The sequence below is a fragment of the Dermacentor albipictus genome, chromosome 8 (genome assembly GCF_038994185.2).
Source record: "Dermacentor albipictus isolate Rhodes 1998 colony chromosome 8, USDA_Dalb.pri_finalv2, whole genome shotgun sequence".
NCBI classification, from domain to species: Eukaryota; Metazoa; Arthropoda; class Arachnida; order Ixodida; family Ixodidae; genus Dermacentor; species Dermacentor albipictus.
The window spans coordinates 33,485,049-33,545,996 of record NC_091828.1 but is presented as its reverse complement, the minus strand read 5'-3'; the positions used below and the strand labels follow the sequence as shown (position 1 = coordinate 33,545,996).

General features: G+C 44.8%; 2 long non-coding RNA genes across 4 annotated transcripts; both read left to right on the top strand.

The window, feature by feature from the left end:
- Positions 1-5,105: 5,105 nt before the first annotated feature.
- Positions 5,106-27,903, top strand: LOC135901513 (uncharacterized). Of its 3 annotated transcripts, none has more exons than XR_011507874.1 (3): positions 5,106-5,333; positions 11,851-11,991; positions 23,788-27,903. It is a non-coding gene; the product is annotated as an uncharacterized lncRNA (long non-coding RNA). The 3 variants fall into 3 exon arrangements; XR_011507875.1 differs by lacking the exon at positions 5,106-5,333 and adding an exon at positions 11,385-11,518; XR_010564143.2 differs by lacking the exon at positions 11,851-11,991.
- LOC139048723 (uncharacterized) lies at positions 6,131-8,361 on the top strand. The gene is made up of 2 exons (XR_011507876.1): positions 6,131-7,447; positions 7,771-8,361. It is a non-coding gene; the product is annotated as an uncharacterized lncRNA (long non-coding RNA).
- Positions 27,904-60,948: the final 33,045 nt, after the last annotated feature.

Below are 60,948 nucleotides of genomic sequence, written 5' to 3'. Positions count from 1 at the left end.
CGGCCTAGGCACTACGGAGGAGCTCTCTGAGCGCGTGTTGTAGCATTTGTCCCCTAGACACGGAGTGCGGTCGAGTTTGTTTACGCTCCGCCGCTGTCTGCCCGTGCGTTGAGGCAGTGGGCCCTGTTAAGAACGGCCCGCTGAGGTGCAATTTTCGCCAGCCAGTTGCGACAGCGGCGTCAACTTTTCCTGGAACGCTACCGCAACCCTCTAGCCATACGGCGTCACTAAGTCTACTGTGTCCGCAGGACAATGCGCTACGTCCGCCACTCTGCGTCGCAGGATTGCCGAGATGAGATCGACGAACCAGGCTTTGTGACTAAACACGCCACCGCCGACCTGGTCTGCCGTGAGGAAGGGAGGTCCCGAGGGAACGTCTTCGGAGGCCCCTTCCCACGCGCCTTTCAAGACGCAAGCCAATGGACAACCGGCGGCCGCGCTGCGGGGGTCAGCTCGGGGATTAAGATGCGCCTTTCATGACGTAAGCCCCGAGTTCTGCGAAGACCGTCTGACGTCGGTGGGGACCGTGAACCTGTGCGGAAGTGTGTGTGTGTGTCCCTCCCGCAGAGAGGCGGCTCGTCTACTGGCCGGACGTTTCCCTCACCTAGGGATCGAGGGAAGACCGAGTGTTTATAAACCGCTGTTGTGCGGCTGCTCAGTGTACTTTCTCTCGCAGTCATGCAAGACTGATGAACTGCAACATCCTTATGTAGATACAGTAAATAAACCCATATTCCTCGTTCTCGATGAGAAGCAGTCCTTCTCTTCAACAACGTCCTCAGCGTGGATAAGTTTGACGACGGCATGGGCCAGCTACCATCTAACTCATGCCCGACTCCAATTCATGCCCGACAACTGGTTACAAACGGTGGGATCGACGTCCCAATCCCCACAGCCCGGACGGACGCCCCATTTGGTGATCACTGTATGTGAAGGGACAAGGTTCTGACTGGTGTTGTATAAGTCGCGGGTCGCTTTTTTCGTCGCGACGATAGACTGCATTCTTTACGAGCACTGCTCCAGGAGGGCACATGTAAGCGGCACATGTAAGCGGCAAATGGGGGCCTCAGGAGAGCACCCAAGGTTAAATAAAGCAGGCGGCCCAGGATCTCCAGGGCACTCAAGGTGTAGCGGGGAGATCAAAGCTTGAATCAGGGCGGCCCGCGGGTAGGGGCCGCGTAGGCCGAAGCGTGCCAAGGTGTGTTTGCATAAAAAATTGGCTGTCCGCTGTCTCGGACAGCCGATCTTAGACACCCCTGGCACGCGCAGGCCTCGGGGAGCCAACACCCACAGTATAGTCCGGGTTCTAGCTTTTGTGTCCCCATTGGCGCTTTAGTGTCCTGGAGGCGCCGCCAATAATGCGAAATAATGACACGTACGTTGTTACAATTAGTAAAAAAACACGATTGAATAAATATAGTTACGTCCAGCCGCCAACTTGTGACGCTAAGTTAGCACTACAGCGCCCCACGTCTTCTGCAACACCAGTCAAAACTTTGCCTCTGAAGGTGTGTCGGATAGACTTTCTTGCGCCTGCGGTGCCGATGCTGAGTCAGTCATCGTTACCGGCGGCCTCTCAGCCAGTTGCGTTCAAACGCGGTTGTTAAGGCGCTTTGCCTGATATATTTTCAACATATGCGGCCCGGGCTCTACTACGGTCGCCCCCAAAGAAACATCTGTGATGTTATTTACAAGGTACTTCGCCGCAAGGCGCGGAAAAGCTATGATCCGCCACGACTGACTTAGCACGAGCGCCGCAAGTGCGAGACAGTCTGTCCGACGCAGCGGTCGCCAAATCGGGCGTCAGTGCCCGCGGCCTCACCTATTTTACCGCGCCAACAGGCAGCTTCCGAGTGTAAACAAACTCGACTCCACTCCGCAATGCCGGCATGCCTAGGGACAAACGCTTACAACACGAGCTAAGAAACCTCCTCCGTATTATTCAAGGAGTTCTCTCTCGCGCCCGCTCTTAAAAAACGACTGGCGATCCCTCAAATGAACGTCGCGTAGTGTGTGGTGCCCCGCATATCTGCCTTGCATATCTGCCCTGCATACATGACAAATGAAACTTCAGCGTATAAGAAGTTACAGCTCAAGTGATATTCTGAACAAACATTAGGAAGAACTCGGAAGCAATATTTTTTGTAAGTTGTTCGGGCAGTAGCTAGCATATTGACCCGTGGACTAGTTTATCTGTTACGGGTTGGCGCTTTTACGAGTGTTATCCCGCGTGTATCCGAAGTTTCTGGAATGTTATCGATAGTTCTATTGTCACCGAAGCTTGTGTAATCTGATTGCATGTGCGACGGGAATTGTGTAAAACTTTAGGGAAGACACGCGGGCACCACTGATTACTCTGAAACCTTCGATGACCTGTGTATAAAAGCCGACGCGCTTGACCGGCATATCAAGTTTTCGACGATCGCCGGCTGTGCTCGCCGTTGTCGCCGTTCTTTGAGTGTAGGCTGTTTTGCAGGGCACAAGTTCGCCCAATAAAACGCTAGTTTCGTGATTCCCAGCTTTACTGCTTTCTTCGACGTCACTACTGCGTGATAATATGTAATCGGCTCCTGTGCAAAGGATTAGGGTCCAGAGACCACATTTTTTAAAGTTTTGACCGGTTAACTGGCTGATCTCGTTTTGTTCTTGCAACTTGCCCAGATGTTCTCGTTTGAGTGCCCGTATAACTCCTCTGGCTTTGGGCTCAAGGTCACTTGAAGGTCACCGACAGCGAAAGCTAAATGTATTTCTTGCTTAAAACCCTACAGCGCCTGCCAGCCTGCCATGGTTCAGCGTTCCTGGGGCAGGTGTGAGCTTTGGGGTTGGCGCTTGTTGCTGCGTTTGGTGCAAGAATATGGCTAGGAGCAGGCACCGCTTATGCGCAGTCACGAGAAATATACACACGTCATTTCTCCAGAAACTGATGCTGAGCAATGGTAACACGAGGATCTTGCGCTGACACGATGAAATCGCTGCAGCCGAATTTCTAGTATTGCATATGCGATGAGGGTAGCTGTATGGGCTTGTTGATAGGTCATCTTGCAATTTGTTGTAGTGCAGTCAGAATGACATGGACATAGCTAGGCAAATGAGACAACACACAGCATGCACTGAACCACCACCTGCGAACAGCTGGCAACGCCTGCCGTTGCTTCTCGCCCTGAATTTCCGGAACAACTGTTCTGCACTCCAAAACAAATGACACCATTAGGACGCTCTGAAATTACCAAACGAGTATTATTTGCTCCTAATAAAGACGGGTCAATAATGTTACAACGAACAGGCTTTTTTCATAATCTTAAAAATTATTCGACGTGTCTCACAAAACTTTGCAGCAATTAACACTGGGCTACGTTCTAGTACAGAGTTGGTAACGTTCTTTATTCTTTGCTAGTACACTGTACCTGGGCGTCGCACCAGCCTCATCGTTGAAATCGCAGTCATGTTAAATAGGCCCGTAGCGCTCCTTGCCTCAAGCCCGGGCGCGTATTTCCTATTGCTAGTAGGTACATACAGTGGGGCGCGGCACTTGCGGAGACGACAGACGTTTGCGCGCATGCGCGAGTAAGAGCGGATGCGAGAAAGGAAATCTGGGGACTTTAGTCCTTGAATATACGACTCTGCCTAGGCACTACGGAGGAATTTCTTAGCGCGTGTTGTATGTGCTTGTCCCTAGGCGCGCCGGCAGAAGACGCGGGGTAAAGAGAGGAGAAACGGGGAGGAGTGAAGGCGGAGGATGAGAGTGTCGTGGCTCGGTGTTCTCGCAGGTGGTTGCTAGGCAACATGAGGCGGCGCACAGCTGGGCTGAGTTTTCTGGTAACGCTCCACGGCGTAACTAAAAGCTTAAATAGCTTCATTGTTAAAAAAGAAGGCGGGCCCGTGACGTATGTGCCACGCAATCCTCGAGCTCCGCTATGGGAGAACGCAGGAGAGGAATTTCCCTTGCGGAGGCTATTGAGGGGGCGTGCAAATGGAGAATGTTATATTGGCGGTGATGCTCGCCTCCTGAAATCATGGGTTCGCGGAACTGAAATATTGTTATCTCTGCTATCAAGAGGAAGCTTTAGCTCGGGCCCAACTCCGACGCGGCCTATTCAAGCACACGTAAAACGCAAAAACGTTTTTCTGAGATAACCCCAGGACTGATTTTAATGAAATTAGTTGCACTTTAGAAAAAAAGCTGAATTCTAGTGACTGTTGGAAGCGGAATTTTGATTTAGGGCCTGAATTTTATGAAAATGACTTTTAAAAATTCCTAAGTTAAAAAGAGAATAGACGCACGAAGTACATAAATGAACAGCTCTGCATCAAAACGCACGGAGTTCTGTAAATGGCATATATTAGATCATTCAAAGCGGGCAAATTTGATATGTCATTTGATATCTTACGTGAATTTGTTACGTTGTGTACAAAGGTTCTGCAAAAGCTGTAGTTACGAATTACTAAATTTATTTTAGATTCATGTGCGACATATCAATTTTGTCTGCTTTAGATGTACTATCGGATACAATTCACAGAATTGTGATATCATTTTTCCTTGCCCAGTTACAGTGCTGTAAACTAGATCGTTTCGTTTCCTGAAAATGTTCGATGTTTGCCAATTCTTAATAAAAAAATTTACGATCTAAATAAAAAATTGGATACCAGAAGTCACTAGATAGTATGTATTTTTCTTTTAAATGCAACAAACCTTGTCAAATTAGGTGCAGTGGTTGCCGAGAAAAATGAATTCTCCTTTTACATGTATTTAGATAGGAGAATCCGAGCTAAAGCTTCCTCTTAATAAACGAATTTGAAAAATTATTGTGGTAGAACGCTCCGCAGAAGGCACGTAACAACTTTTATGATATAACCGAAGGTTTCTGTGCAGCCTGGTGAAGGCCCCTTTAATTAATAAAATTTGCGGTTTGAGTAAAGCACCATTAATAATAAGAGCGCACGTGCGCAATCGGTCACAGCGCCTGCAGCGAAATTACGTTGAATATGCCGCGAAGCGAGTCTCCGCCCCAATACGTTTCGGTCGCAGCGCCCTCGCACAATTTTTCCACACACTGCGCCTCAGCGGGAGAGCATGATTCGGCCCACTCAACCATTGTCTAGTACACGCTACAGTAGGTCGTGCTTTTACAGAAGATTCGGCTCGCTCCTGATCGACCGATATCCGTGCTAGCTGCATTCGCTAGGTCCGTTGACCCACGCGGTAGCCACGCTTGCTTCAGAAACGCATTGATAAAGTAGCAAAAGCTAGATTTTCAGCAAATACGCACAAGGCGCGCCACTCCTCCGGAAACCAGTACCTGAAAATGCACAGCCAACGTGTCGAGCACTGGCTGGTGAGTGCAAGTGCTGTCACGTTCTGAGGTGGAAGCGGTGCACGTAATTTGCTCTATGATATTGCGCATGCGGAATCATTTGTACTCTATTGCACGACTATTGCATGAGTTCTACTTGGCCTATTGATTGAGTTCATCGTGCTTGTTATGACTTGGGAGAAGTTCGGTGAGCGGACTGGCTTTACCCAAAAACGGCGAGGTTCTGGCTGGTGTTGTAGAAGTCGCGGGGTGCTTTTTTGGCTGCTCTGTATACGTCAGACAAACTTTGTCGCGCCTGCGGCGCTTGTTCTGAGTTAGTCATGCCAGATTACACTTTTCTCGCACCCTACCTTCAATAAACGTCACTGATTTCCCCGGGGGAGCAAGAGTCCGTAGTAGAGACAGGGCCTGCTCTCCCGGAGAGGTATCATTGCTCGTGCCAGGCTTTTCGTATGCTGCTCTATGTAACCTCTCGAAATCATTTTTAATGATCCGTTTTGACTTAAATAAACGCCCTTCTGCAAAAACGTGGAAAAAACAGTAGGCGTGAACCACGGAGTTAGCGAAACGGAAGCAAAGCAGGTACTATCGGCCAAAAAAGTAAACGGACCACGGCACCGGTGGCCGGAGCGGCTGCGGGGCCACACCGGGGCGCTGCTATCTCGCTCCGCGCGCTGACGGCGAGAGTGCCCCGAGTGACGCCAGACTTCACCCTCTCTCTCGCGCGGGGCCTTGTCGCGCTTGATAAATTTCTAGTGCGCCGTTCGGTTGCTCTGCTGCTGACGGTCGCGACGAAGGGGACTGTGCATCGCCGGTAGTTTAGCACATTGGCGCTTTCGAACAGTAGTGGACGGCCGCGGGGCATCAAACCGCGCCACTGAGAAGGAACGAAGACTCGTTCTTAACGTTGTTTTGCTTATATTCACCATACCTCTCATATTAGTGCATTTCGCTATCGTCCACCGCTGCTCGATTTTAGGCAACACAACGAAAGCAGCCGCAACGGCGGCTACGGTGACGCGCGCTTGCAGGTGCCAAGCTTTACTGCCGGCGCGGGTTCTCTGTCGATATTACTTTTCCGGCATTGTCTCCAGCAGTGGGTTTATTGACTATAGCAGTGCGCCTCTCCACACTGCTTTAATTCGCTACTGCAATACACAGTCCGTTATGACACTTTCTTGACAAAAGTTCCGTCAGAAAGAGATGATTGGAAAGACTAATCGGAAAAACAAGTCGCTCGTGAAAGTTTATTCACGGAAGAAAATAAAAAATGGGGTTCCATGCGTTGAAAAGGTCCTCAATGGGATGAAAATTCGCCGTCGACCGCGATGACTTGGCCTACTCGCCTTGGCATCGAGTCATAGAGAGCGGCCACTAGCTCCGGACGTCCGCGTAGCGCTTCCATCCTTCCTTCACGGTATGATGCAGCGGATCCGCTGTGCCACAGCAAAGGCGCCAATAGGAGGACACCGGCGTTCAATATTCCTTTTTGTTCTCTGGAACGGTGTCGGCGACGCGTTTTGTAGTGCGCGCTGCTATCCAGATATGGTTGTGTCCAGCCATTGGACACTGGAAGACTAGGAAATGTTTAAAAACGAGAACGGTCGCATTCGTTCCGTCACAAAAATGCCATCTCGGGTGCCGATCGAGGAGAGAAGGCGCATCGTGCGGCTTAGCATAGAATGTGTCCCTCAGCGTGAAATCTGCAGCCGCACTAGGAGGAGCAGAACATCGGTGAGCCGCATTATTCAAGCCTATAGGGATGAATACGGCAGAATTGCTGATGCTCAGCGCAGTGGGCGGCCAAGGCTTACAACGTTGGAAGAGGACCAACAGATAGTTGCTGCCGCTGTTGTTGACCCCTTTCTGAACGCCAGGGAAATTCGCGACGCACTGGACCTCAGTTGCTGCAGCGAGACTATCAGGAGCAGACTGCGAGAGGCAGGTCTCATGAACTGCGTTGCCGCTCAGAAGCCGCACCTGACGGCGAAGCAGAGGGAAGAGCGACTGAATTTTGCCCGAGCGTTCGAGCAATGGACTGCAGAGGAGTGGCGGGAGGTCATCTTCACGGATGAGTCAACGTTCAGCACACGCTGGGACCAACAGCAGCGTCTGTGGCGTCCGTTGAACAGCAGGTACGACCTGTCATCCTTGCAGCTGAGGGAAATTGCGGGTAACGTTTGAGTAGCTAGTCAGTGCTAAAAAATAGGGATTGTTTGCAACGCATACTAGCCTTAAGAATGCTGTACAGCCTCATTTCTCGTCTTACTGCATGACTACACGTAGGTGCAGAATTGACTACGAAGTGTTTCTTTTGCGTCATTGCATATCAGCGAGCTGAATGTTAGAAAGGGTATGATTTAAGCCTTCATTATTTTATTTTCTACAGCAGAGTGAGGTGGCTGCGCGTAAATTTTGTACCCGACATATGTTAATGACTGCTCTCTCATATGCCCAGATATGACCCCGGCCACATCCACAGCGTGCTCAGCAGCGGCCGCTGCTCGGTTAGTGTTTGAGGCGCCATCAGGAAGGACGGCCTTGGCCCACTCGTGCGGATTGAGGGCTCGTTCACTGGGTCGAAGTACTGCGAACTCCTCGTCAAGCACTTGATTCCATACGTTCTGGACGGGCCATTCCGGGACGGGTGCTACATGTTCCAGCACGACCGCAGCCCTGTGCACAAAGCTCGCGCTGTGAGCGCACTTCTGGAGAGCTACGCTGTGCGTCAGCTTCCGTGGCCGCCTAACGGGGCTGATCTTAACCCCATCGAGAACATTTGGGGAATGTTGAAGAAGACTCTTGCCTCACGGCGCCTGTGTGGTGGCACAGCGGATCAGCTTTGGCGTGCCGTGAAGGAAGAGTGGAAAGCACTACGCGGACGTCCGGAGCTAGTGGCCGCTCTCTATGACTCGATGCCAAGGCGAGTAGGCCAAGTCATCGCGGTCGACGGCGAATTTTCATCCCATTGAGGACCTTTTCAACGCATGGAACCCCATTTTTTATTTTCTTCCGTGAATAAACTTTCACGAGTGACTTGTTTTTCCGATTAGTCTTTCCAATCATCTCTTTCTGACGGAACTTTTGTCAAGAAAGTGTCATAACGGACTGTGTATTGCAGTAGCGAATTAAAGCAGTGTGGAGAGGCGCACTGCTATAGTCAATAAACCCACTGCTGGAGACAATGCCGGAAAAGTAATATCGACAGAGAACCCGCGCCGGCAGTAAAGCTTGGCACCTGCAAGCGCGCGTCACCGTAGCCGCCGTTGCGGCTGCTTTCGTTGTGTTGCCTAAAATCGAGCAGCGGTGGACGATAGCGAAATGCACTAATATGAGAGGTATGGTGAATATAAGCAAAACAACGTTAAGAACGAGTCTTCGTTCCTCCTCAGTGGCGCGGTTTGATGCCCCGCGGCCGTCCACTACTGTTCGAAAGCGCCAATGTGCTAAACTACCGGCGATGCACAGTCCCCTTCGTCGCGACCGTCAGCAGCAGAGCAACCGAACGGCGCACTAGAAATTTATCAAGCGCGACAAGGCCCTGCGCGAGAGAGAGGGTGAAGTCTGGCGTCACTCGGGGCACTCTCGCCGTCAGCGCGCGGAGCGAGATAGCAGCGCCCCGGTGTGGCCCCGCAGCCACTCCGGCCACCGGTGCCGTGGTCCGTTTACTTTTTTGGCCGATAGTACGTGCGACATACCTTTACACACAGCGTTATTGTAATCTCGGTTGTTTTCCTGAGGCCTCCGTTTGCCAGTTACGTGTGCCCTCCTGGAGCAGCAATTGCAAAAACTTCAATATATCGTTGCGACGAGAAAAGCACCCAGCAACGAAAAAAGCGCCTCGCGACTTCTACAACACCGGTCAGAACCTTGCCCCCCAAAACATGGTCTGATGTGGAATGCGCGAGGACGGCGACAGACAAAGAGAAAAACTCGCACAGGGCGTCTCTTTGACCGTCGTCGTTCTCCCGCCTCTCGCATCAGATCATGCTCAACACGCCCAGCTATCAATCATAACGCCAAAAACCAAGTTTCTCATGGCATAGTGAAAGCTCCTGTTCATAACAGTGATTGAATTTTCGGGTTTTATATGTCAAAACCGTTATCTGATCATGAGACACACTTTATTTGGGGTGCTCTGAAATAATTTTGACCACTTGGGATTCTTTAACGTGGGCGCCATGCACCTTACACAGACAGGCGTTAGCAGGAAAGCCGGCGTCAGACGGGTGCCGTGGCCCACACCCAAGGAATTGACTTTGCCCGATATGAAAATTTAGTAGACCCACGTTAAAACCCGCCCTAGCCCACTCTCAGAATTGACTTTGCCCACTCCCAAAACTCGCCCTCAAAATTGACATTGCCGAACGGTCACAAGATAAATCCGTGCGGTGCCGCAGCATTTCAGTGGGTGCAAAATGCAAAAATGCTTGTGTCCCGTGCATTGGGGACACGTTAAAGATCCCCTAGTGGTCAAGACTAATCTTCCCTCTCTCTTGTGTGCCTCAATAAAAAAACGTGGTTTTGGCACGTAAAACTCTAAAGTTCATTCACTCGACTTTGCTTATTTCGAGCGCATGACCAAGTGAAAAGTATTGCATGGAATAGTCGGGATACTTTCGCATTCAGTGTGCATTAGGAAAGTTAAGTGCCTCTGTAACTCTTCCATTTCACCTCCATTGAATCGTGACTGTCGCAGCCAGTATTTGATCCTGTGACCTCGTGTTTGGCAGCGCAAAACCAAAGCCGCCAAGCAACCACGACAGGTCTGTTTATAATACAATTTTTGTGACTACACTAATGGCAATAATACTACAAACCAATTCCTTGAGGCTCTCGTTGTTACACCAGAGGTGCTGGGATGCTGCGCTGAGCAGGACAAACCACACCAGGATATTAAGAGGAAGCTTTAGCCTGGGCCCAACTCATCACTGCCTCTTCAAATACATGTAAAAATCATAAATGCTTTTCTGAGATAACCTTGGTGCATTATAATGAAATTCGTTGCATTCGAAAGAGATTGTTGAATTATAGTGGCTGTTCGAAGGGGAATTTTGATTTAGGCCTGAATGCCTTATACAAGTATTTCCAAATATCAGTAAGTTTGAAAAATTTAGAAGCACCAAGTTTACATATCGATCACTCTGCGCCAAGAACACATATCGCAGTTTTGTGAACTGCATGTGCTAGAACATTCAAAGCGGATGAATTTGACATAAGTGTATTTGAAGCGAATTAGTTATGATGTCTAGAAAGGTATTGCAAAAGCTTCACTCACATATTAGTGGTATACCTAAAAGGAACACCACTAACATGTGAGTGAAGCTTGTATAATACGCCATGTAATATGTAATACGCCATGTATAATATGTCAATTTTTACCGCTTTAGGTATGCTTTTATATGCGATTGACAGGATTGCAATACCATTTTTCATTGCCGAGTTATAGAGGTTTGAACTTCATGACACTGTTTTCAGAAAATTTTCAGTTCTTTGACAAAATTTATAGAAAGATGGATGACCTTAATGAAAAATCATCTTCTAACTGCTGCTATAATTTAACGTTTTCTTTGAAATGCAACAAACCTAATCCAATTTGGTGCAGTGGTTGCCGAGAAAGATGATTCCTCCTTTGTGTCTATAGGGTAATTTAAGCAGTTCGTGTACCGATCTTGCCATGAAGCCACTCTGCGGTGTACACGTCTGTTTAAGGCGGTGACATGTAAAAAAAATTGGCAGTGGCTTAGCTTGGCATTGCCAGGATATAGGTAGCAAAAGCTAAGGCCGCATGGTTAGCCTTGGTGGTTAATTTTGATTGCAAGTCCAGGTTTGTCTGGTTGTCTAGCTATGTTGCGGTATTTAGCCAGGCATTCGGCGCGCTGTTCGTCTGTTTCCTGGGCGATTCGTTTCCTCTTCATCTCGTTCCGATGTCAATTCCAGGCGTCCTCCTGCTTATCAGGATTGTCGCCCTCCATACTGCCGCCTCAACTGTGGTTGCAGCGCACGCAAGCTCTCCTTTTCAATCCTCTGACATGTTATCAGGCATGCGACACATCTGGCAAAGCGAGTGGAGGCGAACGCAACGATGAGGAATGCGGTGTGACGTCAAGTGCATCCTCAGAGCACGGCCACGGCGAAATGGCAAGTTCGCGGCCAGTAAAGCAGTAAAGCCTTCGCTTTAGAAAATTCGCTGCGGTTTAGCCTCGGTGAGTCTTGGCTTCACTTGGTTAACCTTTCATTTAGCTGTAATTATTATACTTAGGTATTCAATCATTGTTAAGCCAGTTCCTAGTTAGTTCCTAGTTAGCTAGTTCCTTTGCCTTGTTCGGTGGCTAGAAATGACTGTGATTAGGCTTGGGTAGACACATCTTGTTCGACGGAGTGATGCCTGTTGTGTCACAGGGAGAGTGCAAGTGCTAGACATGCAAAGAGATGCTGTGAACATGCACTGTGTTGAAGTCCAATGGACAGGGCATGAATGCGGTCACCACATTGATCTTGACGGTACAACGCCTGTTGCATTCCGGACCCTCTCCAGTGAAGCAGCTCGCCGGGCAATATCCGTGGGTGCATCAGATGCCGCTTGGTGCCAATGGCTCAAAACCTCCCACTCCCGTGCAACACTCAGACAAGATGGCCCGGCCTCACTCCAATCCATGGCCAAGCTCGCACTGACTAGGTGAGTGTGGTGCTCCTCTTAGCCAGGTGCCGTGAGTCACGTGGTCAGGCGGCGGCAGTGGAGCTCGACATGCCACGTTGCCAAGGCTATACCACAGCTGCGGTCAAATGAAAGTTGAATTGCTGGTAACGGTGAAACTTGGCTCGACGCAATTAGTAAAGCTTTTGCTTTAAAGATTATCCACCTTGAGCCACTAGAGTCATGGTCATGAAGTTGTGGTCATTCCATCGTTGACATCTCAGCTTTGCCATCTAACTCTTGTCATGCAGTTGTCACCATGCCATTGTCATCATGCTATTGTTGTACTGACATCATCATTTCACAAACTTCATCCGATTGTCACCATGTGTACGTCGTTATACCGCCTTCACCATTCCATTGACATCATTACACCATTATGACTGCATTGTCGTCATGATATCGTGGTCATGGCCATCCCTAGCGACTTACTGTCATAGTGAAGTGGGCCTATCCCAGGACATTGTATAGCCACTGTATGCTGTGTTGCAAAAGCCTAAGTAAGGGAAGTTTTGCAATGGCCACTACACATTCTAAACGAATGTGTCTTCAGCAAGACAATTGGATGTGCAGTGCTGTGAGCATGCGGAGTAATGGACCGAAGAAAGGTGTCCTGACTTTTTGCATTGAGCGGCATAGTTTTTTGGCAATTACAGATATGACGGCATCTGTGTCAACGAGGGCAAACACAGAGACACCTTCAACAACAACACCAATAATGTTTGCGAAAGAAGAGGGCTTGTGCTTGGCAACGATGATGCAGCTCTTGCCTCGGGAATCGCGCCGCTTAGTTTTCTGTGTCAGCGGTACAGGCGACGTCCCTGTACTGCTGACACAGAAAACTAAGCGGCGCGATTCCCGAGGCAAGAGCTGCATCATCGTTGCCAAGCACAAGCCCTCTTCTTTCGCAAACATTATTGGTGTTGTTGTTGAAGGTGTCTCTGTGTTTACCCTCGTTGACACAGATGCCGTCATATCTGTAATTGCCAAAAAACTATGCCGCTCAATACAAAAAGTCAGGACACCTTTCTTCGGTCCATTACTCCGCATGCTCACAGCACTGCACATCCAGCCGGTGGCTGGATGTGCAGTGCTGTGATACTGCCAGACTTGAAATTCAAGCAGTGCTCTGCATAGTCGAGTTTGTCGTCCTTCCCCACTGTGCCCACAATATTATTTTAGGTTGGGATTTTCTCTCCCGTCACCAAGCTGTCATTGATTGCTCCTGTTCAGAAGTCTCCTTCCCTTCGCTTGGCAATGCCATATCTGACGATGTTTCGCTTTCCTGCGGCAAGTTGTCTCACTTACGACATCCAGATACCTCCGCATACATCCGTTCTGGCGCGTGTATCCTGTTCTGTTGCCACCAACTCTACCATACTCTTCACACCTTGCACTGCTTTCGTTCATCGCCACCTCTCACCACTCCCAACCGCGTTGCTTGGCCTTCAAGCTGGTGCGACTCACCTTCTTGTATACAACCACTTCCCATCCTCGATTCCATTGCTTTGTGGCGAATCTCAGAGCACTGTGGAGCCTTATGGCACCCTTACCACGTTGCAACTTCCTGTTGGATCTTCAGAGGTGAACACCCCCTACTGTAGTCCCATAACTGCCACCTTGCCTGTAGATGTTTTCAGCCACGTCATCGACAACGCTGCGAAATCAGCATCTGAAACGCATCCTCATCGATACCTTTCAATATATGCTTGATTTCATTGCCCTCAGTCATAAACGCGTCGACCTGTTTACAGAGGTCGATGACATCTTCAATATAACTGGTAAAAGTCTCGCCAGGTTGCTGACAGTGCGACTGCAGATGCTGTTCGGCACGAAGATTTCGAACAGCAGGGCAGCCGAAGACCTCGCTGACTTTGTCTTGAACACAGTCCATATTGGGCTTTCACTTTCGTGGTTCCGAAACCACTAGTGGGAATTCCGGTGAGGTAAAAAGGGACGGTGGTTAAGTTCATGATGTCATTCTATTTGTTGTTCACACTGACGTGTTCATAAGATGAGAGCCAGTCATCAATGTTGTGATCGTCAGTGCCGCTGAAGATGGGAGGGTCCGGCTGACGGAGCGTGCTGGGGCATATGTTGGACCACTTACCACACACAGGTCTGTCAAACTTCATTGTGCACGATAAAGTGTGTGAAATGACTGCTATCATCTATGCATCCCAGTGTCCCAACATTGCAGTAGGTTACAGCATGTTTATATTTAGTGGAAAGGGGAAAGGGCAAGGAGGTCATGTTTAGGGCAATGTGGGAAACATTTTTTACCTTCCTGGTGTAGTTAGAAGCGTTGCAAATAATTACCAAGCCATCGTTCCCTCTTTCCCCCCTATTTTCATGCACCATAAGACATTCCTATTTAGTTTCAATCATGTCCTCAGTTAGCTAAACAAGGCACATTTATATTTGGCAAGAATAAAGGGTGTCTTATCGATATTATGTAAGCAAACTTCAAAGATAAGTGATTAATTACGACATTTGCAGTAAACTAGAAATGCAAGTGATCTGGAGCTTAAAGAATATTTTGCGAACAAAGCAGAATTTATCTTGTTGCCCTGTGAGAACTGTCAGGGGGCGAAATCGGTCAGAAAACTGCAACTTTTTCACGATATCTACGTGCACATTTCCTGTTTGGCTGCAAAATTTGGTGCTGCCAGGTTTAATCTGATGCAAAAATAACTGAGAGGTGAAAATTGGGTTTTAATACTGCTGCAGGCAAATATGCAACGTAACTCATCAGTGTTAACCTTGTGCAGTACTGACAACAAACCTAAAGATGCACAAAATGGGTTTATTTATTAGTGTTTACTACAGTCTATCATGAAAAAATATGCATACCACGAAATAGGTAAGCAAGACGAAGGGGTAAAAAGGTTTGTAATGTACAGTGTGGCACCCTGAAGATTAGCACACTCTTGCAGGAAGAAACAAAATGCAGCACTGTACAACTCACATACACCAGATTTCTGTAGCCCTGCTTATACTCCTTGAGCTCCAGGAATGCATGCTCATCTGAAGGCTCATCAGCAGTGAGGGCTTCTGTGCAGCTAGAGCATGGTGTGTTCGCAGAGATGAAGGGCCTCACAGAATGCCCGCCCAAGTGAGCAACAATGCCACTCTCTGCTGGAGGCAATGGCTCGAACTCTGTGCAGTTATCAGCGTACGAGGGACCTTGGAATTCTGTCAGCATTACGTGTATCTCTGCAGTAAAGAAATCCTCCCAATCCAGCTTCATAACCTTAGTTTTTAGGTATAGTGAGGAACTGTCTTGACCAATATGATCCTGAGTGCATTTATGACATAATGTGCACTGGAAACAAGGAGAGATCATTCGGGTGACTGAAAACAAGTTCTTGAGAGAATCTTGGGCCAACCTTTCTGTCAAGAAGAATGCATAGCCGTGTTTCTATATTAGAATATTGTGCAGTTGAAGTACTGCAGCAGCGGTCATTAGAAACCCCAGACTGGCGTGACTTCCACACCTTTTTGATGCCATTTCATTCCCTGCGCCCTCAATCACTTCACCATCAAGTTTCACCATTGAAATGGCCTCTTCTTATTTACTTTTATCTGATAAACTTAGAGCAACATGGTGCCGCACAGTCATGATTGTGCACTTCTTGAAAATTATTTCGAAAGCCCCAGCTGTTGCTCCAGCCTCAGGTGGCAGCTTCTTCCTCTCTGCAGGGTACCCGATAGCCGCAGGTGCTTCACAGAACAAGGAACAACATAACAGCCACTGCTATTTCATCTTTGTGAAATGGTCGTTCAAAACAAGTAGGGAACTTAGATTACAGACACTTTTAGCTGTTGTGTGTCCAACTTTTACCCTGCTTCCAGGTACTCAATCGACACATCACTGCTAGTTAAATTGTATTTGCCCACTATTTTGTCACTGACTTGCATTGTATCTTTCGGCACCAAGTGCCCTCTGACATTTATTAGAATTTGTGAAGGATCTTGCATTTACATAGTATTGTCACATGGATTGCAACAGTGCACATAGTGACAGAGTAGCGGGAACTTCACAGGTTCAAGCTTTGCCACATTCCACAGTTGGAAGTCCCCGTGTTGTACGTCACACAAAACACGCGCTATGAAATATGTGCACGAAGCTTGATTAAATAGAAAACAAAGTCCTGGAACTTCTCTCCATTCACAGAAGCAACCGTGTGGTAAGCGATTACCTGATTCCAGTGCATGTTTAGGCCACCAACTTTGAAGACCAGTACATGGTTTGCTGCTTGGTCAGTTCCAGCAAACATTGTCTTGCCAAGAAAGCTGTCACCACTTAGGTCTCATGAACAATTATATCAATCTCCATTTAATCCAAAGGTAAACACAGTCTTTTTCGGTGTTGGACATTGCAGCCACGTTTGCTTTCAATATTCTTATGATCTCAGTCAAGACACAGTGTTTAAATGACAGATTCTGTAGTCATCTGCAAAGCGTTCCTTGTGGCGGAAGAGGGTTGCCCTATTCTAATAGTAAGTCATATCTGGCAGAGCCAAAAGCACACTTCAGTTGCAATGCTTCCTTTATAGTTTTTGTCGTACTGCTGCTATTTCCAGCTTTTTCTTTCCAAGGTAGCCTTCTGGCCCTCATTCAAAAGCTTTAGATTTTAGGTCAGTGTAGAAAGGTTTCTTTCCGGCTGCTTTTTTCTTTTGGTAGTGCTCTTCAACCTCTTCTTCACTTGTGACCAGTGCTGGGCAGTATCGAAGATACGTGTATCTTCGATACTATTTTAGATACTCTTAGAGTATCTTGTATCTGTGTCACGACACGTCTGGCAAGATGTGTATCTGTACCTGTCTTTATGGTACATGAAAGAATGTATCATGTATCTTAAGATACAAGATACGTACTGCTATTGCAACATCACTGTGCAAAACTATAAACGTTAGCTGAACTCTGCTTCTCAAGCTGGTACTGCTGTTACTAAGCCACCTGAATAAAACTAAAGTCAGCGACATTCTTTTAACCTTTCCTCCAAAGCCCTCCAGCTAGCGCAGGCTGAGGTGTGCCTGTCCCTATTGGTGGAGCAAAGTCAAGTGGTGGCGCTAGTGCTGTCTCGATAAAGCAAGCGCACAATTGATTTTTGTTTTAATGCAATACCAATTATATGGGCTCTCCAGGTGCATTTCTGCCGTCGGCATCACCGTGAGGTTCTGTGTAAAGTTGAAGGGCGATAAAATCATGTATGCGCACCATATGCTGCATGTGCGAGGGTGAGCCAGCGATTGCGGCTCAATCTCGCGCATGCAAGGGAGGAAGCGCACAGTCTTCCGTTGTGCGAGGCTCTGGGGGGAGGGGCATTCTATTCCGGGCCGCCTGGGTAGCTGCGTGTGTGCGTCTGGCTTGCTGTGTCTTGAAAGCCATCTGCGACGGGGACAGAGTCCACCGCAAGCTGTGTTTCCCCAGCTTAATTCACGTTGATGCAAGACGCAGCACGAAGGTTCATTCGCTCGCTGCTGCTGCTCTTTCTTGCGCCAGCGTTTCAGCCAAGAGTTTCCGCGATCATTGAGTGAGATGTGTTCATGTTTGCTTGTGCGTGTGTGGTGACACCGTGCTTTCTAATTAAGGTAGTATGCCTATATTTAAAAGTTTATATTCTTAATTTGTAGAGCTGTCCCCTAATTTTCTATCATGATCGAAGCTTCGCCTTCCAAGCCAAACTGACTTTTTTTAGTTGTGTCAGTGCTGCGACACTTTCTCGTAACCGCTGTACTGTGCTGCATACACCAATGCATGCGGCATCTTTTGCGCAAATTCTGATGTCGCTATAGTGATGTTATTGAAGTTTCTCTTGCATGATGCTTGTAACGGAATGTGAAAAATGCAAGAATGGGGCTGCCATGCATCTAGTGGCTTTCGAACATCAGTGATTTGAAGGATCTCATGGATGTAAGTTGTCGTTAACCAAAGCATGATGGCGCTGCTTCTAGGAGACTTCTGCATAGGGTGGCTATTTTGTGTGCGTGACTGTTGCTCACAAGCACCAAAGGCAATTTTTTGGATTATGTTACATTCTTAAACGGTAATATGTTTATGGACAAGATAAAACTTCACAGCAGTAATTGTGCCATCATGCAGAGGCTTTTGATTGATGTTCTTTATTTAGATGTTCTTTAGATGGCCACCCGCTAGCTGGTCGGCAAGCAGAGCAGCGACCCATCAATTACAAAGGCAACGAGCAAAAACCACTGACAGCACAGCATATAAAAACCTTTCATGTTAAGCAGTTAAAGCAGCCCCAATAAATTATTCTGTAATGAAAATATAGTTTGAGGAAAAAAGACAAAAATTTAGGATACTAACTGACATTGCATTCAAATGAAACAAAGTTGACCGGAGGTAAGAAATTTCCAAGCAAACATTTTTCTGCATACGCATTTGCTGCTACATTGTATAGATCTGTAATAACAAATTTGCAAATGTATCAAAGTATCTTAATATACTAATGGAAAGTATCATATCTGATACACTAATTGCAGGGCTGTCTTGCATCTGTGTCTGAAATGCTTGTGCAAGTATCTTGTATTGTATCATGATACAATAGCAAAGTCTTTGCCCAGCCCTGCTTATGACAAGCTTTCATGCAATTCAGTGTTTTTCTTTTTCACATCTTGCAAAGCCTTTCATAGCTCCCATGAAGAAAGCCAGATGTGTTCATTCCTGTCACGCTCAACTGGAGTTTCTTACAAAAGAGTCAATACTATATCGACTGACTTCACCAGAGTTGTCATGGTCAACTCCTGTAGCAATACTTGAGGAGGGGTTGTTGCTGTCAACATTAACAGGCAGTGTCCATACTGTCGATTTTCCCCCATACTGGTCCTCGGTGCTAAGTATAAATAAAACCACAAACGTGATTATTGGCCTTTGAACAAATACTAACAGGTACTTGTCAATAAAATAACTAATTAGAGTGCTTAAATGTAAGTTTTCTTAAAAGTAATGCAATATTTGCTTCACACATTTCCAAGCAATGCACAGGTTGCAACAGATGTCGTGCCAGAAAACACACTAAACAATTCAGTCCCATAATGTACTTTAAAGGGAAGCTGAAGAGTCTGTCCAATTCAATAAGACGCTCATATACGGATGTGGGAACCTTATAAACCATGAAGGTTAAATTTTGGGGGGATTTTTCACTTAGGAGCGACGCAATCGTCAGTTAAAATTGCGCTGTAGCTCCGCCACCGGTTGAGCGCCGCGCGCTGCTGCTGGCGCTGACGATGCGAGCGGAGACTGGAAACCGTGGTTTAGTGACGTCAACACTGGTGTTCCGCTCCTTCGCAGTCTCCGCGACCGTGCCTGACCGGGCTTATTTCTGCGTGCGTGCCGTCCTAATCTGCTTCGCTCGACCCTACATTCCTTTATTTGTGTGTATATAGGAGTGGTAGTTGACGTGCTCAGCATCAGTTGAACTTGTATGCTGATCATGCCGGAGTTCTGTGCAGCCTACGCTTGCACGAACACCAGAGATGATGTTCCGATGTTCCATTAGTTCCTGCAGGACAAGAAGCTATCAGCTAAGTGGGAGGCTGCTGTGAAGCGAAACAACTTCAAGCGCTCAAGAACAAGTGTTGTGCTCTAACCACTTCCGTGACGATTACTACCGGAGTTTATCAATAATGCGTGCTTTGGGTTCTCCTAAAAAAAAAAATTGTTAGCACGCTGAACAGAAGGTGCATGTTTATCACCCACCCTTGACGCAGGTTTCATCGCCAAGTGCCGCGAATTTTCTATTCGCACGTGTGTTGTGAAACAGCCTGCATGCAGCAACCATAACGCAGTGCAAGCGTAAAGTTTGCATGTGTTGGAAAGCCTGCTCACGCCAAGACGCTGCACTCCCCCTCCTCTTGCGCACATAAGAAACCGACCATCTCACGTAGCCGACGGAATTCGCCGGTTACGAGTAGCGTGCGGATGGCACGCTGATGAAGGTTCTATACTACACGTGCTACAACAGCCGGTAAACTTTTCCCACGTTTAAACTGTCTGTGTAGATTGCCGACAGCTTTGGGGCAGCGCACAAATGCTGAACATCGCATCACCGCTTACGTTTTACGAGAAGGCATGCAGGAACATAACACTACAGTTGTTTGCCCGGAAGCGTATTCACTGGAATGCTGAATGCAGCTTAGCAAAAAACATACTCGCCAAAGAACATTTCCAACACAAGGAGATACTAACACTTCACCTTCGTTCGCGTGAAAAGCAGTGCTTGCACCAGCATTTTTTGCTTCTTGGAGAGGCCGGCTCTTCGCAATCGGCTCATACATGTAGTATGTACAAGTATGTACGTACGTGTAGTATGTGCAAGTATAAACCCCTTACAAGTGATCTTGCACGCGACAGCGACAGCGCTGCAAGCGAGGCGATGGCTGTCGCGTTCACTCGTCGTCTGCAAGCCGAACCATTGTTGACGTCATGAGGCACCCGACCAATCACAGGCGGAAGCGAGGCGCGCGAGCTGGGCGTGTCTGCTGCTGCACTTTTCGTCGAAATAAAATATGTTTGCGCTTTCTTTCACTCAATTTCAATGTAATATTCGAATTCAGAGGGTTGAAAACCACGGCGTACTGCTCTTCACTCATTTTTTCTGGAAAACCTTTCAGCTTCCCTTTAACATTTAGCGACATTCCCAATAGCCACCACTATTGGGAATGAGCACACAATCAGGAACGACCCTGAAGGACCATTAGCTTACGAACATCACGCTAAAATTATTGTGGGCATTGCTTGCACACTTTTTTGTCTGCACATGATCATTGTAACATCAGGGTTCTTTGTCTTCATCGCTTGGGGGAGCTTGTCTTGTGATTGATCTGTGCCTTGAGTGAGATTCGTCAGGCACGTCTTTGGGGCATATTAAATGTCGTGCTAACTGCTACATCACAATGTGTACAAGTGGAAAAAAAAATTCAGCCATAGAATACAACACCCTGAGATTCATGACTGCGCAGAGCTAGGACAGAATTGCAGTGCGTTGCTTGGCATTAACACAACAGCCGATCTCCATATGAAGCACTGAATTCTCCAGTGCCAAATAATCACTACCAAGAAAAAGAGAGGTGGGGTCAGTACTTCCCATAAAATGTAAAGTAGGTGCACTATGTGACGATCCGTTGCTAAGATAATATTCCACGGCTGAGCATGGTCATTGGACCCTAAAATCAGGGCACTACTTGCATAGAAAGCACCGCTCAAAATTAAAAATGCCTATGCTGATGCTCGCTCGCTAACCAATACACTACAGAGGCAGCAGCAGTGTACATATGAGTGCGGATCGAAGTATAGCCTTTCATTTACATTAAATATGCGGAGCAGCAAGACTAAGTTTTCTTCACACTTACTGTCGGTTGGTTTCAATTGATTCCACTTTACTTGGGCTTCCCATCTCTTCCTTCACTCTAGGTCCCGAGTGAAGCAAAAACAATGTAAGCTTTTGCGCAATGATCCAGCGCATTTAGAAAAACAATAGTCCATCCTTTGGCTCGGTGGACTTGCGAGTCATACAGTTGAACATTGTCCAGCAAGTAGAACCACCAACGAGGCATCCACTGTGCCTCAAACAACACAATCTTTGCTGCTGGCACCAAGCAGCTACAACCACTCACCATGATTTGAGACAGCATCGCAGTGAGAATGGGGCGGTGTGGGAGGGGTAAAAAAATGACACCGCCCTGAATGATGGCACTGGCATCGAGGCACCCTTCTTGCCTAGTATGGTGAATATTTTTATCAGTCCAGTTTGTCGGGCCTTGGCTGGTGCTAGGAGGCTTCCTAACAAGTAATGAGATTGTGGACCACCGTACATCAGAAGCTGTTAGCACTGTACAAGCCTTGTCAGTTCTGACCTCACTGAGGTCAATTATATCCCATGCAATACCTGGTAATTCCTCAAAGAATTACCAGGTATTACCAGTATATATACCAGGAATTACCACGTATTGCATGGGATATAATTGCTAAGCTAGCTTCACTCGAGAGGGTTCACCTGTTAAACATTGAGCCCTCGTCGTGACTCAGTCATTGTCATACAGTTTTCATTATGCTTTTGTTGTCTCGCTGTTGTTTCACCATCATCATTACTTGAGTACTCTCATCCCATTGTCATCCTTCCGTCGTTGTCATACCACCTTTGTCGATCCATCGACGTCATTCCTTGTTCGTCATCCTATTTTAATAATGCTGGCATCATTCAATCATGATTATGCCACCAATGTCATGCCATTTTTGTCGGAGCATTGTCATCATGCTGCCGTCGTCATGTCTTTGTCATCATTTCATTGTCCTCATGTCATTGTCTTCATGCTGTTATCATTATGCTTCCTTTGTCATTCGACTGATATCATTTATTTGTGAAGGTCACCCACTTTACTACATCTTTTAGTGGCAAGAAGACAAAGCCTCCTGCTGAAATTTGTTAAAATTGGCATGTAGGTTCAAAAGTTGACTTTACAGCCCCGCATCCACCTGTAAGAAAAATGATCAACAGCCCGTGGCATAAAAAGTAAAGGAAAAAGGTTTATGTACAAAGGTTGACATAATCTAAGGACATTGAGACTGATAACTAAGGAATGGCACTTGGAACACTAATCGAAAGAAAACAAATTACATAGCTAACAGTAGCGTACCAGAAGTTGACTCTACAGAGAGAGAGATATATATATATATAGATAGCACCCTGTCATGGCGTCACTATTTAGACTATGTTACTGAAAAAAAATATATTGACGCTTTCCCGTGACCATGCATACCTCTAGCAAACAACCTTTTCTTGGTCATGCCACTGTAAATTTTGCCCATTTGTCATAAATGAATAATGACCTGATGTTTAGCATAGTGCAACTCTTATAATGTGGTACATAAGGGTGTGGTAATATTTGAAGTTTTGAGCGCCATTCGAATAGTCCTTCCTATTCTTTTTTGATTAGGCAATTCACTATTGAATATTGTAAAGTATTCAGTCTGTTTTAATACTAAAAGGCACATACTAGCTTTCACTTTTTACAGGAGGAAATTGTAATGCACATGGAGACCCTTGACTGCTGCTAAAGAACCATGGTTGTTGTGCAGACACAGCTCTTTTTGGGCAAACGCACAAAGGGCATCACCTATGGATGCAGTATACATCCATACTGATGCATACGCATCCATGAGCCCATAATATTCCATAATTTCAATGAATAAGTCGGTCAATAAATAAGTGCGTCACACCTTAGCCTATAAATTTGCAGTCTCTGTATAGGTTAAAGTGATTTATCATTTGGCATGTCTTACCATGTTTAGGTTCCTTTGATCTTAAACATGATTTAATGTACTAATGTAACACACTAGTATACTGCACTTGACCCCTTCAGCGATTCCTGCACTGTACTATGTGCATCTGGACACATGCTGTTTCTTTGTTAAATTACCGTCATTGTTGGGGTGCTTTCTATACAACCAACTTTCCTTTGTTTCTTGTTTACAAGCTTCAGATCAGCAGGAATCCAGTTGATAATTGTACTTGATTTATCAAAATAACTGAACCTCTTTTCGCCAAACAAATTCCACCGAAATATTTATAGGTTATTTCACTGGGTTTGGAAATTTGAAAGATTTGGTATTTGATGCAACATTTTGAGGTTGTTTCTCAAATGTTTGTGTTCGAGTAGATTAGAAAAATGTAATTTTTTGAACACCTGACTCGTAAACAAAATAGTGTGCAGGTAGCTGATCTGGTTACGTTTTCTTTAACTCTTGTTGCAGAAAGACATCACTGCTGCCCACCAACAGCCAAGAATCAGTAGTTGCAGCAGAAGCGCCTTGGTTGTTGTGCCCATTGCGACTATGCAACCACAAGGCTTTCTGCTCTCATCATACACTAGTGCAACCACATGGACAGGAAGTTGATTCGCCGCTGCTGGTACTGCCCTGGGAGCTTTTCACAGAAGAGCAAATTCCAAGACACACCTGGGCACCCACAGTCGAGTGCCTATTAACTAAACTGGTTGATATCCTTTGTGCAGTGTGAGCAGCTGAGCAGCCACTTGAGCAACTGCACGCTGCCTTTATATCAGTGTTATATATGTAAATAATATGAATAGGCACCGTGAAAGCTTGGCACCAAGCAGCACAGGTAACAAGCAGTCTAGGTGCACCTCATGGAATAAACAGTTGGAATTGCAACTGTGCAGTTGCATTCGATGTGAACTGCTACATGGTGCCTATGGTCTATAGACCTTCAAGACTGCATGGCAGCACAGACATATGAAACATTTAACTAAAGACTGTGCCAATTACTGGTATTTATTAAACCATTGTTTCGTATATATGTGCCAACGTGCACTGCAGTTTTTCAGCCCCTTTGACAATGGGCACTAAGTTCCAGCTCACATTGAAGACAGCCGCACATATATGTGCAATGAGCTGTACGAGCACTGCACAGTCTCTTCAAAGGATATTTTAGCAGGATTTAATGAGGTGTTTTAAGGCGTTAGGATGTTGCTATGACTGACTGCAGTGTTGGTTAGAGGGGTACTTGTTCTAATGAGATAATGCCTATTTGAGACCATGTGGTATTTCTCTATGTGACCACATAAGAAACTTAGACATGCACAGTAATGCTTGCTGCTGGGCTAGTTGGTACATGATAGCTGGTGTGAAATAGACATGCCACAACCATAGAAGGAATGCTACAAAGAAAATGGCACATGTGTTCATGCAGCAATGCTAGCACAGCAGGGGCCTAAGAAGACAGAAGAAAGCCACATAGGTGCATGTGCCTTTTTTTCTGCCCTGGGCAACTTTGCACTTGTTTACTCCTCAGTTTATCAAAGGCTGTGCATTCATTATTGTACCTTAATGCTTGCCAGGCTAGTTAATTGTTAACATTTTTGTTTTTCTTTTAGTCTACTTGCATGTGTGTCACTGGTGTTCAAAATACATTTTCACTCTTACTATAAAAGATATTTACAATTAGGAGTATCAGTTTGTTAGTGGCTGTAGCTTTGTAAATATTTCTGCATCTGTGAGATTGGTTCTTTTGGTGTTATGGTGTGGTGCATGATATGATGCAATCTTTGTATTCTTCATCTTTTTCTTTTCTCCAAGTTCTAGGACTACTACTGGAATATCTTTCTTATATTCAGATCAAGCTTTTTCATTGTCTACTTAGACATAAGGGTTTCCTTACAACAATGAGAATACTTGTGATTAAGAATTTAGTCAACACTATTTCTTCCACAATGTGAAATTAATGATTGTGTGTAGGGATGTGCATTGTTAATTCTTGTTGATATTTTAATGCTTGCAATAATACCATACAATCTCTCAGTTTCAATAACTCGTATTAATTGTGTTACATGCTCCAACAGAATTTAGTGGTGGCACCTAAAAGCTGTTTCATTATTGCCTTTGATTGCACTCATTATCATACACTTTTGAGGAATCTGAATTTCACGCGTGATTTTATGGTGCATATTCTTGTTTCATTCCTTCACAAGTTCAACTATAGTACTAGAAGCCCTGTTGCCACAGATGTACCATACTTCTCCAGTTATATCTGTATAAAGCCATATTTTGGCTGAATCATGCAAGAATATATACACTGCACACAATGCCAATGTTAGTCCTGCCACAGCCAGCCGAACGACAAAGCTAGTGACCTGCATGACCGTCAGCTCTATGAAGAGGCACCAACTAGAATCGAGACAAAAGTCTGACTAGTTGTGTTATACCTGTCGGCAGTATACGTAACCAGTTGTTGCTGTGCTGACCCAGAGGCAGGTGGTGGGTGCACATCCCCACTTCAAAGTCATATTCGCCGGAGGCTGCATGGTCTCTTGCTGAGGTGGCTTGAACACGCTGTGTCAGTGCTGGGCCAAGGTGGACCCATAGCTGTCGCGACAACAGAAACTAAAGGTAGATGGTCAGATATCGGGGCATATACACTGCTTCCTGCTTGAAATGGGAGGCCATGCAATTTGGTCTACATGCCGAGTTTGAATAGTGTGGACAGTGACTGCCAGAGTGACACAAGTGGAGCAGCTTGCCATTATGTGAGGATGCGTACACACCGCCTGTATCTGGGTCAGTGGAGTGAGAACTTGTTGGATGTACTGTCGACAGATATTGTGTGCCTGGCCGCACTTTCATTGTAATTTCAGCTGATGCCCGTTCTTCGCATGTGTGGTCATGTAGGCCGCTCACTCTCTTGTTCGGTTTAAGGTACAAGTAGCTAGAGTATGTGGCAATCTTGTTTTCTTTACTTCAGAGAGATTCTTTCAGAAACTTGTACCAGCCTGTGATTGGAGAGTTCCTAAACACAGACATGCTCCGAAGAAATTTTAGTTTATGAAGTACAAGAATATGCTGTGCTTTGCTTACGATGTTAACACCATGCAATAATGCTTTTGCTTTGGTAAAATAAACATGAGAGCATAAGAGTGTTATAAACCCACTGACCTATTTAGATATTGTGTGGAGTACTAGAAGTATACCTTATGCAATTTATTTTATGCTATGCGATGCCTGTTGTGTTGCATTCTTTCGTCTTGTAAAAACAATGGTACATTATGGCACATTGCTTGTTGCATTCTCTACAGTACGCATCACCGTGGAGTGCATCAATGAAGTGCATCAATGGGGTGTTTTGCTTGTACTTCGCTAAGGTAGCTCTTGTATTGCGAGACGACAATGCTGGGTTACCTTTTCGGAAATGGTTGCCATCTTATTGTTCAGTGTTTAGTGCATTGTAGCAAGTAATACATGTATTGTTTTATGATTATTATAAAAAATATCATGAAAACATCCTCAGCACCATGGCAACCTAGCATGAAAAGATTGATGTATTTAGCTGAAGCAACAGCATATGCAAGCACTACACTGCTCCTCTCACTTCAATAATTTTAAATGTGTAAAGCTTCATTCTTTAAGATAGTATGTTTCAAACCTGTTCATTAAGCAGTTATATATATATATAACAACATAATTTATAATAAGCAATGGAGAAAGGTTGAGAAGCTGTGCTACCCGACATGGTGGCTTAGCGGCTATGGTGTTGCGCTGCTAAGCATGAGGTAGTGAGATAAAATCTTGGCTGCGGGGGTCAAATTTCCATGGGGATGTCATGCAAAAACTGCCATGTCCCATGCATTGGGGGCACGTTAATGATCCCCTGGTGGTCAAAATTAATCCGGAGTCCCCCACTACAGCATGCCTTATAATCTAATCATGGTTTTGGCACATAAAACCCCGTACTCATTTCATTGACCAGCTGTGCTTTGTTTTGTCTTTTCTGAGATCACCCTTAGGGCTGATGAGATGAGCAAAAGGCTCAATATTAGCTCTAGGATCTGCATTTTCTGACTTCGGCATTTCGTAAGTGCAGTTTTCTTTTCATTGTGCAGGGTCAGTTTATTCGTCTTCTCCTACAACTGCCGCAGATGAGAAGTTGCAGCAAGGATGCATCCACCACTGTGATTTCTCTGAAACTGGAAATCTGTTCTATGTGATAGCATGTCAGGGCCCACTCAGGCTAGCGTTATGTAATAGGCAGAGTCAAAAATTGTGAATCAACATATCTGTGCAGTATGCTGCATGGCATAGTGGTGCATCATGAAGCAAGTGATGATTTGTTTTTATATGTTGAACTACCAAGTGACTTCACAAGATGTTTCGGCAGAATATAGCATGTTTCATGGATATTTTTTTGTACTGATAATTCTTCCATTACACTAATCATATTCCTGTGGTATGCCTTCATGGAAATGCCTTCATGGAAAGGCACAACAAAGTTAAAGTGATCATCTGTCAACTAGGCCTTGAGAACACTTGTGTATGCAGTAAAAGAGGCATGATAAATTTTGAATGTTTGGCCAGTCATTGGGAGTTGTTGGTCTTCTTTAATATTTTATTTTTTTATTTATCAATACTGCAATCCCCATTGGGGATTTTAACAGGATGGGAAACAATACACATGTAAAGAACACTCTTGCATAGGCAACGAAAACAATACAAATCAGGTCAACAGAGCTTGAACATAGCAGTGGCACAGCTAGATAAGAAATGTTTACTGAATACTTGAAACGAATGCCGAAAGTGATGATTTTAAAATTTGGTCATTGGTTAGTTGATTCCATTCAACCACTGTTTGGGGAAAGAAGAAATACTCAAAACAATTATTACGTGTACTAAATGGGGTTATTGTTCGGCTATGTCGCTGCCTAGTAGCATAACCAGATGGAAAAGTAATTATTCCCGTGAAATCTGTCTTATAATGACCGTTAACAAGTTGAAAAAGGAATTTTAGTTGTGATACACGATTTCTTTGCGTTAATGGTGGCAGGTTTGCTTTTGTTAAGAGGTGTGTCACTGAAGTCATCTGTCGCTGTCACTGAGTATGCCGCTACCTAAAGGAACATTCTTGTGAGTGTACTGCATAGTCGGAAGCAAACAGAAAAAGTTCGGCAGGTGTTACATCCTTGCAACACAAGAAGGCGCAAGCCTGCTGCACATTTGACACTACATAAAGTTATACAATCGGAGTTAGACTTCTCTGTTAGACAAAACGCACCGCAATAGGAAGTACTCGTGTGGCGCTAAGGCGGCCGCTTCTTCTGCAGTGGCGTACCTGCACGGCCTTCGTGAGCCACAAGAGCATGCACACTCCTTCGTCACTTGCCACCGGCAAGCACTGCCGCCACCACCGCTCCGACTGTGATGTCAGTGCGCAGAGTGCGCGTGTCCGCCTTGTTGCGCAGCACCTGGTGCGACAGCAGTTACTAAACTTAAAATTTGGCAGATACCTAAGACTGCTAACATGTGGGAATGCGTTGTAGCATTTGTAGACCTCGGAAAGTCATCAACGCACTCATTTTATGCATTCATGGCGTGGCACCACCTCCTTGGCACCGTCACGGGCACTGCCCACTGACACACGCACTAGTGAGCGAGATGGCTGCGACGTGACATGTGAAATCAAGCACAGACTAGGCCCACTTTTAGTAAGCTAGAACCATGGAGCAGCCGTGGCTTCAGAGAAGCGGGCTCATCTCGCACCCTGTAGGCCCGGGTTCGATTCTCACCCAGGCTGAAATGTACCAAATTTTCTTTTCAAAGCAACTAGTTTCCTTTTTATGTGTTTTTACTCTTTGTGGCATCGGCCATTTTTCATCACCGCTGACGCAGACACCTGAGGCTTTCGCATCAATAAAGAGAAAACAGGAGGGTGGGCTCACCATCTATACGTGTGGTGCGATCCTTTGTATTTGGTATCAGAAAGGGCAAGGAAGGTATGTCAGTTGTGGGTACTAATCGTAGTGCAACATTCTATGCTGTCAATGATGCTCGCCTTCTGGCAACACAGCAACGGGGCATTTCAGTTCCTCTTATCTTCTATAATAATGAACCCATCACAGAAATTGTTGCTGTATAATGCTTCCCAGATGGCATTTTACATATTTGAGTGTGTAAAAAAATGTATGGTGGGGCCTCGTAGGGTAACCTTCAAGAGCAATTTACACATACATTATATAAAGCTAGGTGCATATCGTTTTACTTAGATGTGAATGCTTTAAGTGATAAGAAAGACCATTGTACTAAGTTTAAACAGCTTGTGGGTGCCTTGTTGTTTTGGAGTTGCAGTATTTCCATGTTGTCAAAAACTTGACCAATACAGCTGAACTTGTTGAAGAACCTATTTTATAGCCTTGCGGGCATCTTATTTTCTGCACTGACCATTCCTCTGCTTTATACAGTGATGTGAAAATGAAAATAATCAGAAATCCTGTCTTGTATTTACATCATTTTATTTTTGAATGTTAAAGAAAGCAAGAAATGTTGAAAGATTCAATAATCATTCTAGCTTGACTATGTACTCAAGGTTTCAAGTGGGGAACTAAGGAAATCTCTGTTATGTAACACAATGTTATGAGAAACACGAAAGGGACGATGGACTGATATGAAGATAACTGAACTTGTGGTACTCAGCATGACTAGCATGCGGCACCTTGTTCATTGCAATGCTTATGACGCTTATTTGCGAATAAGGCTAGTAAGGATGCTTCCATTTAATATTTATCCGTAGAATTGTATTCGCTTGGGGCTCTGAGAGCTTATTTATGTGCTTATTCTTTTCAGTGCTTTTGGGCTAAGGTGAAAATTTTACAACGTAACATTTCTTGCAGGTGCCTCTAATAATCCACTGTTCTTCAGCTGTAAGGTACCTTAAATTAAGTACTGTCATACTATGCTGTCCTCCCAATTAAAAAAAAAAAAAATTGCCCACCATAGCTGCTTGTTGCACTGCTTAGCATGAGGTTGCAGCTTCAAGTCTCAGCCGTACTTCAGTTGAGGCGAAATGTACAGATGCTCATGACCCATGCAATAGGTACAAAGTACAGAACCCCAGATGGTAAAAGTTAGTCTGGAGTGTCCCATTTATTTATTTATTTATTTATTTATTTATTTATTTATTTATACCCTCAGGGCCATTACAGCATTATAGAGGGGAGTGGTTACAAGCAAAATGTGTAAATTTAACAAACAGGAGTTACTAGTGCAGAAAAAAATACATATATATATACATAACTATTTAACTAATGGCACCTAGATATACAATGTTAGCTGTTCTTTTGGCTGTGGAATGTATTAGGACATTGGGGTAGCATGATGAGGAAAGTGGAGGAAGCCACCTTCATGTACCACCAGATGGCATGTCTGGGTGCATCTGCGGCAGTAGCACCCAGCTGTGTGGAAAAAAAAAAACAGAAAACACAGAAGGCTGGCCTTCACGTATAGCACTTGCAGCAAGCGTTTCCCACTAAAGATTATGGTTGAATATGCTGCAGTCCCTGGGAAGCGGCAACTGTGTGGCTGGTCTGTATATAGCGCCATGCGAAGTGGCTCTACCAGTCAGTGCAGGGGTCAGTGTGATGCCTCAATATATCGCGAAATGAAAAAACATATACAGCTGCGCTCAAATTTCGGGTTGGAGAGTATCGTAATTGTCGGTGATTTCTTTAACAGCAATAGAATGAGCTTGCTTCTCTAGAATACACTGTCTTTTCTGGAGGATTATATATATCACTGCACTTAACGAGTACATTATTATTATGTTTTCTGTTTACTTGCTTTTATTGCAATAACCTCCATTGTGGTTGTTGGCAATAAAGAATCTTTCTCTGTCTTAGTTTTGCTCTCCATAACATTTTGCTGTTTTGTAAGCTCCTTGTAATTTTAATGATGTCACACTGACAAGTCTACTCAACTTTTAATGCGCAGAGTTATATAGGAAGCTGAAGAACGACCTTTGCATTCACAGGGCCAAGTGACCATAATGCTGCACTGTCTGCTCCAAGTCCTTTTTGTCGACCGTTCACTTTGGAAGAAATATGAAAATGCAGCACTCTGATACCACTGGAGTAAGTCACTGGCCATAAAATTGTTCCGTGTGGGTTAAATGCAGTCTGAATAGGGAATCTACATAGTATGTTCTGGTGCATCTGGAAGCACAATGTCACCATATCTCTTATTGTATTGAAGTCCATTGTATTGAAGCATGATTCAGCATAATCTAACAAGTTGTAGGGACATTGCAGTGCATCTCTGTAACCATCTTAATGTGGTATTCCTTTATGTAAAGGCACAACAAAAATCAATCAACTATTCCTTCAGAAGACCAGTGTGTGTAGCGAAGTGCTCAGTCATGATAAATTGTGATTTTAAAGTCTCACTAAAACATGTCAGTGTTCTCAAATCAACTGCTGCCTGTTTCATCGTTCTTTTGAAATCATTAATGTTTACAGTGCACAAGAAAAGCTGATTGCGTGTTGTCTTTCTGACCTCTTAGTGGCTGCACTTGTAGGAAACTGTTTGTTGAGGTACATGACTATGTGGACGCCTTGTGTTTGACCTGATACGACTTTTAATCCTTCCAGTGCCACTTTGTTTCAGAGGTGATGCATTTCTAGGGTTAGGTTTTTGTTTCTTAGATATTGTGAAACGAACACAACGGTATAATTTTGGTTGTGTAGAAAGGCAGGAATGACATGGATAATGACAAATGCTCTCCAGGTGTGGTCCAAACATTCCTATCTGACATCAATTACACGGCGGGACAATAATGAAAAAACGTACTGGTCTGTCAGGGGCACTGAAAGGGAAAAGGAATAGCAAACATAATCAGTGTGGGTGCACTCGAAGAACCCCTTTCCTCATTGTCATGCTGGCATCTTTTAATGTGTTAGCATTCGTACAGTACTTCACGCACTTTCCGAGGGCCAACTGTCTCTCTGTCTGTTTGTATCTAACCACTTTCCGGCATACGTGGGTCACTAGATGGTCCGTGGACGAATGGTTGGTACATCTCGCTGCTGCGCTGAGAGGACAGGGTTTGAAACCAACCATTACAAATTTTTTTCCCTGCTCTGTAGTATGTGCATGCTTGTATGTTATTATCAAAGAAATAACAGTTCTGCTCCATGACAACTTGTTGAAAGCTTTTCGATTTTATTTGGCTGAGGCAACAGCTCATGCAATCAATACCCTCCACGTCCTCTCATTTTAATAAGGCTTTTAGTTTAGTGCTTTTATTGGTAAAAATATGTTTGGATTTTGCAAACCTGTTCATCGTGCTATCATATATGTAAATATTCAGGAAATCCAACAGGTTGACTAACTGTATCTTTTTTTAATGTTTTCCTAAATCCACCTCAAGGCACTGGCTATCAGCATGCTCATTGTTAGCTTTAGCATCTGTGTGTTCAAATTTTGTCACTCCGTAATTGCAGCTTAATTTTCATTATGCAGGGTCAAGGCATTCATCCTCTCCAGCAGCTACCCAAGGTGCAGCAGAGATGCCTCGACTGCTCTGACTTCTGTGAACTTGAGCCTGCAAAACTGTTCTGTCTGAATATGCGCATAAGGGTCCACACAGGCTAGAAGCCATTTCAGTGCTCCTCATGCCCTCAGACTTTTGTGAATCACTGCACCATCTGCTCCAAGGCCTTTCTGTAGACCAATGACTTGACACCTGAAAACACAGCACCATGATGTCGTAGAGTAGGGAGAATGTTTTGGGATAGATGTGGTCTGAATATCTAATCCATGTATAGTACATGCGCAGTATGCTGTGTGGTGTTCTTGTGCATTGGAAAGGGGGCACAGGTTTTGCTATGTTTTGTGGCATATGTTGAACTGCCAAGTAACATTTATTTCAGTGTGGTCTGACGAGTTGCTAGGAAATTTGTTGTACTGATACTGCTTGCATTGTAGTAACCATATTTATGCAGTATGCCTGTGTGGGAAAGCTCAACAAAGTTAAAAGCAATCATCCATCAACTATGTCTTGAGAACAGTCGTGTTTCCAGCAAAAACAGCCATGATAAATTCTGAATGTATGGCCAGTTATTGGGACTTCTTGGTCTCCTCCAAATTTACTGCTGTGTAAATTAACATTCTTATGAGTTTAAAAACCCCTCACCAGGTTTGGGCATTGCTAGCAGACAAGAGGAATGCGAAGGTTACAAGATAATTATTCAGTACACCTTGTGAGAACCCCACTTTCAGCTAGAAAATCAAGTTCACAAGCATTGATGCCTCTGTGGAGAATGCACTGTCTACAACATCAATTAAATTGTGTGACTGGTCAAGCATCGAATGTGGAATGCGCTAAACCACCACAGGAGGTGTTTTGTGCTGTGAAAGATGAAGAAAAAGGAAGAAGCAGGCTGGGGCTTCTGAGATAACCGAGATGTGATCCCATGTCTTCAATATCCGAGAAGGCAGGGAAGGAATGTCGCTTGTGCACTAGTTGATCTAAACAGGGGGTGCCTGTACTGGCAGTGAAGCTTGCCTCCTGGCAACACAGTACTGGCATTTTAATTTCTTCTATATCTCCTAATAATGAGCCAGCTAAAAAAATTCTTGCAGTATAACATAGACATGGTGGCACTTTTACTGCGAAGCTGTTAGCCTCTAGTTGGTAGGTATTGAACAACGTGCCATGTAACACTTTGTTCATTGGAATGCTTATCACAGACTACGTCCTGGATAATACCCATACTGTTTCTTCCATTCATTATTTACCCATGGTATTTTATCGGCTTGTCAGTTAGAAAGCTTACTCTAGGTGTTCATTCTTTGCTCTGCTTTTTGCAGAAGGTGAGCTTCTCTTCGCTGTCACTTCTTCTGCAGGTTCTTTAATGATTCTCCTGTTCTTCAGCGCCAGGGCACCGTTAACATGCCGTATTTAGGTAATTAAATGAATTCAGATGCTCTCAAGTTGAAGAACAGCAGATTCATTGATCCATACTATCATGGTATCTAATCCTCCCTTTCTTTCTCGCCGTGGATTGTGTGATGATCTTGTAGTAGCACGCTGGGACTTTATTGAGTCATAATAATTACATTGTGCAAAGCTTCATAAGATAGTGCATGCACAGCCTTTGTCAAATGAAATGAAGCCAATGGGAGCACGTGCAATAAGTGCTGCTTTGTCTTTGAGAAATTATCGGTGCTGGAATGCTGTGATGAGAGAGCACTCTCTGACACTTCGACAAACACAGCAGGAAGCAGACTAGATATTTCGTATTCAGCTGTAATCAATAACATAACGGCTCTTAATTTTGAAAAAAGACTGTGCATTTAGCATTGTGCAATGCGGCCAGCATAAGATGTTTATCCTTGACAACACTGTTCTCACTTTCTCCGCCTACTTTGTGTATGACTAGTGGATGAAAATTGCAAATTCTCATCCCTTCTATGTAGCATTTGAAGGTTATTTGATAGATTTTTTAGTGGCTGTATGTTTGTGAATATTTATCTGTGAGTCTGGTTTCTATCTTTTTTCTAGCTGCATGATAAGATGTTTTTTCTATTGATCTCTCGTACCTCACATTGGTGGCTTAGCTGCTATGGCCATGTGCTGCTAAGCGCGAGGTCATGGGGTCAAACTTTGGCCCTGGCAGCCACATTTGGATGAGGGAGAAATATGAAAATGCTCGTGCGCTGTGCATTCAGTGCACAAAAAAGATCCCCAATTGGTCAAAATTAATCTGCAGTCCCCTACTACTGCAGACCTTATAATCGGATTGTTGTTTTGGGTCATAAAACCCTAGAATTCAATTATTATGGAATCACATTTTTACTGCCTCTTAGATCTAGTAGGTGTACTCCTTCCAGGAGCGTTGTTTCTTATTGCTTTCTTTGGGTCACAGTGGAAGAATAGACTAGGTGTCTGAACAAGGCCGCTTTGCCGAGCATCTTTTTGTTCATATTTAAGTCGCTCTCGGCATGTGGTGCATCTCACAGCAGATGGTGCTGTGCACGGGGCTCCTCTACCATGCGCACGTGTAAAAGAATCGCATGTTAATTATACCATATATAACTGTGTACTAAGCTTTTGGTGAGCCCTTGGGAAGCAAGCTTAAGTATATCCTCCTAAATTTCTAAGCTTAGTAGCCCTATCCAGACCTAGATGTGCTTTACAACTCGTGCAAGTCCAATGTAGAGACTAGGAATTGCTGGGATGCCAGAAATAAATAATTTCAGACGGTACTAGGCCACCATTTCAGAGCTTTCCGATACAGCTTCACAGATAGGCGGTCTCTGAGCGATTCATGGTCACGCTGGAAAATTTGCTCTTGGAATTGTGCTTCTTGTTGCTATTAACATTGTACTTAGGCTTTTTAGAGCAAAGCTTTCTTTGCCTTTTCCTTTGACTTTTTCACTGCTGCTGTTACTGTCTTGCAAGCCGCATCAGGGGGGTGATTCAGAGCGTGCATATACATGGAAGTAGCGCGGATGAGAAACTTGTTTGGACCTTTCCATTGTGTCGCATGTGCACAATGCCCTCTAGAGCTACCCGGCCATTGTCTCATTTGCTTCTTGACACCTGTAATCACCCGTTACCTCCCTCAAAAGCATTGCAGAAACTGCACTGCTTACCCTTCTACTAACGTGCAAGTCCTGAGGAGAGAGGATTAAATTGATAGGGAGGGGCTGGAAAGAAAACGCAGAGAATCCATGGAACCCGGTGATGTCGCGAAACAAGCATATTCAATTTTTCTTCACGCGTAGCACGGGAAGTAGTAATACAGAATTGGCAAGAGTTATTAGTGCCAAAGAAAAAGTAACATTGTGCATTATAAGGCCATCTTGTAGTGAAATACGTGAGCACAGCGCCTCCTGCCACTAGCAGATGACAGAAAATGTTGATCTCTCAACACTTCAGCGCTCCTGTTGGCAAAGCGACGAAGCCTGAACAGAATTGCAGTCTGCTCGCTTAGCTGGCAGGCAGTGCATTTGAGACACCTCTATTCTTCCACCATGGTTTAAGCCATGTTGTCTTCTTGTACGTTAGCATTCTTTTACAGTAACTGCATAATCTAAATTCATTATGTATTGTCTGTTTTCGAGCATTATGTAAATGTTTGAGTTTGTCATAGTAGTTATTGTTTATGTGATTGCTCCTTGCTTGTGCTTACACTGAAATAGCCTGCATTGCAATACTTTGTTAAAAACGAATCTTTCTCTCTCTTAATACCACTGTATTTTGCACTTCATTGTGTTGTGGTCTGCTGAAAAGTTGAATGAGAGCACTTGGAACTTGATTAATTTTTGCCATTGAATGCTCTTCTATCAGGTTTTATGAGAGCTCGTCATTAGCACTAGCATCTGTGTGTTCTGATTTTGGCATTAAGTGCAATTTGGCTTTTATTGTGCAGGGTCAGAGCAATCATATTTTTCAACTACCGAGGATGGCAAGTTGCAGCGAGGAAGCCTCCACCACTGTGATCGCTGTGACTATAAAACTAGAAAACCTTCCGATATGAGAGCACACATTAGGGCCCACACAGGTGAGTGTTTCTTTCAGTACCCTTTGTGCTCTTACAGCTTCACGCACATCCCACATGATTATTCATTTGTGCATTCATGCAGGTGAGAAGCCATTCCAGTGCCCTTCATGCCCCATGCGCTTCTCAAAAAAGTACACTCTTCAGACACACCTGCGTGTCCACACAGGCGAGCGCCCCTTTCAATGCAATTTGTGCCACCAGAGCTTCTCACACAGGAATGCTCTACAAGGTCATTTGCGCATCCACTCTGGCGAGCGGCCATATCAGTGCCCCTCATGCTCTCGGACTTTTGTGAATAGGGGCCAACTGACTCTTCATTTACGCATCCACTCAGGCGAGCGGCCATATCAGTGCCCCTCTTGCTCTCGGACTTTTGCGGATAGCAGCCATCTGAATGTTCACATGCGCGTCCACTCAGGCGAGCGACCATACCGCTGCCACATCTGCTCCAAGTCCTTTGTGCGGGGTAATGACCTAAATAGACACATGAGAACACAGCACAATGACGCCCCGAATAAGTAGCCTGAATCACTGGCCTTGTAGGTGTGCATTGCATATTAGGCAGAGTTTAAAATTGTGAATCTACGTACCTGCACAGTATACTGCATGGCATTGTGGTGGATCAGGAAGGAAGTGTTGATATGGTATGTTAAACTGCCAAGCAACTTCACAAGATGTTTCGGCATAATCTAGCATTGCAGGGACAGTGGGCTGACACTGCTTTCATTACACTAACCGTATTCTTGCATTATCCTTTCATGTGCAGGCATGACAAACTGAAAAGCACTCATTCCTCAGTTTTGCATTCAACATACCACTGTTTGCATTGACGTAGTCATGATAAATTCTGAATGTTAGGCCAGTCTTTAGGACTTGTTGGTCTCCTCCAAGTATGCTGCTGCCTAAATGAACATTCTTGTTAGGTGAATGGCCCTGACTAGGTTTGGGCACTGGCAACAGGCAAACATGGTGCATTGGTCATGCAGTGGCATTTATTCAGCAAACTATGAATCTATTGCACGGCATGAAAGGAGCGTAAATTTTAAAGCCTGTGTGCCCTTCTTCTGGAGGGGGCCCCGCATTTAGAAGAGGAATCAAGGACACGCACATAAAGTCCTCACCAATTAGTGAGTGTCCAATTCTTTTTTACTTCTGAAGGTGTTGTCTTGTCTGTCTGAAGCGCCATCTGAAGGTGTTGCAAGGAACCGGGCATGCCACTCTCTGAATGGTAGAAACACTGGAAAAGAGGTTTATGTTTGAGTTTTCGCATGACAGAATTATGTTTTCTGGTAGATTCAAATTACATTCCAATGCTATCATGTCTGTAGGTTGTGTGTAAGTCGTGACAGAATTATGTTTTCTGGTAGATTCAAATTACAATCCCATGCTATCATGTCTGTAGGTTGTGTGTATGTCGTACTGCATGATTTTTCTGACGTATCTTACTTTGAGAAATTCAATTAGCTCGGTAACTTATTTGCGCTAGACGAAAGTTCGACGTGGTTGGGCATGCATGGTTAGGAATTATTTTTGCAGAAATGACGCTCGATGCGGGATGGCGACATTGGATTTTCTATGATGCAGGGCCCTTAATGCTATCACGTTAAAATTGCGTGCGACATACACTCGAGTGTGACCCTGAGTGTATGTTACCATATCACTATCACCATTTCAATATGGTTGCCTCGTATGCGCTTCGAGCCTAGCTGTCATAGCTTTCTCCACTGCTGTAGTACGTGTGCTTAGGTTAATCTGGAGTGTACTAGACAATGGTTGAGTTGGCCGAACGGCACTCTCGCGCTGAGGCATCGTATGTGGAAAAATTGTGTGAGGGCACTGAAAGCAGACTGGACTGAAGCGGAGACGCGTTTTGCAGCATGTTCAACTTAATTTCACTGTGGGTAATGAGATAGATTGTGCGTGTTCGCTCTTACAGTTGTGCTTTATTTCAACTGCAAATATATATTGACACAATTTTGCTGTCGTTGCCAAGCATGTCGTCTACTAGCAAGGGTGCGTTTGTTGCACGGACGCTGGCAGACGCCCACTTCTTCTCACAGAAAGTTAGTGCAGTAAAACTTTCTTATGGTTTTACTTACTTTGACGCACCCGTGACTCTTGTCGGCCGGTATCAATTGTAGTTTTAGCCAGGTGAATTGCTATCTTTAGCACTGTTTTCTAAAAGTGACACAAATGTTTGCCACAAAAGCTGCCTATTTGCAACATGAAGCTGCTCAAGAAAATTTGAATTAGATTGTGTAATTTTATGCACCCTTCTTGTTGGTTGAATATTGATGAGGGACAATGATCAAATAAAACAATATTATAGTGAAGTACACCAGGTTTATTAACTGCATGGCACAAAGAGATGCAGATGACCAATGCACTTCTAGGTAAATACAAGGGTACGTAGACATGTGTATCCATGTCATGTATGTAAGAGAAAAATTTCCAAATATTCTAAGTGCACTGATTGAAAAAGTAAAAACTTCTGACCGGAATTAGTGCGTTTCTTTTAAAAGCTGCACCAGCCCCAGGTGAAGCAATCAACTTTCCAAAAAAAAGGAATCAAGGCAATCATTGGACGTTCATATGAACAACAGTGTTAGGCAAAAGATATTACCTACATGCTCAGACTGAATCGGGGAGACCAGGAAGTCTTTACCAATGTAATCTCTGTGGCTTGTCTAGTGATCTCCTTCAACGTGTCAGCAGGCGAAATAAGGTACAAACATATATAGACTCATCGAATGGTATTTGCTGTTCAGATTGTATGCGACTTCAGAATTCATTATTAAATATTCAGAGCCATTCCACTCTCAGAAGGTGGATGACCAGCGCTGCTGTGTATAAAGAAAATAAAACAAATACAATATAAATTTAAACTGTTATAACGAAGTAAGTAAAATGGGCAATTTGCTTCGTTATATTGTAATTTTGTTGTAATGACATTCAACCTTTTATGCAAATATGTACAGTTGCCAATCAATTTTTCTTACTGAGTAAGGGACCGCAGAATTTTTCAAATTATCGGGCAATCAAAAAAAGCAAATTTGAATGAGAAAACTATTCATTTTGATGAATTTGGGAGTCAGTGACGAATGATACGGTTTAATGCCACGTCGACGATATCTTCACATTGGCGGTACGAATTAAGCGAAGCCAGCCACACTTTTGCATGCACTCTGCCCCCACAGCTGGTAGCGTCACTCACACCGAGACGACGCATGAAAAGCACCGGCAACAGGTAGTGCATGCTTTGTTTGCCTCTCACTCCAACAGGTCGCAGAAACTCGAGATTACGCAACCTCCTCTACTAAGCGTGTGTTAAGGTACATGATGCCATGCAGTCTTTGCACGCCCACTCTTCGCACATGCGGCAGATTACCTCTAAAGCAGGGCGCACGGATGCATATGCATTCAGCCGTGGTTACAACCATGCGCAGCGACGGCCGAGGCTCATGTCAGAAATCACAATACACACCAACTTGCTCCCACCCCTCGTGTGCACTTGATCGCGTTACGGCGAGGTTGCTTCCCTCCCGCTCTTTCTCTTAGCTTACGCAGGAAGGCGGAACTTATGCCTGAAGCCACCATCTTTCTTGTCTCACCCTCGCTCACCTTCACTCGCACCTGAAGCACAAAGTGCGCAGGGGCAATAGTATCTTATCACACTTGGACTTTATATGGAACATGATGCAGCTCAGCTTCGGTGTTCGCTCTTGTTGCGCTTCTCGTAATTTGAGAAGTGCGTTTGCAAGCAGCCGCTTGTAATTCAGCCATTTGACCATCTGCATGCACGGAAGTTTTCATTTATTGTCTTGGCATTCCTTGGCGGCGGAAGCAAAATTTCGTTATATTGAAATGCATACAAACACACATTGTTAAATTGAAGTTCTAAATACGAAGTAGGGGTTTTGACAGAAGCCTGTCTGGTTGGGAGGCGTCATTGAAGAAGGGTAAAAGAAGGGCCACCAACCACTGAAAGTATACTAGAAAAGACATTTTGGCTCCCCTGACGGGAGCCTCGTTCACAATGAAATCAAGGGCGTGCAATACAATGTTTATATGGCTTTAAAATATGATGTAAGCAGCGCGTGTAGATGGGGCGGTGGGTTCCGTCGCTCCAGTTGAGGGTGCTATCTGTCATTTGGATTAGGATGGTTTCCAAGTGGTGTCTTGAAGTCAAATTTCTTTCTTTTTCTAATATCTTGGCGTTATCCCAATCAATCCTGTGGGCCAAGTCACCTGCATGTTCTGTGAAGGTGTTTGATGTGACTTTCTTCTTTTTCACATCGTTTACATGCGGCTTCAAGCGCTGTTCGAAATTGCCTGTCTCGCCGATATATATGCAGTCGCAGTCTTCACATGGAATCCTGTAGACTATCCCAGGAAAATTTGTCTTCAAAAGCTTGTCTTTCACGTTTACCAGCCGATGGCGTAGTTTGGGGAGAGGGGCAATGGCACGTGAGCTACCTGGACATCATAGCCGTGTAGAACACGGGCTAAGCCCTCGCTCACACCGGGCACATACGGTATGGGGGCACAGTTTCTTGGGAGCACACCGTCAGGCCTTGGGGCTGAGACAGATGGCATTCCATTGAGTTCACAAACGACTTCGGGTAGCCACATGCCGAGAGATTTTGGTGCACTTCTTGTAGGTCAGCAGCCCGGCTTTGTGGTGTTGTGCAGATACGCTTGGTTCTGCCAACAAGAGAGGCTACTACCGATCTTTTCTAGTTAGTCGAATGCACTGAATGAAAATGCAGATACCTGCCTGTGTGTGTGCTCTTTCTATACACGGAAAATGCCAGACTGTGCCGGTCACGTTTCACGAGGAAGTCCAGAAAAGGAAGCTCGCAGTCTTTTTCTTCCTCAACTGTGAATTGCAAAGACACTTCAATACTATTCTAATGCGACAAAAATGAAATTTCTTCTTGCTGAATTATGCAGAACACATGTCCACGTAACATAGGAAGACTCTGGCAAACTGAAAGAGCCAAGTGTTCGATGCTCAAGCCATTCCATTGTTAAATTTGCAGCAGTTACAGAAATAGATGCACCCATCGGTGTCCCGTGCTCTTGCCTGTAGAAGGTGCCTTCAAAAGTTAAGTAGGTGTTCTCCAGGCAGAACAGTCAGGAATGTCAGAATGTCAAGTCAGGAATGTCGATGGGTGTCCTTTCTCCTAGGGCAGGGTCATTGTCCAGAGCGGCGGTGCAAGTTTCCGTGGCGAGTCAAATAGGAACGCTTGTTAAAAGCGACACGAAGTCGAATGAGACAAGCGCTTCCTGATCGTCTGGAGTAGAATGAAGAATCTTGCTTATGAAGTCTTCAGAATAGCGAATGTGAGTGGCGCCTGTACCAACGAGAGGGGAAAGAACCTTATGAAGCTATTTGGACAGTTTATGAAATGGAGAGTGCGTAAAGTCAACAATTGGTCACATCGGGGCATTAGGTTTATGTATTTTTGGGAAACGGTAGAGCGGCAAGAGGGTGTGGGATTGAATCCCGGCCACGGCGGCCACATTTCAATGGGGGCGAAATGTGAAAACACCCTTGTACTTAGATTTAGGTGCACATTAAAGAACCCCAGGTGGTCGAAATTTCCGGAGTCCTCCACTACGGTGTGCCTCATAATCAGAAAGTGGTTCTGGCACGTAAAACCCTATAATTTAATTCTTAAACTGTAGAGAACCGGCACCGAACCGCTAGTGCGCAGAAGGGAGAAGACAACCCTTTGTGCCTTGTGTATACAAAACGAAACACATCCGTAAGAAGCTTCTGGAGCTCCTCCTGTACCTTGAGCATAGGATCCTTCTTCAGACGACTGTATGTCGCCTCGCCCGCAAGCAGTGACAACATCTTGTCATGGTGGTCAGTCCTGTTGAGTAGCACCATGGTGTTGCCCTTGTCAGCCGGGAGGATGACGAGGTTTTGGTTTGAGTGAAGGTCTTTGATAGCCTTCTTTGCTTCCGTTGAAAGCGGGGAGATGGAGGGGCGTGCGCAAAGCCGCGAGAGAATGCCTATAGCGCGGGTTCGTGCCTCCTCCCATTTTGAAGGTTATATTTGGCTTATAGCATTTTCTACAGCACAGACGAACCTTTTTGCATCCTTCTGCAGTCCAAGGTTGAAGTTCAAGCCCAAGCTCAGGACAGCGAGTTCTGCTGAGCTAGGCTTGTGCGATGAGAGGTTTTGCAAAGTGGACGTGGCAACGTTTCTGTACAAGGCATCAACAGGTGGCGACAGGCTAGCAAGTTTTCTTTCGTGAGTCTCCTGCATATGATGGGATTGTAGCGTGGCCTTGAAATTTGCATGTAGTTGAATGCTTGCGAACTTGCCTGGGACCCGGTGCCCAAGGCGACGGCACGCGAAGAAAGCTTCATTTTCTAGGTTCCTCATGGACTGTCTGCATTCCAAGATCCTGGTTGTAAAAGAAGTTTTTCCACCTTGGCAACCACGCTGAAACCTAAACTTGAGCGTAGAGGCCTGTTGAGACGTAGCGAGCATGGTATAAGTCCTCGGGACTTGCAGGTCATGTTGAAGTTAAGATTATTTTTTAATGCAGAAGCTCTGTTTGTCACTGAAATGTACTGGCGAATCTTGGTGATGACTGGTTTTCCGTACGCCCAGCAAAGGTTAATGAAGTCGAGGTTTTGACGGAAGCCTTTCAGTGGTCAGTGTCCTTCTTACCCTTCTTCAGGTTCTAAATACATGGTGTTCTATCAAGAGGTTGTATAAACTTAAGCACTTCGTTATGTCGAGAATTTTGTTATACAGAGGTTCATTATATCAAGGTTTAACGGTATAACAAATAGGCATGTTGTTATGTTTATTTGTATTTACGTTTATCTCGTGACTGCAGTAATTATGGCTTTATGGTCGCTATGATAGATGGCCATGGGCTCTGTGATGACACTGGAGATGTTCTTAGCGACTGATAGACCTATGCATGACCGATGGCGTGCCGTGGAGATGTTGGTCTTCATGTAACACTGGAGGTCGAACCTCTCTAAGAGAAATGCCAAGAACCACTTTCCGTCGGGATGAGACACATCGACATTAAAGTCACCCACAATGACGATGGAATTGGCATCCACCACGAGGGTTTACCCAAATGTGTTGATCATAAAGTCTCAAAAGTCCCTCTTTGACGTTCCGGGATGAACGTATACGATGATGACAACAATGATCCTGTCCCCAGTCTGCGGCAAACGCGTTGGTACATTTCACACCAAGGCTCTCACCCATCATAGGTAAGGCATAGGGCGCAATGGCCACGCTGTTGTTGTTTGTGTAGGGTCATTTCATCTATTTCCTCTTCACCGTTCCAAATATCGGCATACTCAAAATTGCCTTCTTCGTCCAGTAGAAATTCGTCCAGTAGAATCCAGTCTGGGGTTTTATACCAATGCCTTGCAAAATTAGAAGAGCCAGAAACACTTTCACTTTTTTCTTGTCGACGTGGACTGGTTAAATACCATTCCAGAAACCTTGCAACGCTTGTTTCGTGCCAAGAAAATACTTAGTTTACAAGAAAATTGCATCTGAAGGGTCCGTATACCTATTTGGAAATTCAAATTTCAGCCGCTAAACCAGGAGTGGTGACGTTGCATATGCCATCGCCACCCTTTGCTGCTGTCGGTGAGTAAAACAGCGCCCGACAGACAGCTGTACCGAGCAAAGACAGCAGTGGATTTGCCGCTGCAGCTGCTTTTTGGTCAAGTGGCGTAAACCATTCGGGCATCCCGCATCTTCAGGTGGAAGTTGAATTCTTCGCTGCTTGCACTTTGTGCGAATTTCGTGAGCTAGCAAAACCAGCGCACCACCACATGATAACTACTGAAATACGAAAGCGTGGGTGGCCCGGAGTCGAGCGAAAACGAAACCTTTCAACCGCCTGCGTCATTGTCAGGGCTATTTCAATAAGTTCTTTTTTCTAAAAGTAAAATACAACTGGACAAGTAGCATTTTATTTCATATTATAATACAATGCAAGGATGTTTTGCGCAATGAGTGGTTGAGTACTAGTGACAGAATTTAACTGAGGAATGCTTTCGTCATCGTGCAAGTACTTGAATGCCCCGGGGGAGTCTTTAATCATGTCCTGCATTTACCTGAAATTCTCGATTATTAAGGCTCTGTTCATGATAATATTGACGTCTCAGAAATTCTCAAGCACTAATCTATCACTTTTGCCTGACTTAATATTTGCCTTTAGGGTGCCTTTAACTTTCTTGCATGCCGGTTAGTTTCGGTGATGGTTATGGTGAAGAGTTCCTGATAAAAAAAAGTTCAAACCATGCCACTACATTGTCAATGTCAGGCGGTCCTTCAGTTAGTCCAGGCGTTTGAGAAAAGGGAAAATGTGGTGGTGCAGCAGGTGGATTTGACATGTTGATGGGGAACCACTCACGGGCAGCCACTAAGTCCTCCAGTCCATCCACAGAATCGTCGTCATCAAAATCCTCAGACGAAAACACATGACTTTCTGCATCAGTACAAAACTCTTGAGAGCTGTCTGACGAGCAGCCGTCAAAGGACTTCCTTTTATGCACGCTTTCATTGCCTTGTTTCGAAGAGGCAGGCAAGTTTCATGCGCCGGTATCAGAGGCGGCAATACAATGAAAGCCGAGACAGATGGCACAGCATGGACAAATGTGGCAATCTAGTGTCAAGGAAACACAACTATGACGAGTATAGTCATCATCTGTCATTTTGGTACAAAATCTCATGACGACTATACTCATCAATGGAAGGGAAAGGGTGAAGAGGTGTGTACTTACTGCACTGGTAAAGCTGACTGCATATAGTTCTTATCCCAGGCCAAGATGAATTTCAACTGCAAGGCTTTCGTTCTGAGAAACCCATATAGATTTCCTTTTTAGTTTCATGCCACAGTCGGGTGGGTGACAACTTTTTCCTTTCACATTTTTCCGAAGTGTTAAAGGGTCTCTGAAACACTTCTTGAGCATAGTAAGAAAGCGTTGCTGGTCTGTAGATGAAGTTCCTGTGAACATGTGAGCCTAATATAATTGTAATACGGGCAGCAGGGAATTTTCAGTGTCATATCAAAATCACTTGCTCTTGCCTCCACTATGATATCATGCAGCGTTATCTCAAGCAGCTGGACCCACCACCAACAGCCATTGGCTGCTCTTGTGACAGCTTGTGCATTCTCAGTGCCAATACTATAATTGCTAATGTGCTAAAATGAAACATATACACATATGTCTGCAATCCTTATCTTTGCACAGCGAGTCGACACACAACAGTTGCATTGCTGTGCATGGCCTCTGAAATAGCAACAGCTTGCTGTGTAGTGTTGTGTACTGTGGCTGCGTCATGGTGCCGCAATGAGCCTTATCACCACCGAGACACTCACTTTTCGGGCAAGGCACTAGTGGAGATGAAAGGAGAGGGAAAGCCATTCATCGGTCCTGTAACCACTACCAACTCCACGGGTACATGAAGGATCGAGAAAAAAATTTCGACCTGAGGAGATGTCATATAATAGTGAAGTCATTCTAATGTTCGAAAAGTCCTCAGGGCCCCCCTTTAGTCCTCTCAGGTATAGCAAGGACTTATGTGCTCACGTTTAACCAGTATGGTGAAAAGGTAGACAGAATTCGAGGCCTTGCGCCGACCAAAGTAAATTTAAATGAAGAGTGCCGTGGGTTTTGTCTACCTTTTCACCATGTTCCATCCCGGGCAGACGGGCTTCCGTCAAACACTGAACCTACAGTCAGCATGTGGGTGCCTTGTTCTTTTGGAGTGAAAGAGTATTTCCAAGTCTTCAAGAACTTAAGGATGCATTCATAGATGAATCTGTTTACGTCATTTGTCATTTTTTTATCCTTTCTAAATAAGACACCTTGAAGCAATCATTCATCACTTTAGCTTGAAAATGTACTTGTACTTTTCTTTTCCTTTCTAGAAGCATAAGGTAGTCCTCATAAGATTTCAGTGTGCTATGGCATTCACCGTAGTGAAGATGGATTGATAAAAAAAGCATATTTAATATTGTGATCCTCTGCATCAATACCAGGTAGCATCTTGTTCTTAGCGATGATTTTTCTAAACGATCCATTTGTATATATCAAAATAATAGATTAAGGAGCTCTCAAGCTGAAGAAAAAAGATCCATTGATTCAAACTGTCATGGTATCTAAATCTCTTCTTTTTTTATGCTGTGGTTTGTACGAGGACGTTGTGCTGCCGTTTTGAGATTTATTGAGTCATATTGTGCAAAATTTCAAAAGCTGTCTTATGTGCAGCCTTTGCCAAAAGAAACGAGCCCTGCAGAAGCACAAATGCCGCTCTCTCATTGAGGAGTTTGCGATGCTGGAGGTCTGTTGGGTGCTAGTACTGTCCGACATCTTGACCACTGCAGCCGAAGGCAAACAAGGCATTTTATATTCAGTTCCCATCAGTAACATAGTGACTTTATTTCTTTTCGCAAAGGCTGTGTGTTTAGTGTTGTGCCTTGCAGCTGGTGTGAGAGGTTCATTATTCGCTACATTTTTATTGCCTACTTTCTCTGCGTGATAGCCTTTGTTAGTGGCTGTACCGTTGGGAATTTTCCTTCGTGTGTGTAACTGGTACCTTCAGTTCACGTTCTTTCGGGATAAAAAATTTAATCTGTTATATGCATCTCAAATTTTTTTTTCTAGTTTCAAGTTCGAGTGTATATTTTTAGTGCCTTTTGGATGTAGTAGTCTATTGTTTAGAATTTTTTTCTTTATTACTCTGCCGTGTCATTGTCTTTGTGCATATAAGCATTCCTTTGCAGCAGAGCAATGATCTGGCTCAACTTAATGTTGACACTTTTCTGGAGAGTTATATGAATTGATGTGCTTGATGAGTGCATTGATAATGTTGTTTATAGGTTTCCTTTTTGCTTGCATTTGTAGTAATAATCTCTGTTGAAAACATTAATAAACATAATCTTCTTTCTATTTTTGTAGTCTCTTTTGCATTTTATTGACTTTCAGGCTGCAACAGAATATCAGTGATGGCATTTTCAAGTTTTATTTCTGATTGCCATTGAATACAATTGCTATGACATACTCGAAAGCATTGTAATATGTGAACCACTTCTTAAGATCTATGTCTTTTCTTTTTTTTTTCCTACATTGGTTCATCTAAGACACTGGCAATTCTGACATCACTGCTGTTTCATCTTTCTCTGATGCAGACTTCATACAAATGTCTGAATACCTTGGAACACCTTTAGTTTGGAAACCACATTCTCAAGGCCTTAGACTTCATAGAATTTTAATCGGTCCCTGAAATTCTTTAATATTAATTGTATGCTAACAGTTGCTGAATGAATATTAAGACTTAAGTAAACTCACGGAAAAATATGTAAGGACTATAAAAAGCTGTTGGTATCTTTATCCTGAAAGTGTTTTTAAAAACTTTTTCTTGGGTTATTATGCATATCTGCCCTAGTGTACAATGGCAGAATGTATTTCACCCAGTGTCGAGATGAAAATATTTCGAGTGCCTAGCACCAAATCCTGTTTCGACTGCTGTGTAATGAGTGGCATGTCATGCTCACAGTTAACATGTGATAGCTCTCAATCACTTGGGGAATGACCTCCTTACAGCCAGAGTGACATAAGTTTATAATGGCATACTGTAGTTGAAAATTGTCAGTGTCTGTCTTGCTATTTAATGGAATAAATGTGACCATCAAAGGAACTCTTGGGATACTAATACACAGTGCATTTTTAGCTCTTTTGTAAATGCAAATTGGAGGTGGAGTTGTGTTTTCCTCTTTTAAATGAGTTCGGTCAGCCTGGACTAGTTCTTGTTTGATCTCTTGGAGGAGCACACAGTATATGTATGTCAAGCTTTTTTATTCTTAGGCGCGAGCAGGTAAAGGTGGAAAAAGTGCTTAATGTTAAACTTGCGAGAACTGTAAAGTACCTAAAGTGTGTTGTTGACAAATATGAATATTTTGCCTTGTATGTACTTAAAATATAATTTTAATGTTTAAAATAACAATCTAATGACTGAATAGAATCAGTCCTTAAAAGTAATTTGAAATGGGCACACATGTCTCCTCCAAGCGAGGATGAACCCTGGTGTTATGTTTATATGAAGTTTAGTTTTGACTGAAGCATGCAAATGTGTCAACTGTTCAAAAGATCATTGTACAAGAACCTGGAGTAATCTCTCCTGTTTTTCTGTTGCCAGAAACACTCCTGGATTGCACTTGTACAAGTTGGCAATAACAAACTTCTTGAGCAGTAATATTGATTGATAGCATTTGTTTGATGTTCGTAAACTTTAAGTACTTGCTATGCATGGCTCACAGTTCTTGCACCATGGCAGTAATCAGTGGCGTAGCAACAGGGGGGGCCGGGGGGCCTTGGACCCCGGGTGCAAGCGGCCAGCGAGGGGGGGGGGGGTCATATATGTCTGAAGACACCCCTCTTTCCATCGGCTACACCCGGGGAGTGGGGGGACAGAATACCTATGGGCCTCCGGTGCCAGACAACCTAGCTACGCCACTGGCAGTAATAAATCTCTTGGTAACAAATTAAACTTGTGAACACTTGAACACTACACTCAATTACCAATTTGGCTATTAGAAAGAGAGCAAACAGTTCACGCTGTCATGAATTTCAGTGCTTTGGAGACAGGATACAAAGTGTACGTGATAGAAAAACATAACAGGAAACATGTAAGGCCAAGCAACACATGAATACTTATATAATAGCATAATGTAGTTCAACACAGATATATAAAAATCGAAGAGGATTGCAACATAGTTTGATATATCTGTAATTGGAAATATCTAGTATACCTATGTGAAGCTTATCTGAAACCTCCACACGTCTCAAGGTAATTTCCAGAGATAGTGAAAAGTGAGAATTTATGGACCTTCTTCTCCAAGGCCCTGTCATACACACAAAAGTTTACTTATTTTTGCTTGTGAATGTTGCTCCCCCTGCGGGGTGGTCTGCCATTGGCAGTGCGCCGCCTGAATAGATAGGGGCACACCTCACGCACTTTAATGTCGAGATAAGGTGGAATTGGGTGCAGTGCGGAAGCAAACCAGCCTGCATGGATAAGTACCATTCTGGCATCGGCACCCGTGATATGCTAGCATCAGACGGGCATTTTCGACCACGATTCAGCTGCATCAGGACTCAATTTCTCAATCACGAATGGCTCCCTGTTGTAAATTGCTCAAAGGAGCCAATCGTGGCCAAGGAATTCAATCTCGATTGGGCTCAACGTGATCAAAAGTTTGCAGTGTGTCACCTGTATTAGCCACTTTAAACGACTGAGACCGCATGTTGCTGTTTGTGTGACGTTTGGCACTCCGACACCTCGCAGTCCTTTTGTTCTCGGCCCTTCTCCTTTGATCACTGCTTCGATGGCCGACAGCTGACTACACAGATGTTGTTATATTTGACAGTGGCTTTATGCTTGGAGAATGTCAGTCTATTTCCATTCACATGTAACTCTGGCAAGAACAAATAAAGTAATGCAGAAACCATCGACAGTCATTATCAATGCAAGCAAATAGCCCGAATGAGAGCAAGCCAGAGGGTGGTAGAGCAAACAAACTATTTCGTTGCCGAATTCGATCAACGACCACAAAAATGGCTGAAAGATCTAAAGAAAACTATTCCCTCTAAAATGCATTCAGCATGGACCGGATCGCATGGTATACAGGAGTCTTGTGCACTGTTGCCACGACAGTCTTTCTGTGAAGGACAGATATGGCTGATGGTGGTTTCGTTAAGTTCAAACTGTCACGTGAAAATCCGTACTAGTTGGGGTTGGGATCTGATTTGTTTTGACCGCCTGCAGAAACCCAAAATGCCTTCAACGGAATGGCCTGGTATTTAAAGCTCATTTCTAATTCAGCATTTCAGGTCTAGAGCTACTCAGTGAAAGGTCAAGTGTCATCCATGCTTTTTCATGGAACTAGTATTGGACCAGGAGGTTGTTTACATACATTCTTGAAGCAGTGTGGTGACCTGCTCTCGCTGATAGTGAACAGCCTTAGTTTGTGTGATCGAGTCATCGAGGTGTGCAGAGAGCAAAACAGACACACACCGTGCTTTTTCTTACACTACATGTATTGACCATCTGATTCAATGTCTTGTGCGAAAGCACCTGCCACAATAGTGTCATTTTGAGTTTGTAAGCATTAAATATTTATGATGGCACAACAAGCGATTGTGAACTTATTAGGAAAACTGCACTTGCCAGGGCATGGTGCATGATCAATATGTTACATAAGGCAGTGAACGGGACAATATATGCTTAGTGGGGCGTTACACTTTTGCATGGGCTTTCCAAGGGGATGTTACAACTGTTCGGTATAGACAATAACCTGATATACGTGGGTTCAATGCATCTAGGTTTGACGCAATATACACGCGAAATATCTATTCTTTCAACATATACAGAGGAAACAGCACCTGACTATGGCGTCTCAGTTCCTTATTAGCAGAGCATTAAAATAGTCTAACAGTCACACGATGTGGCTGTTTGTAGCTCGGTGTGGCTTGAGAAGATGCAGCGGTTGTAATTCTGTCATGCTGTAAACGTCGATTTCCATTGCTTTTGCTTGGCGATGCTGGTTTCCAGCTTATGAACTCGTGCCATGTGGCACAGGATATGGTCGGTAGTGTGCTGGGCCATATCGGGAACACAACATGGCACTTGCCTTTGTGGTACTCGACGGTGTCTGGTGACAGCTGCGTGGTTCTAGAATTGGACTGTGGAGCAGGGCCACAGTGCAGTTTAGCCGGGACTCAGGACCAAGATGTGTTGCTGGTCATCTCCTGGTTGGCCCTCTTTATTCCAGGTCCCCTATGCTGCTTGTTCATGTCTCCAGAGTACAGCTGGAGATGCTTCTGCACTGGTGCATGTCCACATCAGCAGTGCCAGCTCAACGACCACTGCCTTCATTTTCTTCTTTTCTCCTCCTCCCTCCTTGGCAGCTGAGGTAGCAGCAACACGGCGTCCCGCTGAGTGTCCTTTTTGGCCTATGCTAAGCACCACGTGCAGCAGTGCAAAAATCATCTTGCACAGAGAATTTCGCAAGTGCTGCACACTAAGATGACTGGCCGCATCGTAAGACTACTGTGTTCCACGTGCTGTGTGTACCAGCATCACGTATGTGCCCCTCCTGTAACTAGTACTATTCCTTGGAAGCTATAAAAGCTACAGACGTTCTGAGAAATCTTGGCAGCTGAGGCAGCAGCAGCACGAGATCCCACTGATTGTCCTTTTGTGTAGTCCTATTTTAGAGCACAACTTTTAAGCCTGCTTCACATGGTGCAATTTTCATGGCACCAGAAGTGCAATTTTTGTCTCATGCAATGGAAATTTCACTCGCACTTGTCCTCGCTCCCTTTATAGACTACGACCAACTGATTGGTCGTACCGATTGCAGCGATCGCTCCAATTTCCCGTCGAAATTTCACCAAGAGCTACTTCGCAGTTTGTATTGAGAAATGGCACCTCGCTCAACAGGTGCAATGCGCGTGAACGTGGATTTCTGAATCCAGTACGTATGCAAAGGGGAAAATAAAACACTTGTACTGCAGATTCTATTCTTCCATTTCTGTGTGTTTGTTGACATGCTATGTAGCAAATTACGTGCATTTTCGTATTTGCTTCCTATGCTTCACACACACCTATGCCAGTTGCCACTACGATGAGGTGTTCGATCCCCAAGAGATGAAATGGTGTTTGGGGATCGTCACATCTTTTTTAGTTGTTGATTAGCATACAGAAATCGCACGCATGGAGCAGTTTAAATAACTTCAGCCTCTGTAAGGGCAAAGATGGGACAGCAAAGTACCCAAAGTTTCAACATTGCCCTAAACGCGTGACCATGTAGTTGCATTCTTTTCTTGTCTTCCTGCGTAAATTTCTCTATGCATTTTGAAAAGTTACCTTACCTGCTTATTAAATTTGACATGCCAAACGTGCAGGCTGTCGCAATGAATTCTCTATGATGGCATGTGTACTTCCGTGGCTTGAAGAAACAGTGTCGTCAATTTGTTTTTGAACATTTCACGCACATTAAGTTGTATCTCTTCTCTGATGGAGAATTGTTTTTTTCCTGCTCAGAAACCAATAAATATTGTATGTATATGTCGTGCACTTTGTATCCTTGCAGCACCTGTATTAACCCTTGCTTTGAACGATACTTAACTATGCAGTTACATAGCATTATTGGCTTGCCATAGTGCCACAATTACAATGCACCCTCCCGCACAATGCGAAAAGCAGGCAAATAGCCTATTCTTACATACATGAAAGAGTATAAGACAACACGTTAAAGAAAATAAATCTTAACTGTGCAGTGAAGTCGGCCAGTTGCATCCCTTCCTGTGAATGATTGCATCCCTTAAGTATAGACAGGACTTGTACGTCCACAGCTAATCAAGTGTGCAGAGATATTCCTGCCTATTATGTTTCTAATAGCAGATTCAATAACTTTATGATCAGGTTTACTAGTGTGAAAACCCATATAATGTTATCCTCTCTCACTACTACCTTTGTAAGTAGTGAAGTACCATCCTCCTTGCAAGAACATTTCACACACTGGGATGTTAAACGGAGTTTCAACATTTCAAATACATGCAATATGCAGTTTATCCAGTGAAAGGTCACAAACAACTTTTTTGCAATTACACACATTTATTGCAATTTTTGCCTACCTACAAGCAAGGAAAAAAGATGTGTAGACAGCAAATTGATCTTCAGTTTATTCACCTGCCACCGTGGATATGGTATCCTGCTGATAACACGAGGTGTCTGGTGGAAGTGCCAGCCGTGGCACTTGCACTTCAGTTAGAGTCGTTAGTAAAAAAAAAGCTTTTGCACTTAGAATAAATTTAACATCATTTATTGAACTCTGAAACTTCCAAAGGTTATTGCATAAGGAGGGGCATGCATAGACGAAATCTTACTAACAATACTAACAGTATCTGAAAACAAAGCGCAACAGTAAAACAAGTATCTTTGTGATACTTCAAATCTGAGAAAGATTCATTGTGTTAATATGTATAGTTCAACACTGCACAAATAAGCATGATCAGGCATGCTAAGTGCTTATAAGGTAGTTGGTTATACAGATGTGTAAATGCCGAAAGACTTTAATGTTCATACTACATCATGCACACAGCAGAAAGAAAACCGTTTTCAAGAGTTCTCCCTTCTGGCAGAAATGAGCGGGTGGTAAGCAGCAGAAGCTTTATTAGAGGCCATTGTGTAATACCACTTCTTAATGAATGAAGAGAGTACCTATCAGCAACGCTTTGTAGAGATCGTCCTCTTTACAGCAAATGCTACCTTGCCCAATTTAAAAGTAAAGAATAAATGGTGCCTGTCCTAGAGGCTTAGTGGTTATGGCATTGCACTGCTAAGCAAAAAGTCGTGGGATGTAATCCCACCAGCCACGTCCACATTTTAACCCCTTAAGTGTTCCGGACCAGCAGCACTCGACCTAGCCAAAGCGTCCCCAAACTATTTTGGACAAGCAGAACTCATCCTACCAGAATAGGTTCTCCTCTTGAGTGTTCAGGATGAGAAGAGCTCCTTTGGAGCTTAGATAGCGTGTTGCCCACCTGATGGAAGCACTTGACGATTTCAGTTTTTCAGAGGAGGCACTGGTTTTTCCAATGGCAGGAGCGCGGTTGATGTGTGAGAACATGGTTTCCGTTGGCGGCGACAAATGCGTAGCTGGCTCATCAACCCAAAAAAGACGCTTTTCATCTTCGTCATTTTCTTCCAATGAAGATGATTTGCATACCGATGTTTATCTTGTGTCTGGAAGTGAAGAAGACAGTGATCATGCTGAATTGAGCAGTTCTTCTGTTGATAGCATCTCTGAAGCACACATTGTGAGTGCTCGTCAGTGGGTGCAGCTTGATGTCGGCAATCCTCGCGCGAAGCCTCCTCGGTTTCCATTATGGGCCGTTCCAGGCAAGACTTTCAATTTGATAGCCAGATAACCATCTGAAGTACATATACAGCAGTTTCTCAACGGTGAACTGACTACGCTAGTCGTCAATGAAACCAATTGCAACGCAGCTAATCTACTCTCATCCTGGTGTCATTACCTGCATTGAAATTTACTACACTGTCCCGAAACTTCCAGGGGGTAATAGCCAAAGGTCGATTACCCAACACAAGTGAATGATTAGGTGTTGGCAACTGTTTTCTTTATAAGGTTCGTATTTTTTATTAGCAGCAAACAGCTGGTTTCCTATGTAATGTTCAGAAACGAACTGTATTGTGTTGATTTGGCTTAGTATGTGGTGCGAAGATATTTTGCACATCAAGTAGTTGCTTTTCAGTGCAAAATGGTTCGAAATCAGCAATAAAAACTATAACCACTTTTGGTTAGAACATAAAAAACAATACTTGCGGCGTTAATGGAGGCAAACTGCAAAAGCACCTGTTTACTGTGTATTGAGTGCACATCAAAGAATCCCAGGTTTTCAAAATCAATCCGGAGTCCTTCACTATGGTGTGCCTCATAATCAGATCATGGTTGTAGCACGTAAAACAGCAGAATTCAAATTAATTTTCGTTGGTGAATAAGGCGACCTGCTTTGTTTTGTAAAGATCCCAAACAATTTGTTAGGGTAGTTGAATGAGAACTTGTTATGGATGCATGTTCAAGCACTGAGCGAATTCCAATTTTGTAAGCAACTCGCACTGCTAAGAACAAAAACGGAGGAAGACGAAGTGTCCCTGCTAAGGTGGCTGCTCATAGTTCCTGTGAAAAATCTCGCCTTCTGCGTAAATACGTCCCGTACTTCAAGAGATTAGACCACATGCCAACTGAGGATGCCCCGGACGCTCATGCACAGTCTGGTTTCCTGGCATTCAGCGAATGTCACCCCATCGGCCCTGCAGCTGAATTGTGCACCGGGACTAGGCCTAGTGCCTCAGGTGACGCGCTGGCGGCAGTAGATTCGCCGGCGCCGCTCGTCACGATGGCATTACTGGACGTACAATTGACACCTGAGCCTGGATCCCAGCTGCTGGTTCCTGCTCCAAGTCCGGCTACCAGCCCGCCCGTCGCCTTCCCAAGATGCACATCAGCTGCAGATCATGAGTGATCTGCCCTCAGAGTGGAGCCCGGCGATGGCTTCCCAGTCACCGATTGGGAATGGGGCTCCAATTCTTGTGCATGACAAGCCGAGTACCCCTATGAACTTGTCTTCTGCGCCACCATGTGCCCATGCACCTGTGCCCCCTGTGGTTCACAGAACCATCCTTCACAACAATCTGCACCAGATTCATCTTCGGCCAACAGCGGCTCCCAAGGCAAGTGTTCCTGTCTGACGACTGACCACCAAGTTGTGTCGACACCGGGCTTGGTTTGCTATAAACCAACCATTAAAGCTCTGGCCCTCACAAGCCTCACGGAGATTCCGAACAGATTGTTCAGGCGAACCTAAATGCTTGTCTTGGCACCAGAGGCTTCCGTGGCTTCATGGCCAGGAACAAGTCAAATACCATCGCTGTGTAGCTCCCGACATTGGCTGCTGTCGAGCGTTTGCAAACCTTTCAGCATCTGCCGATCACAAGCGAAGTCACCGTGCCCGTACAGGTGTACCTGTTAGAGGGTTCGGGCTTACAGCGCTATGTCATTTACAACGTTGACGTTGGCGAGGACCAGAATGCTCTCCAGCGTGATCTCTACTGTCCTACTCACCGTGTCATTCAAGCGCGTTACATGGGAAAGGGGCGCTCTTGCATTGTCACCTTGCAGGGCCCACCAACTCCCCCAGCCCGCCTGTTATATACTATCCCAGATGAAAATGTTTTTACTTCCAGCTGGATTATGGAACTGGAAATTTCACCCAGCTGGATACTTTTCTAGCTGGGAAGGCAGCTGGAAAAAATCCAGCTGGGTGAAATTTCCGGTTCCATAATCCAGCTGGAGTATGTCCCAACTGGAAGGCCTTCCAGCTGGATCCAGCTGCAAGAAATGCCAGCTGTAATTCAGCTGGAAGAAGTTCCAGCTAGAATCTCCAGCCCGGACTGTGGGTCTACAGACCCTCAGACCGGGCTGGCACACAGCACCGGTCGCCATGGTGTTGAGCCTTGGCGACAACACCATGGTGTTGAGCCATGCTTAGGTGAAATCCCAGGGTGTAAGCTCGCATCAAGCAGGGTACAAACTGGCCAGAACTCGCATGGATCTTAGCTTGCTGTCGCAAGTCACACTTAGTTCCTAATGTGACTGGCCGCAAGACCAACTGGTCCGGTGAAAATACATGCAGCCAAAACAGCACGGTGCTGAAACTTGCAACCATTTATTTTAACACTTGCAGCAAGGATTGCAGAAGCATATCTTGCATCTCCCTCAAGATGTGGAATACACTTGCACTTCTCCTTGTACCCCATCTGAAAAAAATATTTAGACATAGTGAGTGAACTTTAAAACAATCATCACTTTAATCCACTCAGTTCTAGTAAACAGTGACCTTTACCAAAATCACGCGGATTGTATCAACAGCCTTTGGACAGTACCACAGTTTACCTTCATCACAGACCCTTCTACAGTTTATGTGGCGCAAGGCCTCAACCTGAGCTCTCAAGAGGCTCTGAACTTGAGCTGCAGAAGCTATGCAATGATTGTTAAATTGTTTAGCGCCATTGACTGTGGCTTTAGTGCAAATAGAATTCAAATGAGCTCATTTGTATTTTGAACTAGGCGTGTGATGTAACTCAACAGCCTCCCAAGAAGCATTTCTCTGCTGAATAACAGGAGCTTGAGGGCCAATCTTTTTATGTTATTGTTGTTTTGCACCTATTCAAATGCCTGCCATTCATGCAACGTGTTTGCGAGCACGCACTTGCAGTGAAAGCACGCCATAAATGTGCTTCTATTGCGTTGGGCAGGTTGACATATACGCACTAGTATTTAATAGACGTACGTATGTGCAACATTGGACACAAACACTGCACGGCAATATATTCAAGTGGGCTATTGGAGACAAAAGGGGCTTACGCAAACTGAAAAGCACTTCACATATGCTGCGTGATAATTTTAAGTTTTATGCAATTTTTAACAAATCGCCTGTTGAAGATACCGTAATTCTAGTCCTTGAGCTGGATCCTTCAGAAGAGGAGATTACTTGCACGAAAAATCAGAACACATATTGAACTAATTTTAAAAAATTCAATAATGAACTTCCTAATTTATTACATTACGGCACATATCGCAATCTACGAATTGTAGCCATTGAGATTGCCAGGCGTATCCACTTGGATTTACTTTCCAGAATGACACCAGTTAGAAATATGTGTCATCAAACTCGCCGTAAAGGTGCACTGTTGGTCTACTTACTTTTTTAACAAAACGCTCTTTTATGTATTGGAGCACAAAAGTAACTGGAACGCCCACTTATTCGTCTCACACTTTAGAAAATAATATATCGAAACTGATGTAATTCTGGAAATTCATTTAAGGTGGATCCATCTTGCAAACTCACAGGCTACAATTCGTACATTGTAATATGTGCAGCAAGGTAATAAGTTAATTTGTCAATTTTTGCTAATTAATTGAAGATGTCTTTCGATTTTGCATGCTAATCATGTCCACCTCTTCGAATAATTCCGCTCAGCGACAAGAATTATGATATCTGCCACAAGCCATTTCTACCAAATTCCGCAAAACATAAAAATGATCAACCTGTATACGAACATCACGTACAGCAGGGACCTATGATATTGTTGCGGGAAGAAAGCAGGCCCACGAGTGTAAAATAACTTATATTTACAAATGATGGATATGGCGTTCAGGCAACCGCCAGACTTCGTCTTTCTCTAGTCCAATTCAACGTCTTCCTTCACTTCACCGTAACATCACCCTCCCGGTGGGGGAGCTCCGTCCCGGTGCAAGTTAAACAGCCTCACTTATTGGGGGGACATAGGGCTTGAGCCTGGTGACGTGAACAACATCACTGGTTAAGTTGGGAGGCACGGAAGGCTGACCGAGTGGGGCGATCTCGTAGGTCACGTCGGACAGTTGGCGTAAGATCTGGTACGGACCAGAAAAACGGGACAGTAATTTTTCCGACAAGCCGACACGACGTGAAGGCGTCCAGAGAAGGACAAGGGAACCAGGTGAAAAATGGTGGTCTCGGTGCCGAAGGTCGTAGCGTCGCTTTTGAGAAGCTTGCGATACTGTGAGGCGATGACGGGCGACATCTCGGGCCTGGGCGGCTAAGTCAATAGCATCGCGAGCGTAAGCAGTGCTGGGTGACTGTACTGCGGAAGGTAGCAACGTGTCAAAAGGCAAGGTGGGGTCGCGGCCGTACAAAAGGAAAAATGGTGAAAATCCGGCAGTGTCGTGACGGGACGAGTTGTATGCGAAAGTGACGTATGGTAAAGCGACGTCCCAGTCGCGGTGATCGTTGGAAACGTACATGGCGAGCATTTCAGTGAGTGTGCGGTTGAGTCGCTCGGTGAGGCCGTTCGTTTGAGGGTGGTACGCGGTAGCAATCCGATGTTCTGTAGAACAGGAGCGGAGCAGATCATCAACGACCTTCGATAGAAAGTAGCGGCCGCGATCCGTCAGCAACTGGCGAGGGGCGCCGTGGTGCAGGATGACGTCTTTTAGTAAGAAGTCGGCGACATCTGTAGCGCAGCTGCTTGGCAGGGCTCGTGCGATGGCATATCTAGTGGCATAATCGGTTGCTACAGCAATCCATTTGTTTCCTTTGATGGAAATTGGAAACGGACCAAGGAGGTCGAGGCCCACACGGAAGAAGGGCTCTGTAGGTATATCAATGGGTTGAAGCAAACCAGCGGGAGGCATAGCAGGCGTCTTCCGGCGCTGACACAGGTCGCAAGAAGCGACATAACGGCGCACAGAGCGATAAATGCCAGGCCAGAAGAAGCGGCGCCGCAGGTGGTCGTAAGTACGAGTGACGCCCAGATGTCCAGCAGTAGGAGCGTCATGAAGTTGCTGGAGCACGGTGAGTCGAAGGTGCTTGGGGACGACTAGGAGGAGCTCCGGGCCGTCAGGACGAACGCTACGACGGTATAAAGTTCCATCGCGCAAGGTGAACATCCGAAGGGACGGGTCAGTGGGCGAGGAGCTTAGGCGTTCCATAAGTGTTCGAAGAACAGGATCCTTGCGCTGCTCGTCGCCAATGTGGAGGAAGCCGGAGAGGGAAAGAATACTGATGTCCGAGTCTGCATCGGTATCGTCCGGTTGATCCACGGGATTGCGGGACAGGCAGTCAGCGTCTTTATGCAGGCGTCCTGACTTATATATAATAGAAAATGTATATTCTTGTAGGCGCAATGCCCAACGTGCAAGTCGTCCAGTTGGGTCCTTCAAAGAGGAGAGCCAGCAGAGGGCGTGATGGTCGGTGACAACGCAGAAGCTCCGACCGAAAAGGTACGGTCGAAATTTCGCGACCGCCCATACGAGCGCGAGACATTCTCTCTCAGTAATGGAGTAATTTCGCTCGGGCGTGGAAAGGCGGCGGCTAGCGTAAGCGATGACACGGTCTTGGCCCTGTTGACGCTGAGCGAGGACAGCGCCGATGCCATGACCACTCGCGTCAGTTCGTACTTCAGTGGGCGCAGAAGGGTCAAAGTGGGAGAGAATCGGGGAAGTGGTAAGCCGCTCAATCAGGGTAGAGAAGGCTTTCTCCTGTAGCGGTCCCCAAGAGAAAGAGGCGTCTTTCTTAAGAAGGTCAGTGAGAGGGTGAGCGATGTCCGCAAAATTTTTCACAAATCGCCGGAAATAAGAGCATAAGCCCAGAAAACTACGGACATCGTTCGTTGAACAAGGTACAGGAAAATTTCGCACGGCGTGAACTTTCTGTGGATCAGGTTGGATTCCGGCGGCGTTGACGAGATGACCAAGCATGTTAATTTCACGGCGACCGAAATGGCACTTGGAGGAGTTTAGCTGAAGGCCAGCCCTGCGAAACACGGAGAGTATGGTTGTGAGGCGCCGCAGGTGGCTCTCAAAGTTCGGCGAAAACACAATCACATCGTCGAGGTAACACAGGCATGTAGACCACTTCAAGCCGCGCAAGAGAG